General features: G+C 40.1%; 1 pseudogene; it reads right to left on the bottom strand.

The window, feature by feature from the left end:
* Nucleotides 1-33,160: 33,160 nt before the first annotated feature.
* LOC119525828 lies at nucleotides 33,161-36,270 on the bottom strand (annotated as a pseudogene).
* Between the last annotated feature and the right edge of the window lie 35,819 nt (nucleotides 36,271-72,089).

Here is a 72,089-nt window from a genome sequence, read left to right as displayed (position 1 = left end):
TTTTCAAAGACGTTTTCCCGTGTTGTGTTTTTTTCCTTGGCATAGGGCTACCCAGCCAAGACTTTTCCTCAGTCTTGCTTGGAGCTCTGTGCAGTCTTGTCTTTCATCTCTGGCCAGTGGGATATGAACAGAAATATTGGGGCCACCTCTGCCCCCTAACATTAGCCTTCTACTTTGTCATTCTCAGGTCCCCCAATCTGAAACACAGACTCCCTTTCAACTAGCTATCAAGGAAAACCCTTTTCTCAGCATTTTTAGTGTTGGTTTAGTCTGCAATGTATTTAGCCTGTGATGGGTAAAGCATGTAAGATCAAAGGGTCAACACATTTTACAACTAAAAACATCCTAGTACAACAACTTCATTTTACAGATAAAACATTTGAGATCTAATGATATTGAGGAACTTTCTTTGAGGGTAATTGTTTCTTGTGTTTTTGTTGGTTTTTGCTTAGAAGGAAAACAAAATCATACTGGCTTGTCACTCTACTGAAATGGATAATCACTGAAAATATCCAAACCCTCCCCAATGTGTCTTTATCGTCATGGTGGAGTGATGACAACAGGAAGCACCCATTGTACAGCTAAAGAGAGTGGGGGGATTTGTGCTTGATTGCTTGTTTGTCTAGAGCTCCTCTAATTAAATCCTCTCCACCCACCCTGAGAGAGCACCATCCATTTTCCCTCCTCAATGAGAAACATCATAAAATAGACTAAAAACTATGAAACAAAACAAAACTAAAACTGAGCCAGGGTCTTACCAGAGTCCAGAAAGTTCATTTATGACCATGGATGGAAAACTTGTAAGCAAAAAATGCAAAGTGAATTCAGCTGGGTAAAAAATATGTACAGCATCACCAAATTGGGTTTATCCTAGGCATTCAGGAACGGTTTATTATAGAAAGTATATGCATTTAATCCACAACAGTAACAGAAAAAAGGGGAAAAACAAGAAATGTCAACCATTTTTTTGATTAGAAAAATTAATCCCTTTAACCTGATGAAGAATTTCTTTCAAAAATGGAGAAAAACACATCAAATTTAATTGAAGAACTTTAGGAAATTGCCTTCCCCCTCCCCAAACATAAATAACCAGCAAGGATGGACAATGTTAACACAAATATACAACATTTAGCCTGAAATTCTAGACAAATGCCATCCACTAGAACTCTATGGGATGATGGGAACAGGGCTACTGATCATTTAAAATGTGGCTAGTGTCCGTAAGGAAATGAATTTTTAATTTTCTTCAATTTTAGTTAATTTGCATTTTAATTGCTACATGTGGCTGTTTGTTATTGTATTGGATAGGACAGTTATAGAAAAGGCAATCAGTCAACAACAACAAAAATAAGATATAAGAACTGAAAGGAAAGGCAGAAAAACATAGAAAATAAAGAAAATAAATCAAGTAATTACAATTTAAGTATATAGGAATAAGTGACCAAAAATGGTGAAAAAAATCCCTTGTAGAATTTATGGAATAGTGCAAACTTTCCCCACTGATTTGCAGTACAAACTTTGCTCCCACATTGTACCTGTTTCACTGTTTCTGACACTCTGTTCTTTTTCACTGATTAATTTGCCCATCCCTCTTCCAAGAGTGCCCTAATTTCAATGGTTTTGTAACAAGTTTCAATACCTGGAGGTAGTATGCAAACCCGCAGGGGAAAATTTTGCACTCTTCAACAAATAGTGCTAAGACAGGAGGTTGGTTCCCCTATTATGAACAGGATAAGTATTTAACACCACATATAAGAGTCAATGCTAGATCAATAAAATATCCAAACTTAAAACTGCTGTACAAATATGACAGCATAAACACAATTCAAAGATAAGTCACAGGGTAGGGGAAGGATCCTGTGAGAAGATGGAACAAATAAAGTATTCGTATTAAAATGCAAACAAGCAACAAAAGCTTTCATACCTTCATAAGAAGGGGACCAACAATCCAAAGACAAATGTGCAGAAAACATGTAGATAACTGGACCAGTTAGTGTGCAAACACACACATAGACATTGAAGAATAATTTGGAAATATCTAGTGATGATAAGATGGTCATGAGATACCATATGACATTGACTGAAATTTTTCCTTATTTGCACAAAGAGATACAACCAAGAATGTCTGCCTGCAGTCAAAAGTTTATTGACAGAAAAATGTGTAAACAAGCTCTTGCTTATTCATAAAATAATGTGCTATTACTCTGTAAAATTGTACAAGAACGGTGTTCACAAACATATTTTTTGCAGCTTGCAGAAGGAGTATATTATATGCTTGTTTACAGTTTGTGGCCTCTGTCCATCTATAAATGCAGGCTGGGAAGTGGACAAGCCAATTTCACATTAGTGATTACCTGGGGAGGCAGAGCAGACGGTGGTAAAGAGGAGAGTGAAGTAGGGTAGTTCAATCAGCTCTGTAATATTTCATTTTTAAAATGAAGAGAACTATTACAAACTCATTTCAAAATCGTCAGGCCCTTGAAAGCTGTGTGGAAGGTTTATGAGGTGTAAATTATATGGAATATTGTATTATTCCCTACCCAATAGTCTCCATTTGAAATATTTCAGAATAAACAGAACACCAGTCAGGTGCAACAGCCCCTCCTCTATCCTTAGTTACCGGGAATGATGTGTGATTCTGGGACCCTTGGAAACCAAGAATTATTTTCCCCAAAACAAGGGGAAGCATTGCTCCCAAATGAGGACATGCATCCCAGTAAACTTCTGAGGATATGCCCGCTAGCGGGAAAGTGGCTCTCGATTTCAACCCTCTTCCCAGAGCAGGCTCTTAGGAACCCATAGACAAGTTGCATTTAAAGACCATTTAATAAGTGTCATTAGAAGCATGCTCCCTGTCCATTAAATTTGACATTTTCGGGTTGCTCTGAAGAGTTTGCCCTTAGAATTGTTGTGCTACTGATCTATTTAGCTGCATAAGTCTTCTGTCTGACCCCAAGTCCAAAGCTTGTCATTTGTCTGACCTTTATTAAAAAAAGATTCCTTTGCTTGTCACAAGGTAAAGGTGATAAGCAGGAAAATAATGAGCTAGACCGTCATTCTGCCAAAGTAAAAAGATAGAAATTGGACGAAAAGCCACGGAGCCGTGAAAGGTCCTAAAATGTTCCTTGCCATTCATTTAGCTCATAATGAACATTTTAATGCTACTCATTCTCTGCAAAACCCAAGCACTTTAACAAGGTTTGTTTACAAGCCTGGGCTGCAAAGAACCATTTTCTTTGCCTGGGAGAGAAATGACAATTTTCAGCATTACAACTTTAATATAGTCTCAACTCTGGTTTGCTCATTTGTTTACCCCTTCATGTCCAAGATGTTTGAATTCCAGGTAAATGAAGATGCAGCAAGAAATGTCATTTAACCAAGGATCATCAATCTTCATAGCTAAATATCTAATTTTATACTTTCTTATCTATTATATCTCGACAAAGAATTTTACTCAAGCCTATTAAATGTCTGCAGCGTCTAAAGAAGTCCAATGAATGTTTTCAAGAAATATCAAAGAAATTAATAGAAAAACTGGCTAGTGTCCTTTGCAATGCTTTTCACTATAAAAATGCACCCATTGAATCAAATGAATGAAAATAATTTAATAAACAAAGTACACATGCTTTCTATATTTTAAGTGGCATGCAAGTCAATAATTTGCTACTGCTATGGTGGATTACAAAATGTATCCATATTTTTTCCAAGAACTTCATCAAAACATTTATATTCACAACTTTATTTTCCATGCCATACTTAAAGTACATTATTTAACTCATTTAAATATAAATGGATTGTCTTCTGTCTTTCTTGAATTGGCCTGGTTCAAACCTCAGCTATCTTGGTAGATTATCTACTCTTTTTGACATCTCTTTTCCAAACTAATATGAAATAAAAATTGGACAGAGCTTGTCTTTGCCTACCCATATCAGTTCACCCAATCCCAATATGACTTCACACTTTGCTTTGGTAAAGGTTATCTCTTTACTTAAAAGATGTCCTTTCATATTTCATTTTTCTGAGCATTCTTTTTAACAGTGTCAATTTTCCCTTCTCTCTGAATATATCTAAGGGAAAAAAGTCTGCCATTATTGCTGATTTCCCCTGCTCTGTCCTAAACTTGTTCATTTCTATTCTTCAAAAACATGACATCTTTCCCCAATTCTGTCTCCTGATACACATAAAGTTATCTCTAGCTTTCAGCCTTAGATTTCTTCATCCACTGCGACAAAATATCCATGTGTCCCTATAACGTCATAAAGGATACCTTTTTCTCTTCCCTCTACAGTACTTTCCAGCAAAAAATAGAAGTGTCTATTTCCCAGTCTGGAAAGTCTGGAATCTGCTTTGCTCAGAGTTCTTTTTTGTCCCGTGATCTGGTACCTCTGTCACCATGTCTCAATTATTTCAAAGCAACTTTTATACTCTTTGAAGTAAGTTTCCTCTTTTTAACATGTATAACGTAATGTGCATTATATAACATGCGTTGAGAGAATGCACCATAACTAACTGAACGTGCATCACAAAATGCACAGTGCATGACACATACAACGTGTTACTCGCATGCATAATATAACAAATTACATTAGATGGCACAACATGGAATACATAAGAAATTATCTCCATTCCTTTTTAAACCCATTGCCCTTTTTTCCTTTTATCTCTTTTCACACCCATTTTGACTCTATTCCAATAAATTCTGAGAGGGAGGTGAAGCTAAATCAGGGAAAGCATAGGACTTGGACTCAGGAATCTGAGATCCAGATCTTGGCTTGAACAGACCTGCCTTCTGCTATTGCAAGACCTGGGGAAACAGTTCAAAAGGAGGCCCAGCTAGACAATGTCTAAATATGTTCATGTTACAATCAGGCAAATAGGTAAAATTGTGTGTGTTCTATGTTCCTGTTTTAACAAAACACCTTTATAATGACCTGGAAGGCCAGCTGAAATTTGGCAGTGGGAGGAGAGAGAGAGAATTGGGGATACGGGGGTGGGGGCACTGGTCCTGGCTGGAGACTGTCCCTTTTCTCTTCCCAACCCTCAGCTCTGCATCTTGAGGAGTCTTGGCACCCACACATGGGGACCCCAGCCAGCCTGTACATCCACATTCCATGCATCCTCCAGGACACATGGGCCTTTGTCTATATCCCCAGACATGGATGGAGAGCCATTTGAGTAGAGAATACGGGGTCTCAGAAACCCAGAGTGTGTGATAAAATGGGGTGCATGTCCTTGGCTTCTTGGACTCCTTGGGTCAAGACATGTAGCTGGAAGATGATGAGAGTCTGGCCCTTGAAAGCAGGCTGGAGACCAGGGTCCTTCTTGCCTGGGTCTAAGAATGACAATCTGTTCATGCATATGGTGCAACTCAGTCACCCCCAAGGACTCTCGTCTAACCAGTTCATCTCAGCATCTGTCCTTGTCTGTTCTAGGCCTGACCCAGTGGCCCCTGATTATCAATGACAAGAGTTAGACTCACCCAGAGCAAATATGAATTTGCAACTAACCAAGAAAGGAGGAGCTTCTATTCCACATGCTTCTCAGTAACCAGGACCATGAGCTGGAGAGAGAACCCAAGCTCAGGACATTCTAACTGATACCTGTGGATTGGCACCAGTGACCCCTGTAAATGCCAGGTTCTGCACGTCCTCTTGGGGAATGAATGGAGGGCAGCCACGAGCTCAGTGTGCAGCTGGTAGACTGAAGAAATCAGATCTTATCCCAGCATCTGCATCCTCTTCCCCGTAGCGTCATCTTCACACTCAGCTCAAAACTCTCCACAGCCTGGGTGGTGATTCCTAGACAGAAGAGCCTTTGATTTCAGCACCAATTCACTGAGCCAGACACTTGGAAGGCAGAATTTCAATTCTTCCTCTCAGGAGGGCTCTTTGTCTGCTTGAGTACATTTCCTTATCTTGTCTGCAAACGTGAGTCCTTCTGGGTTCTTTTTCCCCTATCCCTTGTCCCTCTTGTTTTTATTATATCCATTTCATACAAGAGATTATTTACTGGGTGTGCAGCCTCCCTGTTCCTATACACAAACTCTCTGGCATTTGGCTTCTATTGAGAAGGAAGAAACGCTTATCTCTGCTTTCTCACAGAAAGCCCCCGACACTGCTTTGTGCGTGGAGGTCTGTTTTGTTTACCTTTTCTGTGGCACAACCTGGGTCTCCTTAAGCACCGGCTTTGCCATCTCTAACCTGTAATTCCTCTCCTCCTCTGCATGCTCTGTGTTCCTGCAGAGGGCTTATAGCTAACCTTTTCTCTTTTAATGCTGCAAACACTTGATCCTTGCTCTTTGGGCCTCCAGTGCTGCTTCTCTTTTTAACTCTCACCTTACAGAGCCACCCGTGATATTCTCAGCTTAAGCACTTACCCCAAGCATTTTCCTCCTTATCTGCTGTTTGTTTGCACCATCGTTCACCACTATCCCTTTTGTTTCCCACCATCCCCTCCCTCTGAGCTCATGACTTACCATCTTTATTATTATTCTTTGAGATATTTCTCAGGCACGTCAACTGCAGAATGCTCATTTAGGGTTTTTTTTTTTTTTTTTTCATTCAAATGCACCTTTAATAAATCAGTGGAAGATAAATTTTTCTTAGACTCTACCATACCTTTTAGCATACCACAAGAGCAGTGCTTTAAGCTAATTGTCTCTACTTATATGTCCTTGTGCATCCACTTGTATCAGAGTTATATTCTAATAAAAAGTACTAGATAGTCCATGAGAAATTTATATATATCCATGTTCTGCTATGCCCCAGGATTAATTTAAAAATGATTCTCCCATGGTAATAAGTATCTTACTGAATTTCTGAGAAGGTAAAAGAAACAAGCTGCATGGCTATAAAGAAACTGGTAAGCCAGTGGAAGTACTCAGACACATCTAGGGCAATTCACATTAAGATACTGTGGATCAGAAAGAACCCCATGACCCAGCTTCCCAGGAAGATGCAAATGCCTCGACCCCAAAATTTAACCTTCCCACATGTTTCTTCCACCCCATAGTGCTCAAATCCACCTTCCTAGTCCCCTGGGGGTACATCTGTTGGGGAAGATTTGGGGCAAATGGAGAAATATAGCACAGGGGATTTAAGATTTCCAGACTCTATAAAAGAAGAAGCTTCTCTTGAAAAATATTGGAGTCGATGAAGAATGAACCACTCTGACTTCTCTCTCAGAACCTTCTTTTTGCTGCTCAACTTTCTTCCATTCCCTCTTTCCCATATTTGAACTGCAAGAAAATGCAATGGCAAAAAACACATTCACCTAATGATCAGAAATAGTCTCCATTCACGTGAGAATGATCAAAATCTCATTAGTCACTAGAAACATTTCTAGGTTTTTCTTTGCCCCTTCTCTGGTTAAATAACAATCTCAAATTCATGCCCTACAATCCATAGATGAAATAATGAAGTTATTCCACCACACTGAGTGGAATCATATCCTTGCAAAATTCATGAGCACCTGGAACCTCAGGATGTGACTTTATTTGGAAATAGGTTCTTTGCAGATAGCATTTAAATTAAAATGATGCTATACCACATTGGGGTGGGATCTAGCTCCTTTGACTGTGGTCTGTATGAGAAGACCATGGAAACACAAAGAGACACAAAAGAGATGCATGGGAGAAAGCCATGTGGAAACAGAGTCAGCGATTGCAGTGATGCAGCTACAAGTTAAGGAAAACCAAGAATTGTCGGCAATAAGAAATAGAAAAGGCAAGGAAACACCCTCCCTCATAGCCTTCAGAGCAAGCATGGCCTTGCTGAAAACTTGATTTCAAGCTTCTGGCTTCCATAACCATGAGAGAATGAATTTCTGTGGTTTTAAGCTACCCAGTTTGTTATAGGAGCTCTAGGAACCTAATATACCTACCAACACCCTGTGGAAATTGGTAGGGGAAATGGAAAGAGGAATATTAAGTAAAATTAGCAGATCCCATGCTTGTAGCAACTCTCTTTCCCAGTCTAATGGACCCCAAGTGGAAGTCCTTGATTCTACTCACTGTCAAGATTACCTTTCTCTGGTAGACCAGAAGGCCACCAGTGAGAAAGTTACAAAGCTGCACCTGTTTACATTTAGCTATTTAACTGGTGTCTACACATTCCACAAAACCACCAGTGAGCTGGACAGGAATTCTGCTTTCATGGTCAAATATGGTCATGAAGAACTCATCATGAAGGCAGAGGTGTGGGTTCTGGAAGAGGGGTCATCACTGCAAGACAAAGCTCACTGACACTGTCCAAGTTAAGGTGCTGCTCACTCCTTCAGGGCCTGCCCAAGCCCACTCCCAGTTATGACACTTGCATGGGATGATGGAGTGCAGCTGCCAGTGCTAAACTGTGGCTTGCTGGATGAGGTGGCTCACAGGTCACGATGGACATCTCTAGGTCCCATGGGGCCAGATGACTAGATCTGTCAGTGCTCAGAAGCTGTCTTTCACCAGGAGAATTATTCTGAGCTGAAGGGACCTACAATTTGTTGGGTTCTGCTTATGCAAAGTCTGCAGGTACCATTGTGCAGGTGCCAAAAGGCTTCAGGTCTGGAACTTCCTTCCTCTAACAAGGGTCCCTTTCAAAGCAGGGAGCATTTCTGGTAACTTCATTCAATGGGTAGCAGGAGCATACCTAAGAGACACCCATATTTCCTTAAAAATCCAAAGCAAAGGTGAAAATGCAGCAATGCTACTTTCAATTTGTAACTATTCTGATGTCTCCCAGCCAGTGGACTCCTCAAAAATTTCACCAAGATGTGGCAGACTCCTTAATTTCATTGCATTCATTTCCCAACTTCAGTGAACCCCGTTGTGAAAAGGTTTAAGATCCCTTCTTCTTGCTCGGTAGTTTCTATCAGCACAGTATAATCAAAATCATGGGCGGCTTTCATTCCTCTCTGAGGGTAAAGGAATCAAGTCCCCTTCCAGTTAAGAAAAACACCCAAGGCAAGTCAATGGTTCTTTCTCAATCTCTGCTATTGAATTATTTATCTGGCTGAATAGCTGCTCTTTGTTGATTAGACTAGGGAGACAGAAGCCAAAGCATTTTCCAGATTCACAGCTGCTCCCCAGGTTCCCAGATCTCCATTGACTACCTCTGCACCAACAATGAAATGTGGGTTATCTCCTGTTAACCTCCCCATAATCCCAGAAATCTTCATAATTTATCAGTCTTCTGCCCAGCCCAGGAGATTCATTAAGTGGACGTGGACTGTGTATATATAACTACCCTACATATTGCAAAACTCTGATGGTGGCTCTGATAGCCATCATTTGCCAAGGACAATGTGTTGGTTGGGTTTACCATTTTGTTAAGAAAGGAGACCTGTGCTTCTCCTACCATTTTAACTCTCAACTGAAAGATCAGGAGCCAATGATGGCATCCCTCAATCCATCCAACTATGTCGACTCCAACTATATATTCAGAAACATGAGAAATACGACAGGGTGGTTTCATAGACCTACAGTGTCCTCTGTAAGATGGATTTGCATCAAAATTCCATTTAACTCATCCTCCTTGGACACCTTCCCTGACTCAGAAACCAGAGAAGCCATCTGAATCACCAGGGTCTTCTACTGCTCCGAGCCTGTGACCCACGATTCCTTAAAGATCTAATATTTATCTTTCCTCGATGTAAAGTTACTTTTGTAAACAGCTTCAGGTCACCTTGGGAAAGTGAAGGAGGATGACTCATTGTAACTGCTTTAGCTGTTGTCACCAGGTACTTCTTTATGGACAAAATTCAAAGAGGAAAGTGAACCTGGAAATGGTCCAGTCTGGATGTTGCTAAAGCACAGTGACTCTGCATCCTGGAGGCCACAAGATATCCCTGCTCACCATAACTATTTATTTTCCTGATGTTGGACAGTAAGATGGGCTATTTCTCTATCTCAACCCTAGAGATGCCATGATAATTAATCTTTGACAAAGATCTCTGAGAGTGAAACATTCTGCCCCGATGTCTATTCAGTAACTATATCTAACAGCATTTAACACTTAAACAACCCACCTTGGTTTTCCACATTCCCTCCTCTGCCAGTGAATCGTGAGCACATTTCAAAGGCCACAGGTAAAATCTCCTTCCCCTGCCTACAGATTGCACTATTGACAGGTTCAGGTTTTCCCCCTCATCGATATATTTCTAGATGCTTTTGTGAAGGAGGTGAACACTGAGCCCTCATGGGGGTAAAGAAGGTGGATGTGTGGCAAACACCTGCTAAATCTCGTCAAGATTTCTTCTCACTTAAGGTCTTCAGATTCCTTCCTTAATATGACAGAAGGGGCTTCCTGGCATCTAACTTTATTTAGGGTTCAATCACCAACAGGTCGAAAAGTTGAAAGCCCTCCAAGTTGTTCTTGTAGATGTAATCATAGAAATAAATTCAGGGTTATCTATAAATATTTTCCTTCTTCCCTGACTAGCTCTTTCAAGACACATTCTTGTTTCCACATATATTCCCCTGGGTTTGCAGATAAAAATTAACAAAACATTGCCTTTCACTTCTCCCAGGATTCAACTATGCAAATAGCTGCAGAATCTTGTGGGCTCTGACTATAATTATAGCACAAGAGACCCCAAGAAATGAAAGGGGTGGGACATTGAGAAAACTGACATCCCCTTCCAAAGTAATTATCTCAGGTGATGATGTTACAGTGTGTTCAGACAAGGCAAGCACACATCCAGTTGTGTATTTACTGGCAATATAGTCTGAAATGTTTCCATTGTATTCCTTAGTGTCACACAGCCTCTCCATCAACTTCCACAGAAACTTAGAAAAGCTATAAAGCATGCTTTTGTGAAAGCAACAGTAGGACACTACAAAATTCCTCAGGTCTATTAAAATGAAATACGGCAGTAATTACCGGCCAGTGGAACAAACCATTTGCCAGTCTAACCTCCTGGAAATGTGGACTAGTTGCAAAGCCCCAGAAACACACAATAGGTTTGATTTCCAGAGCTCAGTGAGGTATCTGGTCTACCTCACACATGCAGTAGAAGGCTCAGAGGACTCTGAAAAAGGCAGAAAATGGGGCCAGGCTCGTGCAAATTCTAGGATTCTGTGATAACAAGCACTTTGGTCATTCAGCTTGCAAAGCTCTAGGAAGAATGTTGAGGACAGAACTTGAAGAGAGACTGGAAAATGCAGGAAAATGCTTTGGGTTTGGAAAGCTATAATTGTGATTTACTTGCTAGACTTTTAGGAAGGAAAATAGAAAATATAATTGAGGGTGTCTAATGATATGTTAAAATACATATATACATGTATATGTGTATATATGTATATAAAATGGTGAAATAAATTAAAATAGGGCTAGTGGGTTCATGTACATCAACCCATGTGTAACATGTTTATCATGTTAAAGAAGTGCCATTGAGTAATAAAAGTGAAAGCTAATGTTCAGAATTATAAATAAATCTTTGCTTCAAAGATATTTTAATTTATAATTCCTTAGCAGACCTTGGTAGGATAGTAAAAGGGCTTGAGTCTTGTGTAATCTCACATTATGGCACATAATCATGAAAGAAATAAAATACCTGTTGTGCCGGTTTGAATGTATTGTGTCCCCCAAATGCCATTATCTTTGTGGTCTTGTGGGACAGACTTTTGGTGCTGATTAGATTTGCTTGGAATGTGCCCCACCCAGCTGTGGGTGGTGACTGGTGGGATACTCCCATGGAGGCGTGGCCCTGCCCATTCAGGGTGGGCCTTGATCAGGGGAGCCATATAAACGTGCTGGCTCAAGGAGAGAAAATGGAGTGCAGCTGTGAGTGACGTTTTGAAGAAGAGCAAGCTTGCTAGAGAGGAATGTCCTGGGAGAAAGCCATTTTGAAACCAGAACTTTGGAGCAGACGCCAGCCACGTGCCTTCCCAGCTAACAGAGGTTTTCCGGATGCCATTTGCCATCCTCCAGTGAAGGTACCTGATTACTGATGTGTTACCTTGGACACTTTATGGCCTTAAGACTGTAACTGTATAGCCAAATAAACCCCCTTTTTATAAAAGCCAGTCCATCTCTGGTGTTTTGCATTCTGCAGCATTAGCAAACTAAAACAGTGGGGTTCTTTTGCTGCTGAGTTTGCAGATACCAGACATGTTGGAACGGCTTTTTAACAGGATAAGGGAGAGTTTCTGGAAGAGTTGTGAGGAGTTTGATAGAAAAGGCGAAAACTGCTTTAAAGAGACTGTTTGTGGAAATATGGACTCTAAAGATACTTCTGATGAGGACTTGAGCAGAAATGATGAATGTGTTGTTGCAAACTGGAAGAAAGGTGATCCTTGTTTTAAAGTGGCACAAAATTTGGCAAAATTGAGTCCTGGTGTCAGATGGAAGGAAGAATCTGGAAGCAACAACCTGGAATACTTAGCTGAGGAGATCTCCAGACTACGTGTGGAGGACAAATCCTGGCTTCTCCTTGCAGCTTATAGTAAAATGCGAGCAAAGAGAGATAAACTTAGAACTGAACTCTTGGGTTCAAAGAAACCAGAAGTTGATGGCTTGGAAAATTACAGGCTTCCAGGGGGTGGAATCCCAGAAGCTACAGCCCAACATGAGGATGTCCTTTAGGACTGACCATGCCTAAATTGATTTTGATGGGATTTCGTACTTGACTATTGTAACTGAGATGATGTAAGTTTCTGTGATGCTGTTGTGGGATGGATGTATTTTGTATTTGGAAAGATAATGTCATTTTGGGGTTCACGGGGTGGAATGTGCCGGTTTGAGTGTATTGTGTCCCCCAAATGCCATTATCTTTGTGGTCTTGTGTGGGGCAGAAATTTTGGTGCTGGTTAGATTTGCTTGGAATGTGCCCCACTCAGCTGTGGGAGATGATTCTGATGAGATGTTCCCATGGAGGCGTGGCCCCACCCATTCGGGGTGGGCCTTGATCGGTGGAGCTACATAAATGAGCTGACTCGGGGGGAAAAAGGGAGTGCAGCTGTGAGTGGCGTTTTGAAGAGGAGCAAGCTTGCTAGAGAGGAACGTCCTGGGAGAAAGCCGTTTTGAGGCCGGAGCTTTGGAGCAGACGCCAGCTGCCTTCCTAGCTAGCAGAGGTTTTCCGGATGCCATTGGCCATTCTCCGGTGAAGGTACCCAATTGCTGGGGTGTTACCTTGGATGCTTTGTGGCCTTAAGACTGTAACTGTATAGCCAAATAAACCCCCTTTTTATAAAAGCCAGTCCATCTCTGGTGTTTTGCATTCTGCAGCATTAGCAAACTAGAACACCTGTCTAGCAGAGATATTCACTTTCTGACTTTTAGAAACTTGTGGAATTTATTTCACCTATTTTCAGAAATATACTTTGCTTAATATTGTTATGATTCACAATCAACAAAGCCATGCAAGAGTAGATTTTGCCTATGTTTTCTTCTAGGATACAGTCAGCATCAAAAGAATGATGGCAGTAATGAATGATTCTCCATAGCAGTTATTTCCTTTTATGGTCGTTTAGGTTTGATATCCCATCTTTAATAATGTAAACTCAGTTGGAGACATATACATTTTCTACGAATGCAGTGTTACACTGCCCACTTCACAATGCATTTTGCATTATTCGCCTAATGCTATATAAAAGCATTTTATAGTGAGCTATGTGGAATGGGAGTGGAATAATATTAGCAGTTTTTCTGATGAAATGCTTTTAGTGAGTCATTGAGTTTTTAATGATTGATTAACTCACACAAATCACATAAAAACCAACAGGATATGTCAAGTTGTTGGAGTGCAAACTTTTGCGTCGATATCTTGGACTTAATCTTTCTGGCAGGCTAGCTCACAGTGGTTTAAATACCAGGAGGATTTGATGAATTCAAAAAGGGCCTTTTGTTAATGGACTACATCTAATGCAGCAGATCTGGAAGGAGTGTTATCACTTTATATTCTGTTCGGCAGAAAGAAAAGAACATTCTGTATTCTGCATTTGTCTTCCTCAAAATGTAATTGTGCCTCCAAAATGTAAGTGAGGTTTCAGGCTTGCAAATTGTGCCCTGCATTAAAACTTGCATTTAGTGGAGCTGGCCATGGTGTAACTTCAATAAAAATATGTGAATTTGTCTCACTTATCCTCCCCATTTCTTTGCAGGTTACCTCATTTTGTGGGTCTATTTGGCTAATTTTGAACACTTTATTATGCAAGGATACAAAAACAGTAAAGAACTTAAAAATGTGTTTAATGCCATTTTTGCAGCTAATTATCTCCTTGTTTTATGGGGAAAGTAGATAAATCTCCAGGATTACTTTTTCTTCCACAAGAAATATATTATATAATTGAAACAATTACTTCACTTACTCAAGAATACCACGTGTATGTGATTGTGGGTATATATGTAGTTTATAGGTGTGAATATATGTTTAATTTCCTAAAATATATAGTATATATTTATGCAATGTATATATTATGTATCTATATTTATATCTATCTCTATATAAATATAGATATATAGTTAGATATAAAATTTTATTTATTCGTATATAGTATACATATATAAATATGTGTGTATGTAGGAGGGGATTTATATCTATCTATACTATCTATACATATGGATATATAGTTAGATATAAAATTTTATTTATTCATATATAGTATACATGTATAAATATGTGTGTATGTGTGTGTGTAGGAGGGGCTGTGTTTGAAATTAGAAATTACAGCCATATACCATATTGGGGTGTTATAAATATACCAAACATTGTAATGAACTTTGTTTTGTAATATTTCTATCAATGGTATTTTATAAGTCTCTACAAGATTTGAAGGTTTAGAATCTTCAATAATTTCAACCATTGGTCAACAATCTTTTTTATCAGTAAAACATATTCAAATGAAAGAGACATTTGAATGTCTCTCGGTGCTTGTGGTAATGAAATGCTGCCTTAACAGTTGGCCAAATCATGTAGAAACATTGTTTCAGTGGCTAGTGGTGCCTCCCCATTTTTCCAGGCCCTCTGACAACTTTTATCATATCCTTGGGATGTCTTAAATTACAAATGAACAGTAAACCAGATGTATTAAAAACCAGACTGGGCCCTCAGCCTTGAATGCCATTATCAAGAGTTTAAATTAGGCAAAATGATAGCCTCTAAACCGTATGTCTCCATCTTGTTACCAGAATGCTCTTTTCTTTCTTTGTTGCTTTTCACTCACCCCAAAGTCATTCCTTAAACCAATTTAATCGGAATTTCACATGGTCAAGGCTTAGAAACTGCATTTGCTAAGCTCTTTGATTACTTAATTTTCAAACTCAATGAACAGCAAATAATTGCTGAGATTGTTCCACCTTCCTGAAATATCTTCCCCCATCCAGAGCCTTTGAGATTCTAGCTGCTTTCAAATAAAGCTGAAATGCTCCCTCTTTCATGAAGCATGTTGTTTGTTTTTTTCTCCTATTTCCCAGCTAAAAGAAATATTTCCTGTCTCTCTTTCAATATCATATTGTATTTAGAAGGGCTTGATGAATTATAGATATAAAGAATTACAAAGTGCTCTCATCCATTTTGATGGTATTATTTATGCGTAATGAAGAGTATTTTGTGGCTGTTTTTTTAATGGGAAGTGGAAGTTATATAAAACACAGTATACCTGTTGCCTTGGAAGCTTAAAAATTGAAGAATGCCATTTATCTCAATATGCATTATAATAGAGCTATTTATGAGAACCTCATTCTCTCCCATCCAATGATGAATTCCAGAGAACAACTATTTTTATTCATCATTTTATTTATGAATAACTCCAGCATAATTCGGAGTAGGTGTCAGGTCCTTACTAAATGTTGCATCAAATTTCCTTCCTTTTAGATCAAACTTTGCCTTACCTGAGGAAGTATTTAAAGTACATGAAAAGCATATATTCCTTCTTACATATGTTTGAACTTCATAACTTAGGCAGCCTTCACACTGTAATGCCACATGAGAATAATACATTTGAATATAGCGCATTTAGAGTTACCTTTACCTAATATCTTTCTAATAACCCCATTGATCATTCATGTGTAGCCTGTGAAACATCGTTTATTCACTGACCAGAGTTTCCCCGGAGGTTGGGGTGCATGGCAGAGGCTGGAGGAGAGAGAAGCAAAGACTAAATGGTGGTAAATCCAGGGGCTAGATAAAGCCTCCACCCTCCAAGTTGACCAAACCAAAGCTCGGCATTTACCTACTTTATATACTCAAGTTTTGTGTATTATTTTTCAGAAACAGTGTTTCATTCATGAGAATGCATTTGCACCCACTGCCATGAACCAGAACTTTACTGAATTAAAAAAACACGTCTTCTTGGTCTGTTTAGCTACATTGTACTCTGAGGATACAGGTCCAGGCTTGCCAGATAAAATACAGGATGCTCAGTTGCATTTGAATCTTATTTAAACAACAAATAGTTTTTTTTTAATATAAATATTTCAGACATGCGGTCGCAGTTGACTCGTCTGGGGGAGGGTGGCGGCCGGTTGCTAAATCCTAGGCTCTCAGGATTGCTCCGAGGGTACCGGCGGCGGGGGCTCTTTCCCGGAGGCGAGGGCGAGGCGGGGGACTTGGCCAGGTCCCCGGCGGGAGGCGTGCAAAGTATGGAGGGCGGCGAGAAAGGAACAGGCGAGACACGGTTCTTTTAGGATGAAGAAAACCAAGAGAGTTTATTAGGGGAGAGTACAAGCTTATATCGGGCGGTTAGAGGGCGGGGTAGCTGTAGAGGTTAAAGGCTTGGATTGGTTCTGAGAGGGCGCGGAGGTTGATTGAAAAGGGGCGAGAGTTGCTCCGGTAACGGTGTCTGGCAACAATGTATGCGCACTGGTGGTGATGGGAGTTGCACCGGCAACGGGGAGTGTCCGGGCAAGATAAGGGGGTGGGGAAAAGGCGGTTCCCTCCGGCAAGCCTCCCCTAACAATGGTATTTTGGGTGAGGAAATGGGGCCTGCCTCCGGCCTCACTTTCCCAGGCCCGGGGGGCTGTAGAGGGCGCTGTCGCCCGTGCCCACTACCCTCCCCAGGGGTGGATCCGGTCCCCCAGCCCAGGCCCACCAAGTTGAAGCACGTAATCAGTGTCCCGCATTTCCCCCTTCTTTTCTAATTAAAGGAAGAAGCTTACCGGAGAGGCCCGCTAAGGGATGAGGGAAGGGGGAGGTCGGGGAGGGGAAAAGGGGTTGACGGTGGCTCAGCGAGGCTGGAGCTCGGCGTTGGTGTGGCGCCCGGGCGCTCGACAGGGGCCTTGCTGCTTGCGGGATGGACGAGGGTGGGGGGTTTAAAGTTGGAGGTTCAGAGAAGCTGGAGCTCGAGGTTGGTGCGATGTTCAGGCGATCGAGAAGGGCCTCGCGGTCGGCGGGTTGACCGGTGGCGGTGAGGTCGCGGAGGGTTGGTTGTCATCTCGGAGTAGGGAGCGTCAGAGGTGGTGAGTCGCTGGTACTGGACTTGCACGAACGAGGAGAAAATAGCATCCGTTTGTTTCCTTACAAGCTGGACAATTCTGCGGATAATGCAGGGTCCTAAGGTGAGAGCTAGAATAATCATTAGTAGGGGGCCGAGGAGAGGGAGGAGGTATGGGAGGAGGGGGGTAAAGATGTGGGACCAATAGCTGGTGGCTTCACGGTCTCTTTTGCGTTGTTCCAGTCCCTCTCGGACCTTTTTTAGGCTGTCCTCGGCGAGACCTGTGGAATTGGCATATACACAGCACTCTTCTCCTAGGGCGGCGCAAAGGCCTCCTTCTTTGAGGAGGAGAAGGTCGAGACCTCGGCGGTTTTGGAGCACTACCTCAGAGAGGGAATTGACAGAATTTTTAAGATGGGAAATAGCGTCTTGTAGGTGACGAATGTCCTCGTCAATAGCCGCCCGGAGGTGAGTTAGGGTGGAGCCTTGACTGGCTAGTGCAGCGATTCCGGTGCCAGCGCCTGCAAGACCTAGGAGGGAGGCAATCGTGAGGACGGTGATGGGCTCTTGCTTTTGCAGTGGGGCAGGAGCTGCAGTTGTTTCCAGGCGGAGGAAGAAGTCTTCCTCGCTGTGGTATAGGACCCTAGGGATGAGGACAATTAGGAGGCAAGTTTCATTAGTTGTATTGAGGGTTTGCACGTTAAGGCAGGGGGTAAGCCCTGTAGAGGAGCAGAGCCATTGGGAGGAGTTATGAGGGATGAGAAATTTTGCAGAGCTGCTGGGAGATGAGTAGTCGGCGCAAGCTGTGAGGTTGGGAGAGTTACTTGAGCGAGGGCGGATGCACTTTCTTGTAAAGGAGACTGAATGAAAGGTTAGGGGGACGGCAGAGGTATTCCAATTGCATTCCAAGGGGCTGTCCTCTGTGTTTTCTGAAAAGGAGAGGTTGGAGGCAACTGGCTCATACAGGGGGGAGGAAGTGGAGAGGCAAAGCCAACAAGAGGAGGTAAGATTGGGGTTGGAGGAATTCACTGAGGTGAAGGCCGCTTGGATAAGGCTGAGGAGGGGAGAGGAGTAACGGGCGGGGGGCGGACGAGGTTGGGGTGGTGGTGTTGGCAACGCGCCGTTTGCAGCTGAGGTGCAGCTGGTTGGAGCTGAGGTGCGGCTGGAGAGCTGTGGAAAAAGGGAGTTAATGACTTTATTGGGACCAATGGCAGAGGGGTTTTTTTGTACAGCCTACTTTTTTACAAGAATAAGGGAACCTGGGTCGACTCCTTTCAAATAAATTCTGAAGCCCCAGGTTCGACCGAGTAACCAGGAGGGATCATTGGGGAGCTGCACACTGAGATTTAAATGTGAGCAGGTACCTGTAGGTGCAATCTGGTGATGGCCTCCATAGATACCCCAGTTAATGGGTTCTTGAGGTGGTTTGCAGTTAAAGGGTGCCCATTTTAGAGTTAGGTAATGATCAGTGGCGTAAGTCTCCCACTGAGTGGCTAATGTTTCACATCCCCAATATGCACAGTAGTATTGGTTGGGGGAATTGCAGTACTGTTTTCCAGGATTTGAGGATGGGCACATATAATATTGGGCTTGATTCCAACCAGTGGGGCGTACGGAAGGAGTGGGAAATAGATCAGTTGCGTTGACAAGAAAGGAAGGTCGCCCTGCTGTAACCTGGGTTTGTATAACTGTGGAATCTTCCCACCGTGCCAAGGTCCATAATGGTGGCTACATGATAGTGGGCCGGGATGGCTACCGGATGGGGGAGGCCAGGCTGCGGGGAACCCATGGGAAGAATATGCTTATTGATTTCCCGCAGATCATTGAGGAGCCTAAATTTCCCTGTGGCTTTTTTATGAATAACAAACACTGGCGAATTATAGGGACTAGTAGAAGGCTCTATATGGCCAGCGTCCAATTGTTCTTGGACAAGGGCTTGGAGTGTTACTAATTTATGCGTGGGAAGGGTCCACTGCTCCACCCATATAGGTTCCTCAGTATCCCACTGCAGAGGAACGGGCGCTGGAGGTGTTAAACGAGCAGTGGCGCACATTATTGGGGGGGCTGCGTGGTAAGCACTGCCCCAGAGGCGGCGAGGATGTCACGGCCCCATAAAATTTGGTCTATGGTGTGTAGAAATAACGGGCGGAAGGTGCCTGAGTGGCCCTCTTCATCCTCCCACTTAATGGGCCCTATGGCCTGAAGAGAGGTGGAGGTACCAGTGGCTCCCACTACCGAGGGACCATCGAGAACCATGCACATGGTGGCATACTGAGCGGGCATGCAAGAGACCTCTGCCCCTGAATCGAGCGTGCCCGTGTACCATTGCCCCTCTATTCTTAACTTACGAGTAGGCTTTTCTGGGGTGATAGGGACTGTCCAGAGAAGCGTTTTACTGCCGGTGAAGTGATTAGTTTTATTAGAACCGGCCGGCACGCTGCCTCTTAGGGGCGGGGCTGAGGCTTGCCCCGCTTGGAGTTTAAAGCTTGCTCAGTGCCCTGGCACTGACTGCCGTCAGGGCACCAGGGATAGCAGAGGTTTTTTAAGCTATCCTTGCTAAGATCTCTGGGGCTGCTCTTGCAATCGCGCGCCCAGTGATAGCCACGCTGGCAGCGTGGGCAAGGAGTGGGAGGGGGGCGCCCATTGCGCTGCATGAAAGGCGGGCGGTTGACCTCTGCATTGGGGCACTCCCGGGCAAAATGACCGCTCTGCCCGCACTTAAAACAACCGGTGGTGGCGGCTAAGGCGGCAGTGACAGCGCCAGAGACGGCCTGGGCTAGGGACGCGGCAGCTGGGTCAAAGGCGCTGCAGGCGAGTATCCAATCGCATAGGCTCTTCTCCCGCAAGGGAAGAATAGCCTGCTTGCAAGGGGGATTGGCTCCCTCGAGAATGAGTTCTCGAGCGAGAGCCAGTTGGGCCTGGGGATCATTAACCTTTCGAGCGCAGGTTTCCTCAACCCTAGAGACAAAGGTGGCAAAAGGCTCATTTGGCTCCTGGAGGAGCTTGGTGAATTTAGTAGGCCGACAGGCGGAACAGTTGGCAAAAGCTCGCAAGGCGATTCCCCGAAGGATAGGCCAAAAGGCGGCAGGCGCATTAATATAGGCGGATGCATTTATAAACGCTCCCGTGCCCAAGTAGGCTTCGGGGTGATGATAGACTCCAGTGGCTGCGTCTTGCTCGCTTTGCTTAGCTGCTTCCGCCTGGAAGTGAGCACGCCAATCTACAAACTGGCCGGGGTTAAGAATGGAACGGGCAAGCGAGGCCCAGTCTTGGGGGAGGCAAAAGTTCATGGCGATATCCTGTAGTAATTGGGAAGCGTATGGGCTACCTAACCCGTCTTCCTTGACGGCCCTGCGAAGCTGCTTGATAGTATCAGAGTCAATGAGATACCAGTCATACGGTTTCTGTGGTGTGGGGGTAAGGTTAAGAGGAAAGCAGCGAAAAGCACGAGAGAAAGGAGGACGCGCTTGCAGAGGGCTTGGCGCGGGAGTGGGGGTAGGGGGAGCGTTGCCCCAAGGGTTGCCTTGAGGTGTAGAAGGCAGCCAGGGGTTGTTAGTCGGCAGGGTGGGAGGAGCGGCAGCAGCTGCCGGTAGCGGCTCCGAGGGGGAGCTCGCCGGAGGGGGAGGCGGAAGTGGGAGGCCCCAAGCGTCGCAAGATGGCGGCGCGGTGGGAGTGGCTAAGGCATAAGATGGTGGACTAGCTCCGTCCTGTGAAAGGGCGGGGCCCAAGGCATAAGATGGCGGACTAACTCCACCCTGTGAAAGGGCGGGGTCTAAGGCATAAGATGGCGGACTAACTCCGCCCTGTGAAAGGGCGGGGCCTAAGGCGTAAGATGGCGGACTAGCTCCGCCCTGTGAAAGGGCGGGGTAAAGCGCATGCGGTTTCCGGCCCGGCTTAGGGTTGACGTCATCACTAGAGCACTTCCTCCCCTCAGTGGAAGAAGAAGGAGGAAGTTCGCCATTTAGGAGAGGCTTAGTATTGCTTTGTTTTCGGGGGGCGACTTCGAGCGCGTTGTTAATTTGCTCGACTAAGGATTCTGTGTCCGAATCGTGGTCTACATTAGTATCGCTGTCTGAATCTGTTGACTGGGTTGATAGGGCCTCCTTGGATTTAATGGGGCCTCGATCAGGGGGGAGGGAGCCTTGAAGGCAGGAGCGGACGGTTATTAAGGTGGGGAGCAAGCCGGGAGGGAAGCGTTTGCTCTCATGTTCCATGGCGTTGGTGACCCGATCAATAAGGCGATCATAAGTAACAGGGTCCCAAAGATGGCAAGTGGTGAGCCATGGGTTAAAGGGCAGCAGGAGGTCCCAGTATACCTGCAGCTGCCGGACAGACACTTTACAGCGATGTGTGTCTAGGAGACCCGCCAGAGCGCGAACTTGGGGTGCTTAGCGTGCAGATAGACGATTACCCATAGCGGAGGGAGAAAAGAAAAAAGGGGGGTTGATTATAGAGTAAAGAAAATGAGGTAAATCGTGGCCGCGAGGCTGAAGGAGACGGTGAGAATAGAAGGCAGGACCCTCTAGTAGCGAGAGCAGTTTGGGGGGGGGCGGTTGCAAAGAGGCACACCGCGCTAAACAAAGAAACAAAGACACAGAGGACCACAGCAAAGTAATGGAGGGGAAGAGGGAAAGCTACTGGAGGAAGAGTGTTAGGAGGAATGGGGGGGATATAGGAAGAGAAGACGAAAGGTAGTCGGGGGCAAGAGTTAGGTTAATGCGGGAAAGGAAGAGCGGCCCGGGCGCGGAGCGGCGTGGGAGAGGCGGCCCCAGACGTGGAGCGGCGAGGGAGAGGCGGCTCCGCGGGGCGGCGAGGGAGAGGCGGCCCTTACTTTGCAGGCGAGGAGAAGGGGAGCTAGAGAGGCGTCCGGGCGAGCGGGTGGTTTTACTGGACCGCTGCGTAGAGAGGACTTTTAATTCCAGGTGCCCCACGTTGGGCGCCAGTTGCAGTCGCAGTTGACTCGTCTGGGGGAGGGTGGCGGCCGGTTGCTAAATCCTAGGCTCTCAGGATTGCTCCGAGGGTACCGGCGGCGGGGGCTCTTTCCCGGAGGCGAGGGCGAGGCGGGGGACTTGGCCAGGTCCCCGGCGGGAGGCGTGCAAAGTATGGAGGGCGGCGAGAAAGGAACAGGCGAGACACGGTTCTTTTAGGATGAAGAAAACCAAGAGAGTTTATTAGGGGAGAGTACAAGCTTATATCGGGCGGTTAGAGGGCGGGGTAGCTGTAGAGGTTAAAGGCTTGGATTGGTTCTGAGAGGGCGCGGAGGTTGATTGAAAAGGGGCGAGAGTTGCTCCGGTAACGGTGTCTGGCAACAATGTATGCGCACTGGTGGTGATGGGAGTTGCACCGGCAACGGGGAGTGTCCGGGCAAGATAAGGGGGTGGGGAAAAGGCGGTTCCCTCCGGCAAGCCTCCCCTAACAATGGTATTTTGGGTGAGGAAATGGGGCCTGCCTCCGGCCTCACTTTCCCAGGCCCGGGGGGCTGTAGAGGGCGCTGTCGCCCGTGCCCACTACCCTCCCCAGGGGTGGATCCGGTCCCCCAGCCCAGGCCCGCCAAGTTGAAGCACGTAATCAGTGTCCCGCACAGACATATTGCATGACCTACTTATACTAAAAACATACTCATTGCTTATCTGAAATTATAATGGAACTGAGCATCTTGTATTTTTATTTGCTAAAAGTGGCAACTCTGGAAAAGTGACTCATTAAAATGTTTGTTGACTGACTTAGTGAGTGAACAATGTACTCAAAGTCTGAGGACACCCTGGATAAAGAGAGCTCAGTAGAGGTACAGCAGCATGGAAGGTATAAAGACAGGATAATCGTACACCACCATGTCAGCATATCCTTAAAAGAAAACAATATGTACTACTAAGCTTTTCCAAATGCAAAATTTTACCCCAAAACCTTAGCTTGTTTCCAATTCCATTGTCTTTAAAGAATTTGGAAACCATTGCTCTTTGCTTGAATTTTTTTAAAGTTAAATCATTCTTGAGGTTCTACCTCAATTCTTTGATCTTTCTCTTAGTCATCTGTTAAGAATTTCAAAATAATGATTTCTGTTAATATTGAAAATTGATGCTAAAGAAAAATTAGAGAACTATCTGCCAACCTAATGAATCTTTAGAAAAACAGGCCCTTTCTTGGCTGTTTAATGATAATACTGCGTGTTAACATCTAATCAGAAGAGGTTTTATGAATAATGTTAACAAGTTAGCATATTAATGAGACCTGTCCATATATGCTTAAAATTTATGAAGTCACTGCTGAGCTTTTCTGTGAAATAATGGGCTCTGAAGATAAATATGTTTGGCAAGCTGTTGATAACACACTCACCAATTTTTATTAATCTTAGAACTCTGTCACTCAGATATTATCAATTTGGTTAGGTGAATAAATCTCAAAGAAAATACGACTTCAGTTTCTTTATTGAAAAAAGTAGAAGTCAGATAAAAGACATTACAGCTATAAAATCTCAGGAGTTTGGCAGAAATTACACAGCAGCTTTGGAATACTAATACCACACGACAAATAACACTTGGAGGTAATTCTACTCAGAGGTTTGGGGATTATCTAGTGCTGAAAACTCTAATTAGTCTAGCTAATGTGAATGATTAAATAAAGCCTTCTCTGGAGTGAATTCTAAAACTATTAAGGTTTTCTGGCAAAAAGAGTAGAGAAAGGGGAAAAATGTTCAATTTCTTCTATGGTATGGGAATGAAAAAACAAACATGTCATTTCTTGCATTTCTCTGAGTTGATCCAATATAAAGACAATTTTAAGATACCAGTGTTAAAAGACAAATAATCAGTTATCAGTAATTGTTCCTGGAATTACAATGAATGGGTCACCCATAAACTTAGCTGTGTGGAAGGATTACTCTTTCTGTGGTGTTACTGGTGGTTTTTAACTATGATTAATGATGGGCTAAAGAAACGAGTACCTAATGCTGTGAATAGAGTTCCCAAAATGGGCAAAGAGGCTCAATCCTTAAAAATGAGATTTTGACCCCATTTCCAGTGAGATGATTAATATGAGGTAGGAGCTGTTGAAGAATAAGTAGTTTTGTAAGGTGATCAGCTCTCCACTAGAGAGCTCAATTTCAGCACACTCATCAAACTGGTAGGAAGTTCTGAGAATAATAAATGGGCAAAGCACATTAGACTTGAGTAAAAGAAGGTAGAGGAAAAATAGAAACATTACAATTACAAACAGCAGGCGTTGCATACTAATATCCCACAAATAATTCAAATGTCACAAACAATGTTCTCTAATTACAATGCAGTAAAACTAAACATCATTAACAAACGGAACAAAAAATGATCTTTCGCCTGAAACAAACAAACAAACAAAAAAAACTAAAAACCAGCAACAACAAAAAACCACTAACTTATTAAACAACTCCAGAATGAATTACAAATGATCAAAATGCGTTGGGGTTATAGAAAAGAAGGCAGAAAAAAAGAGGTGTTATTAATTTGAGGGATAATATTCAGCAAAAGGAAAAAGGGAGCTCTTCTAATCCCTTCCCCACTATTTCCAGTCTTTTCCATCTTTGCTTTGGTTGCATTTGTATGGCTTTAGCTTTGATTACGATGTTACCATGCAGGGTCTGACATCACTTGACTTGAACTTGAAGATACATTTTTGTGGATATAAAGTAATCAGGTCATGTAGACTAGCTACAACCTTAAAAATATATACAAAAACTGATATAATAAAATCATGATACTTTTTCATCTATGTGCAAATATTTTGTCATCAAAGACTAATTCAGATTTAATCTAAACAGATTGAATGAGTACAAAGTGCATCTAATGATCTAAATTTTTTCTATTAGCAATCACTTAATAAGAGGGCTAAATTTCCTAACATTCAAAGAGTTTGTATTAATCAATACACAAAACAATAACAGCCAATAACAGTACTTGGGAAGAATAGATAATTTTCCAGAAAGGAAATATAACACAAGTGTTCAAAAGAATTCAAAGTGAAAAAGAAAGACTCTACATCATGTGAAATCCATACCCACAATAATACATCCAAATAACACAGGAAACACCTTTATATAACACAATCTACAAGACATGGAAGACAACACAGATAGGAAGGCACTAATAAGAAATCTCAGTTCAAGGCAGAGCAAATGAATACAACATAAATAAAGATACAGAAGACATAAATGACAAACCCATAAGTACACATCTCATGGATATACACTGAACTTTAAACCATGTTAAAGGAGAGTAGACAGAACCTAATCATATCTGCTAACAAAGAAAATATTGCCAAATTCCATAAAGTAGAAATAGAAAGAAATACTTTGTGACTATAATGTAACAGTAGTAAATATTATTAACAAAATGAAAGTGGGACCCTCTCTTGAAATAAGCAAACAAACCAACAAAACCCTACTGGATTATTAACTTATTCCTAGAGGAAAGTGAAACACAGATAGAAATTAAAGCATTTCTAAAAAGTAATAATGAAAATACCACATCAGGCTCTGTGGGATATACTTAGAGCAGTGATCAGAAAAATATACATATAGCCTTAAGCCTGTTTATCAATAAAAGCAAAATATTGAAAACAGTTGAACTAAATTCCCGACTCAAATAGGTGAAAACACTAAAATAAGTGAAAGAAAGAATTTTTTTTAAAAGTGCCTTCCAATTTGCTCTCCACTGTATACATACAAATACCACATGCATACTACACACACACACACCAAAAAAACCCAACAGAAAACAAAAACCAAGAATCAAAACTGAAAATGCACTGTAATTGCACAAATATTGTATATTTTTGCCAAAAGAATAAATCGCAGGAGAAAGTCCAAAATGCAAAATCAAATCTCTCAGGATTAGTGAGAAAGAGATTTTAAAAATAGACAATGAACAAATCAAAATATGCTTAGCTAAAAGTACACAAACCATTAGCTTACTTGTTAAGGAAATAAAGCAAAGGGTACAAATATGCAAAATATGAAAGGACAAAATTTAGCACTGAAGATGTATGCTATAGTTAGATTATTTTGAAGACTTCTCCACAAATTTGATAATATAGATGATGTGAAATATTTCCTAGGGAAATACATTTTACCTCAATTGACACCATTGTAGACAGAAATCTTCAAACAACAAATTTCAGCACAAGTTATGGAGAAATTTTTCAACGTGTCTGCGTATGCCACAAAAGAAGCACGAGCTGAGAGGTTCTCACAGGGGAATTCGATGGAAACTTCAAACATCAAGTAGCCTCAGGGCTCCATAAATGGTTCCATAATACTGAAAATAAAGCAAACCTCCAATTTGTTTCCCCCCACACAAAAAACATCGATATTTTAACTGATGAAGATAATATAGAAAAAGAGAAAGCAGACCAGCATTGCTTATTAATATCAATGTACAGGCATTGAATAAAATATTAACAAAGGGCTCAAATGCAGAGATAAATCTCAAAAATATTATGCCTCGTGAAAGAAGAAAAAAATGCACATATACTATGTGCAAATTTTATGAATTTGTAGAATAATCTATAGTGATAGAAATTATATCACCAGTTGCTTCTTGGCAGAGTTAGGGGAAATTCACTGGGAAAGAGCATGAGAGAATTTTCTGGGTGATGGGAATATTTATGTCTTTATATGCATTCACCAAAACTGATTAAGCAATATACTAAAGCAAATGTAAGATCATGCATTTTGATGTATGTAGATTAGGACTTATTGGAAAAAATCTAGCATTGCATCCCTAACATCAAGCAACAGAATTAAACAGGGATATTTAGCTTCATCTTCCCCTCAAACCTACTTTTTAAATGAAAAAAGTAATTCTTAAGGAAAAAGTCCATTTGAATGAAAAGAAATAAAAGAAACATTAGAACAGGTCACCAAGAAATAGCACCAAGCCGAAGAAGAGAGGAGAACTGAGAATAAATTAACAGAATCCTACAGACCTTGACATTTGGAAGAGTCTTTGTTTAGCCGCAAAGTTTGAATGATGTAGGAATACATTTCCATTAATATGAATCCAATTAAAATTTTAAAATGAATAGCATTTACATAATATTTCAATACCTTTTTATTGGGTTAAAACTTTTGGAATTCAACCAACACAGCACAAAAGACTTAATTACATTATGCGATCCTGAAAATGTAAAAGGGGTATTATAAAAATAAAAATTGGGAGGAAGAAGGTTACTAATTTTATCACAGCTTAAGAAAGATTCATCAGAAACTGCTATTTACGGATACAAAAACACAAGATTACTTGTTAAGATTGAAATGTTAATGACCAGGAAAATATTTTGAATGTTTGATTAGATTTGTCATTGGAACATGGAGTACATTTTTGAATTGTTTTAATAAGAGCATTTTGATGAATTTCCTTATGTATTTCAATAATATATATCTCCCAATTAGAAACCACCTGGGGTATAGATAAATTACACATTTACATGTGTAATTCTCTTAACCTGTATTTTTCATGTATAACTTTCAACATCTGTAATTCATTGAATAGTAGAGACTCTTTTGCTGAGAATGCATACTAGTGCAGAGATTAAAAATGCTGACTGTGCAAAGGTAAACCTCTTCTTAGTTAAGTGGCAGTGGGCAGGTTATTTAACATTACTAAGCTCCAGTTTCTTAGCTGGTCAAATCTTGATACTATCTCTTCTGTCCAAAGGCAGTTGTGGTGTTCAAAGGATGTAATTCATGCAGAGTCATCAGCTGAGTGCTTTTGGGGAAATATAATTTAAAAAGAAAATCTTCCAACCCAGGAAGCTTCTCCAGCAAGGTGGAAGAGAAATAAAATCAATTTTATCATTGAGTAAGCATTAAACCAGAACAAGATGCACCACAAAAAAAAAAAAAAAAAAAAAAAAAAGGAGATTGCAAGAACAAAGAGATCTCGCACTTTTTAGTGGCTAAGTAGATACAATCCACCACATACACATTCTCAAGATATTTCAGAGGAAGTTTTATAGTTTGGATCTAAGAGTCCCCTGGAAGTTACACTAATCGCTTCCCAGGAAGCTGGGAGTTTGGGGCTGTGATGTTTTCCTTGATCACGTCTCAAAAGGACAGAGAGAGCATTTACAAATATAGGTTTTCTAAAGTAAATACTAAGAGATGGAGGAATGAGGAAGTCACTCCCCTTGTGTTCAGCTGGGAGAATTAAGCATTTTGTTTTTATTTTTTATTTGTTTTTGTACTTGCAGTGCCTAGTATAAATTGAGCACAATGGCTGGCTAGTTGTATTGGTATCAGTAGGAAAGCATTGACTAGAAGAGGAGATTAACTCATAAGATAGTAACACTTTAGTTTCTAGGTTGGAGTGTAAACTCTCAAAAGAAATATGACTCTTTCAGGGCAGGTGTAAGATCCAAAGCATATCTGTAGAGATGGTGCAATGGACAGACATTTATAAAAGCTATGCCGACATATTAAGGATATTTTACAGCACTAGTTCTCAAACTGCCCTGTATCTCTTCACACTCTTAAAAACCTTTTGAGGACTCTGAGTTTTGTTTACATAGATTTTATCCATCCATATGTGCCACTGGAGAAATTAAAGTTGAGACTAAAAATGTACTTATTCATTTATTTAAAAACCACAAATTGACAGATAACAAATGCTAATGAAAATGACTATATTTTGTGTCTTAGTTTGCCAGAGATGCTATAACAAATACCACACGATGGGTTGGCTTAAACAACAGGAATTTTTTGGCTCACGGTTTTGCTTCTTTCCAGGGTCAGTAGAGCTCTGGTGCTGGCTTGTCACAAACCTCAGGGTTCCTTGGCTTGGTTCTACACCTCACGTCACATGTAATGTCCTCTCCTTTCTCTTCTGGGTTCCAACTAACTTCCAGCTTCTAGCTCCTCCCTGCAGCTTTCTCTCCTACTATGTCTGAATTTCTCCTTCTTATAAAGGACTCCAGTAATGTGGGTTAAGACCAACTTCATCTGCTTGGGCCAAACCTCAACTAAAACTAAAATCCTCAAGATGTCCTATTCATAATGGACACCCATTATGAACACCCACAGGAATGTACAGTAAGCTTAAGAACAGATCTAAATCAGGGTAAACAATTTAATATATCATGTTTTCTAAGACAAAAAAGAATACTGAAAAGAATACTATTGTTTTACATTTTTTCAAATCTTCTTCATGTTTGGCATCATAGAAGACATCTGGATTTACATATCTTCTTCTGTATACATCTCCTGAAATACATTATTTTGGTTGCCATATCAAGCAAATTTGGCCCCAAATATGTAATTTAAAAGGGCTGAGTATTTTAATAGCCTTTTCGTGTAGTTATGGTTTGACAGGGCACCAAACCCCAAGTGCTGGTTTCTTAAATTCAGTTGCCATATGGAATCTGAAATCATTATCAATGAATTTCTTACTTGGCTGCTATAAATTCCATTGGTTTATCTTGTATTTTGAGGAAATCTTTTATCCATGAGTGCTGGTTTTGAGCTGTTATGTACCCCCAGAAAAGGCCATGTTCTTTTAATCTATTCTTGTGGGGACAGACCTATTGTGGGTGGGACCTTTTGATTAGGTTATTTCAATTGAGATGTGACCCACCCAACTCAAGGTGGACCTTATTTCTTTATTGGAGTCCTTTACGAGAACAAAAGAAAAAAGCCAAGAGAGCTCAGAGAGAGGAACACCCAGAGAAACTTAGAGGAAACACTCCACAGGAGGTGAGAAAGCCACTGAAGCCAGGAGCTGAAAGCATTGAAATCTAGAAAAGAAGGACCAGCAGATACAGCCATGTTCTTTGCTGTCTGGCAGAGGAAAATGGATGCCAGTGGCCTTTCTTCAGAGAAGGTATCATCCAGTTGATGCTGTAATTTGGGCATTTTCATGGCCTTAAAACTGTAGATTTGTAAACTAATAAATCCCCATTATAAAAGCCAATCCACTTTGGTATATTGCATTCTAGCAGCTTTAGCAAACCGAAGCACTATGCATGTTTTTGTAATATCAGACATTATTCATTTAGAGAATATCTGTTCCCTAAGTTTTGAAATCTAGCAGATGTTGACAAATTTCATCAAACAATATTTTTAAAATCATATGTGTTAATATTGCTATTGATCTGGTAGCAAACAGTCTTTATATATTGTGAAGCTGTCTAGTTCACAGCGTTGGATACAAATTTACCAAAATTCTATTTTTTCTCTCTCGAAAATAAAAATTTATCTTTGTCAACAAATAGTACTAGTTGTGTTCTTTGGAGTGACAGGCACACTTCATTTTTGAGAAAATGTCTGGCAAACATCCTAATCCAAAGAATCATAGTTTGTCTATCATCTGTTCATTCTAGCAAAAATGGTGTCCCGGCTTTAAAAAGATGTTTCCTCAAGGATAGAAATGAAGTAAAATTAATTCTGTTTCATGAAGGACATCTTTAAGAGAAACTAACTTTAATTTTTTTAAACTGTTAGTGCATTGCAGCAAAGAATGTAATAACTAATACAGCTTGGTGCCACTGCCATAATTTGTGATAAAGCACTACTTTTGCAGCATCAGGTAAATGTCAAACCAGTGAAAAAGACAAGTAATGTCTTAATATAATTGTGAAATTATTCTGACCTCACAGTACCCCTGAAAGAGTCTTGGGCACCCTCAGAGCTCCATGGACCTCATTGAGAACTGCCGTCCTACAGAAAAGTCTATTTATACCATGAAGTCCTTCTGCAAAAATGAATACAGGAAAAAAAATGATTTAATGAAGATTTATGCACCACAGGAAAAAAATACATTACATTTTCTGGATTTGTCTCATTGAAAAATGTGTCCCATTCATCTAACAAATATTTATTCAATGCCAAAACATGCAGGAGGCCTGTCTTCTGGGGTTATTCAGCAGGTAAATTAGACACCGGAGAGAAACTGGGATTGCTGATGATGAGAAGGAGCTTTTTTCATTAAAGTTGGCACTTAGTAGGAAAGCCCTGCAGTGCGTTTTTGCTGGAAGAGAATAAGCTTGTTATTTGGTGGAAATTTATATTTTGACATGCGCATGAAACTGTTCTATCACATTAAGCCACGGCCATATGTAGTTCTTAAAGACATTTTCATGAATCTCCTGGAGATTTTTAATCAGTGCATCAGTGCCCAGATTATGCTGTCAAATGCTCCTTCTTTGGGAGCTACCAGGAAACATCATGTCTTATTCAACTGAGGGAATTATATCCGTAATTTCCTTCTATTTATGCAAGAAAGTCAGGACAGGACTCAGAGCCCAGTGGAGCTTGTTATTGGTGTGGTGTCACTACTGTTTATGCTACATTCATTTTGGGATGTGCTTACACAGTGATTCATATATACACTGGAAAAGAAGTAGGTATCCTTGGGCTAAATTTCTAACATTCCCTTTCAAAGAAATGCTTCAAAATTGTTTAACAGAAAACATGTTTCCCAGGATACTTTCCTTTTCCTTTCTCCTTTTTTTTTTTTTTCATTCATCCAACTTGAAGTACATATTCCAATGGCAAGGTGACCTCTGTTGCTTTTCCAGACGTCTAAAAACATTTCCATTACTGCTCAAAGAAGAGCATCTCTAAATTGGGTCCTCGGTCACAAAATGTCCCTCTGATTGTGACAGAGAGCTCAGCCCCCATGGATGTCCCTAGAATTGCAGCCAGGATCCTGGGACAGTGCAACAACCAGATGACATTTGTGCCCTAATGAAGCTTCTTGAGCTCCTGCATTTCCACTCAACTGAAAGTAATTTCAGTCTATGCAAAAGTGGATGATTAATGATGTTCCTTTAAAAAAATAAAAAATGTTTGCTCTGCATAAGACTACCCAGGAAGACTTTGCCTTACAACATGGTAGATTGTGGTCTTCAGGCAGTTTTCTTGACTGCATGATCCAGTGGAGACTTGGGAACCTCAATTAACCCCAGAGCATAAATTCTCCTAAATAGCAAGAGACATCAGGAAAGAGTCAATACTGTGGAAATGCACAAAGCCAGGCTTTGCATTAGATTTGGCCTGTAGTAAGAGCAAGGGACCAAAAGCAGGAAAAAAAAATATGTAGCGACTCAGCAACAGTGAATGCAGTCACATACCATGCGTGCTACGTGTTTTCTCAAATATGGGATTTTTTTTCCAGACATGCATAAACCCATTGGGAAACTAATAACTAAAATAACTGTGCGGCACGCACACCCGTGGCAGCGACAAATGAGATCCTTCAAGACAACGATCTGCAGAAAGTTTTGCCATTTCTTGGTTAAATGTCTGCAGTTTTTCCAGCCATTCATGATTTATCTTTAATTAGTGGGCTCTTTTAGGGCTTTCCTTTCCAGTCACTGAACACTCTGAGCTGCTGAATTCTGATAGCAGCTTAGATTCTCTAACTTTGGCTCGACCACAGAAAGATATTGGGTCTGGGACTCATATGAAACTCTGATATAACTTTTTCTTTTTGCTTATAATTATTTTTATTGAGGTACAACAAGTTATCGTAATTAGCCTGAACTTGAGGCAATCAGTTTAGGAAGCTGAATGTTAACACAGTTATGGATTAAGTGCAAACAATACACATTCACAGGTTGATTATCAAGGCTACATCACAATTTATAAGGTGCCAGATTAGTGCTAATTGTCATTCAGCTTGAAATTTTTCTCCAGGGAGGGGGGAAAAAGGACCTCCTCCTTCCTCTAAGAATGAAAACATTTTCCTAAACCAGTCATTCATGAGGGTGACAGCTGCTTTTTTCCTTAATCCCACTAATTAGAACACCTTCCTTTTATTGTCAATTCTGTACTGAATTTCAATCTCGATAAAGAAGATAGCCTGAAAATGTAGAACATTTCCAACTACTCCCATAAATTGCTCCCCTATGCAAATGTAACCATATCTGGTCTCCCTGGAAGAGGTGAACTGCATGATTGCTCGCAGTTTCATGGTCTGTAGCCCCATCGTTGGCATAAGCAGAAACCAAGACTGCTTCCTTCTTCATAAGGTTCACACACAGTGTCACATTCACTGCCAGCTTTAGCATGTGAAAAATGAAAATATAAATGCCATTAACTGGGCAATTAAATCTACCAAGTTGAAGATCAAAAGTTTCTCCCAAGTTGTTCGGAAGAAGATGAAACACAATAGGTTGGTCTAAGTTTCCAGGGACCAGATTAGACGTTCTGGCTGTTGAGAAGGCAACTAGCATCTCTGGAGGCAGGGGATAGATGTGTACCGGAGTATGGTGACTGCGGGATTTGTCACTGGTACATCCATAGGAGTCATGCTACGGGACTCTCCTTGTTCAGAGTCACCACTGTGAAAGGTTTCATTGTCTCTTTCTGGGCTGCTCACCTGAGAAGAATCACTCCACCCTCTTGAATATGCCTGAGGACCACCAGATGTCCCTCCTCACTTGTAACATTGTGGAAATTATCCCTTTGGGAATAGGATGTTCCAGGATATTCTCTAGCTTGAAATTGCAGCTGACTATAATTTCCATTGGCAATTGAAGGAGGTCCTCTACAAACATCAAAACCTTTACAACCACCAGGGGACCAATAAGAGGTGGTTAGTAATCGCCCACCATGAGTACATCCTCTAACAGATCCTGGGTTATTGACAAAAGGCTGAGTGGATCTGGGAAATACATTCATCTGTGATGGATAAAAGGCAAGGCTACCATTGCTTACTTGAATAGTTCCATCATGACCATAACTTGCTGCTGTCTCTTGAGGAAAAAACAGTTTGGTCTACATGTATAGCTGGCATTTGGCACGGGGGTGGATTTGTGTGCTTGCTATAGTAAAACTTTGCTTTTACCAGGTGAATAAGGGGAGACTTTCATTTCTTGTTCTTTCCATGGAGGCAGAAGTGCATTTAATATTGAACACTGCCTGCATAGCTTGAAAGGGTGGTCTGTTAATAGTTACTGAACTACTGCTTGCTGGGGATGACTAGAAGCTCTGTTCAGAGTCCTTGGACATGGGAGGATTTGGAGAAGCTGATGAAGATGGTTGCTTGCTTGGGGGAACAGATGCCTCAAGAGTCCCTGAGGTCATAAACTCTGTTTCAGATCCTGAAGAAGCTTGGTCAGCAATAACCAGGCAAGCTTTTGAGTTGCAAGCAACTGGTGAAGAAATAGCTGTAATGGCTCTTGAGGAAAATCATTTTGACTGGGCAGATTTTGTTCTGTAAATGCTACTGGGCTTCCTGAAGCAGCTGAAGGTGGCTGTGATGATGAAATTGCTCTTGAAGGTTTGTCAGAATCCAGAACAGATTATTGCACAAAGTTACAAGTTCCTTGAATCTGAGTCATCAGATCCTGCAGTTTTTCTTTCCTCAATACTGGATCCTTTGGAAAGGTAGAGGAAGAACCTACAGGCTGATGTATGGGCTTAGGCACATCTTTGGGTTCTGTATTAAACTTCCTGGACAGAAGCTGGTCATTTGGTATGAGGTTTGCTATTTGTAGCTATTCCCCAGGACTTTGGAGAAATCTGGGATTGTGGAGTTAATGCATGTTTTTGACCCTCAACATTGTTTTCCCAGGATTTTGGAGTCTCTGGCTGTCTTGAATCCTGTTCTTCACAAATGGGAGGGGTCCATGACTTGGGGATGTCCTGTTCACTCTGCATAGAAGGTATCCAAGACTTGAGTTTGCTTCTTTGGAAAGCTGTTCTTTCTGCAGCTCTACTGGCCAAGGCTTTGGTGTCTCCTCCTTTTTCTGCTCCTCTTGAGTGTACCCTGTTTTGGATTTAGAAGTTTCTTGCTTTCACTGGCTAGAAGTTGTCTTGGGTTTGGAAGTCTTCTGCTTCTTCTGCTCTTCCTGCAGAGTGGACCTGCATTTTGGAATCTCGTGTTTCCTCTGTTCTAAGTAAACTGCAGGCTTTGCCACCTCCTGGTGCTTAATAGGACTTGAAGGATCCCTGTTTCTTCTCCTGATCATCAGGTTCAGTAAGCATATCCCAACATTTGAGGAGATTTGGTTTTCTAGATCTGCTTACCAAGATTGCTCTTCATCTTGTTTGTTTGAATAATCTACTTCTGTCACTTAGCCTCTCTTAAGAAACTCTTGTGGCTGTATCTACGGCTGTGTGCAAGTTCCATAAGGGACTTTGACTCTGACAAATTCAGCCTTCAATAACTGTTTCTTTCTTCTCTGATTTCATTAGCATTTCTTCCTCAAATATTTCTTTTCCCTTAACATTTTGGGGAACTGGGAAACTTTCAAAATAGCCTGAGCTCAGCAATCTAGACAGTCAATCTTTCATGTGTTTGTATGTTGTTCCTACCACTGTTTTCTCACTTAGTTCCAGAAGGTCCCAAAAGTACAAGGATAACTGCTCCATCTGTCCTCAACACTCAGCCTTTCATTTCCTTCAGGGGAGGTCAGTTTTGAAGATTTAATAAGTTATTTAAGTTCTTTGGAAAGCAAATACACTGCACCATTCAAGCCCCCTTTGAAATCTTTCTGTACATGTTCTCAAATTCTGCAATACATGTGAATTTGAAGTATGGTTCAAAGCTTTTTCTTCTCAACCTCAAGTTTTAGCATATGCTCCCTTCTCTGGGCCCTCTTCTGCAGTTTAAGTAGATCTTGACTCTGTCCAGAAAAGGTTTTCTGAAGCTCCTTGGCAAATTCCAAGTTATGTAGCACTTCTTCATATTTTTCTACTGTTTCCAACTGGTCTGGATTAAGTTGCTCTCCATTCTTCAGGAGATCCTTACAATCTTCCAATATGAGCTTCTTTTTCTCAGTGTTTCTTATTTTATGTTTAAGGCATATGAGTCCATTTTCAATATAGATCTTATATACCTGGGAAGGAGAGGCAGCTGAATTGAGAGCAGATTGCAGGGGCTCATGGCCCACTGGCTTCCCACATGCTGATTGTGGTTCACCTGGGGCTTGGCTGACTTCATATTCCCTTTTCTCCCCTCCTTTGAATGGCCTGAAGGTGACTGGTAACCAAAAGGTGATGAAGACAGTTGCGACATTGAAATAGATGAGGCTTCCCAAGCCTCCGAGGCTGCAGACACAGCTGCTGCAGCCTGGACCCACCTTCGAAAACCAACTCAACAGCTCTCCCCTAGCCTGATGTAACTTTTATAGAAAAAGACCACACCTCAGATCCCAGCTGGGGATAGACTGACCAAAATCAAATGTGTCCACTGGCACTGCTTCCTTGTATCAGCTGAGATTTCTAACTGAGCAACATCAGGGTGCTCTTTGTAACACTTCCTTTCTTGGGAACAACGAAAATGCTCTCTTCAGTTTGTGTCACTATGCAAAATAGAATTGTGAGCAACAGACTGAATCAGATAAAGAGAAAGAGAGTCCCCAAAAGAGAAGCTGCTCTAGAAAGAGAACCATCCAGTCCGTTCGTGAGAGCAAAGAGTGATATTCTTCAGAGAGTACAAGTCTTTGCATAATGAGCCAGCATGATTGTGATTGCATAGATGAGAGTTCAGCCACTATTTATTGAGTTCACTGTGCTGATTCCTGGATTAGAAGTGGAAGACATGGTTTTCATACATATGTAGCTTAGTCTTGGGGAGACAGAGCACAGGAACCTCAAGTTCAGCATGCCTAAAACTGAACTCATTACCCTTACATTTATGGGCAATTGATTTTCCTCAAGGGTACCAGGACAATTCAATTGGGGAAAGAATAGCTTTTTCACCAAATCCTGACACAACTGCATATCCACATACAAAAGAATGAAGGTAGACCCCTACCTCACACCATACACAAAAATTAGCTCAAAGTGGATTGTAAACCTTACTGTAAGAGATAAAACTATAAAACTTTTATAGGAGAAAATATAGGAGTAAATCATCATAACCTCATATTAGGCAATGGTTTATTAGATAAGATACCATAAACACAAGTGACAAAAGACAAAATAAATAAATTGGACTTCATCAAAATGAAAAAATTTCATGCTCCAAATAATATCTTCAAGGAAGTCACAAGACAACCCAAGGATGGGAGAAAATATTTGCAAATCACATATCTAATAAGGGACTCATACCTAGAATATATAAATAAGCCTTTCAACTCAATAATAAAAAGACAACCCAATTTAAAAATGGGCAAATTTTTTAATACACTTCTACAAAGAAGGCATTCAGATAGCTAATAACACAAAAAAGTGCTCAACATCATTAGTCATAAGGGAAACTCACATAAAAACCACAAGATACCACTTCACACCTACTAGGATAGCTATAATCAAAAAGAGAGATAATAAGAAATGTTGGAGAGGATGTGGAGAAATTGAGACCCTCATACAGTGCTGGGGGAATGCAACATGGTGCAGCTGCTGTGGAAAACAGTTTGGCAGTTCCTCAAATAGCTAAACAGAGAATTACTATATGACCTGTTAATTCCATTCCGAAGTATACACCCCAAAGAATTGAAAACATACATCCATTCAAAAACTTGTGCATGAATGTTTATAGCAGCATTATTCAGAATAGTCACAAAGTAGAAACAACTTGCGTGCCCATCAACAAATAAATGTATAAATAAAATGTGACATATGCACATAGTGGAATATTATTCAGCAATAAAAAGGAATGAAGTCTTGATACAATTACAATACAGATGCACCTTGAAAACATTATGTTAAATAAAAGAAACTGGTTACAAGGGACCACATAGTGTATGATTCCATTTATATGAAATGTCCAGAATAGGCAAATACATGGTGTCTTAGTTTGCTAATGCTGCAGAATGCAAAACACCAGAGATGGATAGGCTTTTATAAAACAGGGGTTTATTTCGCTACACAGTTACAGTCTTAAGGCCACAAAGCATCCAAGGTAACACATCAGCAATCAGGTACCTTCACCGGAGGATGGCCAATGGCGTCCGGAAAACCTCTGCTAGCTAGGAAGGCAGCTGGCGTCTGCTCCAAAGCTCTGGCCTCAAAATGGCTTTCTCCCAGGACGTTCCTCTCTAGCAAGCTTGCTCCTCTTCAAAACATCACTTCCAGCTGCACTGTTTTCTCTCTTTGAGTCAGCTCATTTATATAGCTCCACTGATCAAGGCTCACCCTGAATGGGCGGGGCCACGCCTCCATGGGAACAACTCATCAAAATCATCACTCACAGCTGGGTGGGGCACATTTCAAGCAAATCTAACCAATACCAAAACTTCTGCCCCACACAAGACCACTAAGATAATGGCATTTGGGGGACACAATACACTCAAACCGGCACACATGGTAATCAAAATTAGATTAGCAGTTGCTTAGGGGTGGGCAAGGGGAAATGAAAATGGGGAGTGACTGCTAATGGGGACACAGTTTCTTTTGGGGGTGATAAAAATTATAAGATTGTTGTGATGATTGCACAATGCTCAATATATTAAAAGTCATTGAATAGTTCACGTTAAATGGGTGAATTTTCTAGAATGTGAATTATATCTAAATAAAAGTGTTAAAAAATAACTATGTGCACTTTTGCTGCATGAGAAGTGAACTTTCTTTACATCTATAACACTCTAGACCCCTCCTTGAATGTTTTTCCTGCTCTGAGGCCATCAAGCCCCACCATCTCAGTCATCCATTATTTTCCCTGAATTGAGGCAATCATGGAAATCATTTCAGTTATCAGCTATTTTCCCTGGATGCGGCCATATCATGGCTGCCTTCTCTGTCATTGGCCATTTTTCCCAGATTGACCTAACATCATCCATCTAAATTTTCTGCTATTTTCCCTGGACCTGGATCATCATGGCTGCCATCTTGGTTGTTGACTATTTTCCCTGGATTGAGGCCATCAGGCTGTCAGCTCAATTATTAGCCACTTTTCCCTTGGACAGGACCATCGTGGCCGCAATTCAGTCATTGGCTATTTTCCCCGGTTCAAGGCCATCATAGCCACCATCTTAGACATCAGCCATTTTCCCTGGGCTGGCCCAACATGACGGCCATCTCACTTTTTGGCTATTTTCCCTGGATTGAGGATGTCATAGCCACTGTCTCAGTCACTAGCTGTTTCTTCTGGATTGAGGCTATAATGGGAGTCATATCAGTTCTGGGCTACTTTCCCTGGTTCAAGGCCATCACAGCTACCATATCAGCCATTGGCTATTTTCCCCTGGATTGAGGTCATCATGGCCACCATCTCTGCCATTGGCCATTTTCCCTGGATGAAGCCATCATAGCTGCCATCTCTGTCATCAGCTATTTTCCCTGGTTCTAGGCCATCATGGCCACCATCTCTGTCATTAGCTATTTTCCCTGGATGGAGGCCAACATGGCTGCCATCTCTGTCTTTGGCTATTTTCCCTCACTCTAGACCCCAAGGCCACCATCTCAGTCATTGGCTATTTACCCTGGACCTGGATCATCATGGCTGCCAGCTTGGTCATCATCTGTTATCCCTGGCTTGGGGATATTACAGCCTCCATCTCACTCACCGACTGTTTTATCTACACTGAGACCATAATGGCCACCATCTCAGTCATCAGCTATTTTCTCTGGATCAAGGCCATGATGGCCACCATCTCTGTCTTTGGCTATTTTCCCTCACTCCAGATCATCAAGGCTGCAATCTCAGTCATCAGATGTTTCCCTGGTTCTAGACCATCATGGCCACCATCTCTGACATTGGCTATTTTCCCTCACTCTAGATCATCAAGGCTGCCATCTTGGTCATCGGCAGTTTTCCCTGGTTCTAGACCATCATGGCTGCCATCCCAGTCATTGGCTGTTTTCCTTGGACCTGAATCATCATGGTCCACCAGCTAGGTCATCGGCTGTTTTACTTGGTCAGGGATATTATGGCCACCATCTCACTCATCTGTCATTTTTCCTTGATTGAGGCCATCATGGCAGCCATCTCAGCTATTGGCTCCTTTCCCTGGATCAAAGTACACATGGCTGTTACCTCGATTATTGGCTGTTTTGCCCTGGGACAGGAACCTCATGGCTGCCATCTCTGTCATCAGCTGTTTTCACTCTGTTGGGGATAATGTGCCCACCATCTCACTCATCAGCCATTTTTGCTGGATTGAGGCCATCATGGCAGCCATCTCACTCATCAGCTCTTTCCCCTGGGTCAGGCCACCATGGTCACCATCTTGGTCATCAGCTATTTTCCCTGGGTTGGTGCAACATGGCTGTCATCTCAGTCATCAGCTGTTTTCCCTTGTTGAGGCCATCATGGCTGTCACCTTGATGATCAGCTGTTTTTACCTGTGCCATCATGGCTGCATCTCAGCCAGTGGCTGTTTCCCTGGGTCAGGGACATCATGGCTGCCATCTTGGTCATTGGCTGTTTTCCCTGGATCAAGGCCATCACGGCTGCTATCTCAGTCATCAGCTCTTGTTTTCCTGATCAGGGATATTATGGCCACCATCTCTCTCCTCAGCTGTCTATCCTGGATTGAAGCCATCAAAACCACCATCCTGTTCATCACCCATTTTCCCTGGGCCAAGCCCATTATAGATGCTATCCCATGGCTCTGCTGGATTTAAGTCTTTTTGGTTGATGTATGCTTTTCTGTCATCAATTTGAGAAATAATCTTTTTTGAAAAATGCATTTCTTTGACAAATAAACAAAACCCTTTTCTGCTTCTTCTGTAGTAACAACACCGTGTCTCTCCCTGAAGGACTTGTATGCCCAGATTAAAGCACAGAGTGAACTGTTCAGTTTGCTAATGCTGCCGGAATGCAAAATACCAGAAATGGATCAGCTTTTATAAAAGGAGTTTATTTGGTTACAAAGTTACAGTCTTAAGGCCATAAAGTGTCCAATGTAAGGCATCAACAGTTGGATACCTTCACTGGAGGATGGCAAGTGGTGTCCGGAAAACCTCTGTTAGCTGGGAAGGCACGTGGCTGGCGTCTGCTCCAAGTTCTGGTTTCAAAATGGCTTTCTCCCAGGACGTTCTTCTCTAAGATTCAGCTTCTCTCCAAAATGTCACTCTCAGTTGCTCTTGGGGCATTTGTCCTCTCTCAGCTTCTCCAGAGCAAAAGTCTGCTTTCAAAGGCCATCTCCAAAATGTCTCTGTAAACTGCAACTCCTCTCTCAGTTCCAGTGCATTCTTCAAAGTGTCCCTCTTGGCTGTAGCAAGCTCGCTCCTTCTGTCTGAGCTTATATAGTGCTCCAGTAAACTCATCAAGGCCCATGTTGAATGGGTGGGCCCACACCTCCATGGAAACTATCCAGAGTCATCACCCACAATTGGGTGGGGTGCATCTCTATGGAAACACTCAAAGAATTACAATCTAATCAACACTAATACATCTGCCCATACAAGATTGCAGTAAAGTATATGGCTTTTTCTGGGGGACATCATATATACAAACCAGCACATGAACAGTCCCTGTTGTAGAAAATTCCCTGCTGTACAACTGTTCCCTGATGCACAAACACAGGCTGGAGGGGAAAATGAGAAGAGGCATAGTTTCCACTGCATGCTGACCCAACCTGGCAGACTTTGATTCTAAGGCTATGTTACTCTCAGGAGAAAATAAGAAGGAAACAATACACCTAATTTTTTTTTTTGTTGACAACAAGAAGTGGCCAGAGGTTCTGCACAGTTTTAACCCCTTGGGGACACACTCAGGTCATGAAGCTAGAGTAAGGACTTCCCTCTCCATCTAAGTCTTCCATTCTGTTGATAATTCTGTTTAATCCAATTTTCCTTATTACTTTCTCTTTTCTTCTGGAAGAGATTCTATTTCCCACCCAACTCCCAGATTCAAGACTGTTATTTTATAGCTTGGAATACTACGGGGACACCAGGGTTTTTCCCTGACCAGGTGGTGGAAGGTCAGATACAAGTGGAGCATAATCCTGAGTGCTGGTAACCAGTGGGAACATTTCACGTTCAGACACTCAGGAGTTGTGTATCCTGTCCATAGTAGATCCATACACCCAATTTCATGGAGCAGGAAAATCCAAAGTCCATATGGACTAATATTTAGAGACCACTTCTCATGCCAACCAAGAGCACAACATACCCAAATCTAGTTATTTTTATTAGCATAACAATTTGTTATTATGTCAATATCTCTCTACCATAAATCCCCTTCCAAATTCCATAAAACAAGGTGAGCTTCACAGGGTGTGAACGGGCACACCTACATAAGGCCACCAACCTTGGTTTATGCTCATCTGCCACCATCTTGAAATGCTTAATAATTGTTGAACAAAAGGAATCTGCGTTTTTATTTTGTACTGTGCTCTATAACTTAGGTAGCTCTTCTTGCCATTGGATGATAAAGGGCACTTTTACTAGTTGATTCATGATTACAATTTTATTTCTGTTTAATACAATTTTTACTATGAAGAACATTAGTTTTTAAAAAAACATGCTATATTCATGGATCAGCAGATACATATAGCTAGCATGCATCCATTAGAGAGAAACAATTTTGAATATTCTCTGGATGAAATACATGTGGTGCTTACTCAGTACTCACCATATGTGTGTGTGTGTGTGTGTGTGTGTGTGTACATATATACTAGAGAGGTTTTGAGACAGCTCTGGGCTTAACAAAAGTGGTTGGCATGAATACCCCCATCAGTTCTTGATTCTTATAATCACTCACTTAAAGATTATTCCAAAACATCCCCCAATGCACCTCCCAAAGGGCACACCAACCTATGTTTAGACTCATGGAAATATCAACTGCCAGATTCACTCCATCTCTGTTCTATGACTAGTCAAGACAGAATGGGAAATTTGGGCATCTGTAGCAGTTATGAATATAAATATGATGGAAAAACTATTAATTACTAACTGCACAGAACACTGACACAAGGTGAAGGGGCTGGAGCCTAGGGAGAGAATTGACAAGTGGGCTTCCACTAGAAAATGCACATCATTTCTAAAACAGAGAGCTAGAAGTGCTTATTAGGAACAAACCAGAGTAAAAAACGTCTAGGCCAAGCTTCTCTGATGTCTCTCCCTAAACTGCAAAGGATGGGAACCAAGTGACATGTGGTGTTACGACAAGACTCATACTCCTTTCCATTTGGAAAGATGATTGTGTGGGAAGTGCACAGGTCTACAGCTACATTCAAAATCAAGGAAAGAAAAATCAGAATTTTGTACAACAAAAGGAGTTGATTTTTAATAAAAGCACTTCACATTTTGATCAGGTTTCCATAATAAACTGCATTATCACGTTAAAAATCCAGGTGATAATTTTAGTTTTGAAATACTCAGCCAATATCTATTCATCCCTCAATTCAAAGTTGCATTAATTACCAGCTATAATGCCAAATTTGGAGCATACAAGGGTGAATAGGGCACAGTTCCTATCATGAGAGAGGTGGTCCTTGATAATGAGGAGGCAGTTTTTATTTTCTTTTTCTTTGTAGCTTCTTTGGAATATTACCTTTTAGTATAGAGAGAGAAATCTCTTTAAATTTTCTTTTATCATGTCAAATTTATATTTAGTTTCAGAATAGTTTTACAAAGTATGTCACAAGAAAGGAAGGTGCTTTTGAAAATAGGGCAAAATAACTTTGGTGAAGTGGAGATCAAAACTCTGAGGCTGTGTTCTCTGATCCTAGAAATTCATAGGGAGACTTCTGATTTGTAACACTTCAGAAGATACAGTCATCCTTTATTTTCATAAGTGGTGGATTACAGAAACAGTGTTTGAAATTCAGATATTAAATCTGTGTTTAAAATGTGCACATTGGAACTATGTTTGAAATCTAAAAACCTGAAAGTGATCTAAAGAGCATTCCTTGCTAAGGCACTCAGAACTAATACTATTTTAAAATCCTGAATTGAGGCTCTGCAAGCACTCATTTTCTGGGAGCCAGTGACCCAGATGGTAGCTAGGAGCTCAAGACACAGTCTGGGATAAGGTGCAGGGATTTGCTATCTTAGCACACCACACGTTGCACTATACAGAGCAACCCTAGAAACTGGGTTTCCTTCACATTCAGCCCCACACCCATTCCAACCATCTGTCTACTTCCCATCAATTGCCCAGGGCCATTTCCATTCTTTCTCAGTGGAAGGAATCCTGGTAAGAGTTAAATGTTTACAAGCTCATTTTAAAACAGTATCTAGAAATTCTATTCCATTTGAAATAAAGGACAGCCATAGTGAACAAATTCTCCATGAGAATTTTCTAGTTCATCAATCTTGTCACTTTTAATTTATTTATTGTGGAGGATAATGAGACCAAGTAAGTCAATTAAAGAGTGTGGAGAAGTGTGTAATTCTTAGTTCCTATAAATAAACAAAACGCATGGCTCACAAATAAATTAAATTGATAATGAGCAACCATATTTTATTAGGGGGTAAGTAGTAAATGCAGAAAGATGCACAATTATGACCTCAAATAGAAAGCATTGTTTCACAATATATAAATTTCAGAGAAATCACAATTTGAAATTTTCTTCCAGTATTAGCCTTGGTATCCTATTGACGCTTGATTATTTTTATCTGATATCACATATTTAATTTCATTAAGAAGCCAAATACAAAAACGGGACATTGAAAAATCATGCAGAGTTGAAATTTAGCACACGAATCACGTGTGTGCTTTACTGATTCAGATAAAATTTGATCACTCTTTTATAAATGAAAAGGGGAAAAAGTATAAGGTATTTAATACGTGATGGGTTTTTAAGGAGAAAAATAGTTCAGAACCATAAATATCTGGCATTTCTAGCAATTAGACTTTTCCATAACTATGATTTGTGATATTTCTTTAAAATATGTTTGATGTTTTCATCTGTAAGTCACCTGGGACTTTTCAATGTATACTTAGTTCTTCAGCAAAGGTTGTATTCACCTATTAAAATGCACATATAATTTCCCAGGACTTTTATAGGTTCCAATATACCATATACCAACACACAGTATTAGCATATATGTTATATATTATGTAACATAATATTATATATTTCTATTATGTTATATTATTATATGTTACTAATATTAAAATTAATTTTACTCTATTATCTATTTGGTTGGTTTCTGTTTGGTAGCCAACCCAATTAACACAGCATGACAATTTTAAGGTTATTTTTCAGACTTTCCTGCTCTAAAAACCCAAATTCATAAAAGTGTATAATAATCCTATTTCAAACTGAACACATATAGTTATCAACTTCCCAGTTTTGGTCCTTTCACATACTATATTGGTAGGTTTTACTTTACCAGCTTCCAGGAGCAAAATTTGGCTAAGGATTATTTTTTTAGCAAGAAAGACATTAAAGAAGAATCTCTCTCTCCCTTGGCACAACACTCTTTCTGGGTCTTTCTGTGCTTGTCAGAACTTAACTTTTCTTCTTAATTCTGGTTAATAGAATTAATTCTATGACTGTGGTTTGTACCCCTCCAACTTTATCTTTTAGAGATTCAGAATTGCTGTTGTTGAATTTGTTCAACTTGTATGATATTGTACACCAGCACATATCCTGTTTTCTCTAGCAAACTGAGGCAGCAATGGAGAACAAATAATGCTTGATCCATTTTTTAAAAATGGTACTGCAGTAATACACATAAGAGGTGAAAAGAAGAATTTGTGGGATAAGGAGAATATAGTAAAAAATAAGAAAATCAAAGTGAAAAATGACAAAGTCAACCACCCATAATGTCATTAGCCATTGTCAAAAATTATACTCCTAAAGAACACAAAACTACTTGTGAAAAAGGGCCTTGCTGTTTTCCAAAGCATAAGCTAAGCTACTACACCAGTAATAGTAATATAATGGTGTTTGTGCCAGTTTGAATGTATTGTGTCCCCCAAACGCCATTATCTTTGATGTAGTCTTGTGGGGCAGACATTTTGATGCTGATTAGATTTGCTTGGAATGTGCCCCACCCAGCTGTGGGTGATGACTCTGATGGGATATTCCCATGGAGGCATGGCCCCACCCATTCAGGGTGGACCTTGATCAGTGGAGCCATATAAATGAGCTGACTCAAAGAGAAGGAACTCAGTGCAGCTGTGAGTGACGTTTTGAAGAGGAGCAAGCTTGCTAGAGAGGAACGTCCTGGGAGAAAGCCATTTTGAAGCCAGAACTTTGGAGCAGACGCCAGCCACGTGCCTTCACAGCTAACAGAGGTTTTCCGGACGCCATTGGCCATCCTCCAGCGAAGGTACCCGATTACTGATGTGTTACCTTGGACACTTTATGGCCTTAAGACTGTAACTGTGTAGCTGAATAACGCCCCTTTTTATAAAAGCCAATCCATCTCTGGTGTTTTGCATTCTGCAGCATTAGCAAACTAGAACAGTGTTCCATCAGAAATTAAATCCTAATCAGGTATACACATTTGAGACAAAAAATAAATGAAAATTTGATATACATCAACATTTCCAGAACTGTAGTTTCTCAAAAATTCTTATTTCTATTGCCCCTTAGTGCCTCCTTTGATAACTTTTTGATGCCTCAGTATCTCGTCATAAAAGACTTGCAGTGATTAAAGAAGCTAGCATATTTGTAAAGGCAGCCTTGTTCTCTGCAGGCTGAGATGGCAGCAAGTGGGATAACCCAAATATGAGCTCAAAAAAGATAAAAAATCATAAGAACAGAGTGGGAGGTGCACGGTGCTGGATCCATTGGCCATTGGGCACAAGCTGACCTAGAGACTGCAATGAGGAGCAGAGTCACGGAAATAACTTAGATAACGAGCCAGTGCAGGAAAGTTCAGAAGAAGGTTCAAAAGCTAACAGAGCTGCTCTAAAGTGCTATTGTTATGTAATGCAAACCCAACCAGGGCTCGCAGGATGGAGAGATGCAGAATGGAGCTTTTATAGGAGAATGTGTGACAGCCCCTTTAATATATCAGGAGAAAAGTCTCTCAAGAGCACAGGTAGAGGTCAGGAAAGCTGTTAGGATAAGAGGTTCTGAGTGGCCTCAGAACTTGAGACTTGTCAGTTAGGGCAAGACTCTGCCACTTAATAAAATCAAGGGTCTCTCCACAAATAAGATTGCTTTATTCGTTCTGATTTAATAGCACAGTAATACTTTTATATAATGCCTCACAATGTTGGAGATTCAAAAATTTTTTCTCAGTGCCCATAGTGTGGTAATGATAGCAGATCATGCTTGCACAATTATTTTAATACTCAGAGCACTTTCATATTTATAATATTCATTGAGCATGTTGGGTAGGCAATAATCAAGCCCATCTTGGAATGGAAATATAAATTCAGATAGTTTATGTAACCTGTCCAAGTTCCAGTTGTCGGGTCCGAGTCGTTCAAGAATCCACAAAACACAGTGAGTCAAAGTTTTAAGTAGAAAGTTTAAGATTTATTAGAGGAAGAAAGCAGGTGGGAGCCAGCGAAAAGAAAGAAAGTGGCTCCAGCTCTGTTTCTGAGAGCTGCATTTTTAAAGGAAAAAACCATGTTGCAAGGGAAGGGTGTCTGCTGAGTGGTGTCCTGTACCTTGAGTGGGTGTGGGCTTACCAACTTCTGAGCTGATTAGTTGCTAGGGTTCTGATGCACTAATCTTCTTTGGGATGCAGCTGCATTATCTATTTGGAGGGAGCAGGCCTTTTCCACATGCTTATGGTCATTCATCCTATAGACATATCTGATCTTGCTTTATCCGCCTTTTGGAAGTTGAGGCACCACCATGACTGGAGTTTCTAAACAGCCTTCAACCCATATTTTATGGCACATCTGGTTTCTATGAGATAAGCTGCGGGGCCCCTGGGTCAGAAATTCCTTCTATATGTGAGACTCTTTTTCTGGGATCTGACCAATGTTCAATTTTTTGAGTTAGAAAGGATTGCAGACATCTGCAAGTATACCTCAGTTATGTTATAGCTCAACAGTCCTAAGGAGTTTAAGCAATGAATTTGCAACCACATAGCTCTTTATAGACAACAGGACTTGTATTGTACCACCCTTGTTATTTAGGGGAATCCTGGTGGGATTGAAAAGATTCCAAAATGATATTTTGACCAAGTTCTGTGATCAATCTGAAACCTGTCCATGATCAACTGCCCTCTCCCAACAAGACCCCCAAGGGGAAATGGAAACACAAGACAGTGACTTACAAAACAAAGTAAAGTAAACACCTTGGCGGGTTGGCCCCAGTCCTACAAAGATGAGGCCCATATGGGGAAACTGTTATTCAATGCTAGACAGTCCAAGAAACCTCAACCAGCAACAGTTAAAAGCCTGCTCCTTCTATGTCACTCCTCAAAGAGCAAGCCTGCAGTGAGATCTAAACACATCCTTGGATAAAGGAGTACTCACCCCACTGACAAAGCTACAGTGACCTCCAAGGAACCCAGATTAACTTAATGACATCCACATGTGTTCACAATGCAGTCCTTCTATGCCCAAGCATCTGTTCAATCACCGTAGGGTAGCAGAAGAGGAAGAAACTTCCGAGATCCCCGTTTAGGGGCTCAGAGTTTGGTCCCTCATGTAGAGAAGCTTGCATCTGCAAAAAGTGCTGGATCCATTGTCACCACATCCAGAGGGCATGCTTGTGACACTTTGATGTAGAATACAAACTGGGTGGCATACAAATCAAGGTCACTTTGGAGTGTCCTCAAAAGAAGTAGTTCTTCTATTAGATAGAGAGGCATGTTTGAGAGCCTGTTAAGGAGAAGCACAGTAAGCAATGGACAAACTCTCAAGAGAAGCACCGTCTCACGTCTGGTGTCAATATCCCACCCACATCTCCTAAGATTCTGCTCACATGCTCTATGACCCCATCCTCTAGCTTCAGGACACTCAGCTCTTACAACTTGGACCTGAGACTTTTTACACAAAAGCACTGGAATACTGAAGTCATTTTGCCCCCAGCATGTAGAAAGCTTATAATAAGTCCCCTGGGAGTTGAAGTCCCCTGTGAAGTCCTGTAACTGAGGACTGGCTGGTGGAAGACGAGGAAAGCCCAGCTTCCTTGCTCATTGATGGGCAAACCCTGAGGTGTAATTCACATTGTACAGTTCCCCTATGGGATCAGGCTGAGCTGAACTTCACCTAAAATCACCGTGGCTTGGCTTTTTCCACTTCCTAATGTTGTTTTCCCTATGTCCTCACTAGTTTATCCCTGAGGCAAGTTCTTACTAAAATGCCTGCATACAAATCCTCATTTTTCATCTCAGGCTTCACTTCTGGGGAGCCCAAACTAGGATTGAGCCATGCCTGTTGAGATGGCTGGCATGTGGAAAATATAAATCTCAGTTTTATGCCTCTGATATAGGAAGTGAGATGAAACAAGGGCCCTTAACTCCCATGGAATCACCAAGAAAAATCCAGAATAATAGGAAATTCACACATAGTATGGGCTCTGTGGAAAAATAATTGACACAATGAAACCTTAATGAACTGATGTGCAGACAGGAGTCCATTTGAGGAAGGAGCCCCAAGATTCCAGGAAAAGGAATAAAAAAGGGAACATGGGATCATATCTGCAGTGAAGACAGTCAAAGTTGACATTATCTCAATAGCTAAAGCTATTCACAAAATAAAAGAGGAGGTAATAGTCCCAGACTAATTTAATGAAGCCAGCATAATCTAACACCAAACCTGACAAAGATATTATGGGAAAAGTAAATGACAGACTGATATTACTCATGAATATAGATATAAAAATGTTTCTCAAAATATTAGCAAATGAAATCCAGCAATATATCATGACAGGAAAGCAAAGTAGGTTTAACATTTGAAAAGCAATATAACTTATTACATCATTAGCAGATTAAAAGAGAAAAATATGATACTATCAATAGACACAGAAAAAGCATTTGACAAAAACCAACACCTATTCATGATTAAAAACAACAACACAGCAAACTAAGAATAGAAAAGAATTGCCTCAATCTGCTAAATGACATCTTCAGTTGACATAATATTTTGTGGTGAAATATTGAATGCATTCTTCTTAAGACTAAAAAATGCATATGTTTCTCTTACGATTACTTTTCAAAGTCATACTAGGTGTTCTTTTGGTGCTATAGTGCAAGAAAAATAAATTCACAGATAAATATCTAAATAGATAAGTGGGAAGATAAATAGATACATAGATAAGTGGCATAAAGTTTAAGAAAGAAGAAAGAAAATTTTCTTTATTCACAGATATTATTGTGAATGTAGAAAATTCAAAGAAATCATTGAACAAACTAATAGATCTAATAAGTGAGTTCAGCGAGTTCTCAGATACAAAATCAATATGCAAAAATCAATTGTATTTCAATATGCCAGCAATAAGCAACTGCCATATAAAATATGAATTGATTCCATTTACAACAGCATCAAAAGATACATCATACTAAGAATATATTTAAGAAAAGATATCAAAGGCCTCAATACTGAAAACTACAAAATATTGCAGAGAAAACCTAAAGAAGACCTAAATAGATAGAGAGATATGCCCTATTAATGGGTTGGAACACTGAACATCCCAAATCCATCAACTATCCCTAAATTGATTGATAGGTTCCTTGCAAATCAAATAAGACACCCAGAAGGCTGCTTTGCAGAATTTTGCAAGCCAATACCAAAATATGTATGTAAATAAAAAAGACTTAGAATGCCCAAAACGACCTGGAAAAAGAAGAAGGAATTATATGATTTGATTTTAAACTTATTTATGAAGTTACATTGGCTAAGACAGTGAGTTGCTGGTATAAGGATAGACATAGAGATGAGTAGAAGGGAATGGACAAAACACAAATAGACTTGTGTATTCTCAAACCATGTTTGACAATTGTGCCAATGCAATCGAATGGGGGAAAGGAAAGTCTTTTATGTGAATGGGGTTGGATACGCTAGTGTAGGAACTTTGAACCTTGATCCAAATTTCACTCCAAATCCAAAAATTAATTCAAGACTGCTTACATGTTTAAATGTAAAAGATTTCAAAAGTAAGTAAATTGAACTCCTAGAAGATAACATGAGAGGATGTCTTTGCAACCTGGGCAAAGATTTTCTAGACAGAAAATTAAAAGCATTAAACTTAAAATAAAAATTAAAAATAATAATTAAGAATACTTATGAAAATGAAAACCTGGATTCAAAAATTTTTTAAAAAAGCACATTTCATCCAAAGCAAGATTAAAGGAAAAGGAAAGTCACAGACTAGGAGAATGAATTTTTAATATGCATGTTTGACAGTGAAACTCATATCCAACTAATACATATCAATAATAAAGAGAAAAACAGACCAATACATTTGGGTAAAAGGTTTGAATGGACATATATAAGAATATATGACTTATGAATGCCCAATAAATATCCAAAAATATGCTCAGTAGAGTTATTCATCAGCAAAATGAAAATGAAGAGTTCAATGATATAACACACACAATGGGATGGCTGAAATTTGCAAACTATCAAAAGAAAATATTAGAGAAGAGGTGCACAACTGAGCTCTCAAACATATTGTTGAGAGCATAAAATTGTGCAATCACTACCAAAAATGGACAGTTTCAGATAGAGTTGCTGGTGCACCAAGCCAAGAATTAGCAATTCCATCCCTAGATATTTATAAAAATATATAACATATTTTCACAAAAATGTTTTAGTGTTTTTACATGACTATATACAATGGGGAAAACTCATCAAACTATACACTTAAGTTCTGTGCACTTTATATCATTTTACCCCAACAAAACATACAAATCCTAAGTCAAATTTAATAAACACAAATGCTCCAAATGCAAGAAGTAGTTTTCTTTTAAGACGTGGCTGCCAAGAATAGCTTTTTTGAAGTAAACAGTAAGGTGAACAGAAGGGTGGTTTGTTTATTTATGGATGGTTAATTATCCTTTGGCTCAATAGTCAGAAAGATATATATTGATACATGTTTATATGTATATACATGACTTTATATTTGTGTGTATATATGCTAAAGATAAATGATTAGATAGCTAGATATAGATAGAAAGGTAGATAGATAGATTGATAGAACAAGAAATAGACTTATTTGCTGGGTGCATGTGAATATTTGGTAGATAGAACAATTGTGATTTAAAAACCCATTTCATTTTGCTACTGTTCACACCATTTTGTGGAAAGCCAAAAGTGATCATCTCAACTAGTTATAATTTATACACTTTAGGTACAGGTTTGTCTCAATTTATTTGGAAGCAAATTTAGTCTTTTCAGCCCATTGTCATTGTCACTAGATGACTTTAAAAAAAGTTACAAAGATTGAGATTTTTATTTTATTCAAGGCCCTAAAATTTCCCATTGAATATGTTATGGTGCTGTAACAGCTGTAATCCTGCTTTTCCTTTTCCAAATGATAAGAATTTGAAATGAATATATATGAAGGAAAACAAATAAGTTATATATACAATATTGTATACTAAACCCCAATTTAGAATCCTGGCTTGCAAACATCAGCTTGTGCTTCCAGGTAAAATCATGTTGAGATGGATGATATTTGTGAAAAACATGTTCTAAACTGAAGTGAGGGAGCTTTAGACAGGTACATGTAATAAGTAACATATTCATCAGCTATCATCTCAAGAACAATTCTCACAGTGACTTCAGTAACGTTGATTTCCAATCTGAAAATTACCTGATAATTACTTTTCTGACCTTTCTAAAGAATGAGCCCATGGCTTAGAGAATTAGGAATTATCGAATTAATAAAAATCATTCCCCACATGTTCTCACACCTATTTAATTCTTTATATAATCTAAATTTAAAACAAGGTTAATTCAGCCATTATGCTTTATTTCAATGTGAAGATCCAAAATGTAATTATTAATTTATTAATGTGAAAAATGAATTACCATATGAAATTTATAAGTTAAATCTAAAGTTAGGTAGTCATTCATAAATCATGTAAATCCAAAACAAAGAAAAATGGGAGTTTTCAAAGCTATTTTTCACTGAAGTAATGTATTTGTGTTTTCCTATAGGTTCCCTCAAATATTATCCACCTCAGTGCTTATAGCAATAGGTAGCTTTCAAAATAGCTAATGTTTTCTAACCATTGAGATGTCTCACACAATGTCGCTTCCTCTGATTTCCATCTAGGGATTTTAATAAAAGTGATTTCTACAATTTCAGAATTTTTTAGTCACATGTAATATAATAGCTAATTTAAAACTCTTAGCACTGTACTGATTTTTTTAAGTTCTACATTAAGGAACCACATTCTCCAAGGAAGCAGGGGGGCTTGTTCAATAGTTTCCCCCTGTAGGAAAGGAAGGACAAAGTCAAGGTTTTGGTTGCCCAAAACCACAAGCCCTAATTTTCAGGTCCTCATGCACTGATTACATCTGAGAGTTTTTATCATGAATGAATGTTGGATTTTGCCAAATGCTTTTTCTGCGTCCATTGATATGACCATGTCATTTTTCTCCTTTATACTGTTGATGTCATGGGTTGTATTAATTGGCTTTGGAAAGTCGAACCAGACTTGCATTCCTGAAATCAATTGCATTTGGTCCTATCTCAGCTGAAAAAGGACATGTGATTTATCAGTCTAGCACTCAAGAGACATACTCTTGCATTTATATTCGTAAATTCAGGGAATGGTTTGAAAACAACAATTTAAGTTGCACTCTATCTGCCTGTTGGATTTCCAGAGAACCTGGTTGTTATTTCATGCACTACTTCCTAGAGTAAATGTAGAAATAGTGTTTCATTTAAATGTGTGCTTGAATGTGTAATGTAATGTGTAATTCCTGTGACTTCATCCCTTTTCCCTTTCTTTGAAAAAGTCCTATATTTCACATGCAAAGCCTTGTTTTTAAAGTGGTGATGTTTATTTTCTTAGATCACCAAACATTTAATCAGCAAAACTTCCTCATTTATCAAGAAATGAGAATATAAGAGACTTATTTATTTTCCAAAAGCATACAGCTAGATCCTTCCAGTAGACAAAATTAATCTGAGTTTTAGCTACAGGATGAAGTGCCACAAACATTTTCCAGACACTATTTTCTACCTATTTAGGAGTGATGATGTTAACATACAGATGCATTTGTGGATCTTTTCTTTACCTGGTCACTAAAACTATCAGATTTAAATTTGGAATCTTTTGGCAAATCTTTCATTCCAACATATCTGTATGGAAAGAAAAGGGCCCTGATACCAATCAAAAGTGGTGGATTCTCTGCCTGATGTGCTCAAATGACCAATTCCTGAGACACTGGGTTTCAAGGAGAGAAAGAGTTTATTGCTAAGTGAAAAACAGGAGATCAGATAGACTTTAGGTCTAAAAATCTGTCTCTCTGAGCTGCAGTAATTCTGATAGCTTTATAGTATCAAAAGATGGATCACCATGACAAGGTTAGAGAAGATCTAATTATTGAGCAGATTAATTGCATGCTTAGTCACAGAACATAGTAAGAAAATGGCAGCCTTCATATGATGATGGGTAGGATTTTTAATATTATAATGAGGTATAGCTGACTTATAGGTTAAAGTCTAAGCTGCTGCACATGTCAGGAGGGCCCATTTTGGTTAGATCCAGCTCCGTCTGTCAACATAGCTTTGGAATTGGGGTGGGTTAGTTCTGGGCCAACTCAAGGCTCTTCCTTAGTAAACATTTGGGGCTGTCATAAGATTCTAAAGTTGTAAAACAGGATAAGTGGGTATAAGTAAGGGACAATCACAAGGTTTTTACAATCACAAGATAAAGGCTAGATAATTATGCAATCATTATCAAATATCAAGACAGCTGGATTACAGTGTATTAATTTCAGGCATTTCCCTCTGTTTATTCTAATACACTAGAAAGTAAAAAGAAATATCTATATAATGATTCAGTAATCATAATCATCCCCTAAATCCTAACTTCTCGGTTACAAGAGGGTTGCAAATACTGCTAAATGACTTGCAATTTATAATACTGATTTATTTTTCTTTTGAGACCTAAGGATTAGTTTGCTTTGTTGTGTAAATAGAAATTGGGGCAATTGCTGAAGGACAATGGGTTCTTATGTCTCAAAGGCTCTTTAAACAAATCCACTGGATCTTTTTGATTTCTTTATGCTCATATTTTCTGATCTTTCATGATGTAAAAATCCATAATCAGGGATTGTATTATACAGATAAAATCACCCCATCTGTCCTAGTTTACTAATGCTGCAGAATGCAAAACACCAGAGATGGATAGGCTTTTATAAAACGGGGGTTTATTTCACTACACAATTACAGTCTTAAGGCCACAAAACGTCCAAGGTAACACCTCAGCAATCGGGTACCCTCACCGGAGGATGGCCAATGGCCTCCGGAAAACCTCTGCTAGCTAGGAAGGCAGCTGGCATCTGCTCCAAAGCTCCGGCCTCAAAACGGCTTTCTCCCAGGACGTTCCTCTCCAGCAAGCTTGCTTCTCTTCAAAACATCACTCCCAGCTGCACTCTCTTTCCTCTTTGAGTCAGCTCATTTATATAGCTCCACCCATCAAGGCCCACCCTGAATGGGCGGGGCCACGCCTCCATGGGAACATCTCATCAAAATTATCACCGACAGCTGGGTGGGGCACACTCCAAGCAAATCCAACCAGCACCAAAACTTCTGCCCCACACAAGACCACAAAGATAATGGCATTTGGGGGACACAATACACTCAAATTGATTTCTTTATGCTCATATTTTCTGATCTTTCATGATGTAAAAATCCATAATCAGGGATTGTATTATACAGATAAAATCACCCCATCCATGCAAAACCTTCCTGTGATTTAGGAAACAGTCACACATACATTTCATATATATCATATGGGCTGTGCAAACATCATTAGAATTTCCTGCAACCATGCATTCCAATGGTTCCATCTTTGCCACAGATGATTTGTTTGAGCATATGATTCCAGAAAACAATGCGGTGACGCCAATAGTGGGAAGGAAAAACAGTCGATTCAATGATGCCTTATGGGGTTTCCCACTCAATGGGAAAATGGTGCTTGATTTCATAAGACCTTCCAAGGAGCCTTAGGAAATGTGCATGAGAACTTTCCTCCCCTAGAAAAATAGGGAAATCATTGATCCATTGGCTTCCGATGCTCATTTGTCAGAGGTGACCTCTCTCCCTTAGAGGTGATGTATGTCGGAGTGTTCATTGGGTTCCCAATGCACACCCCAGTTTGTGTTATGGAAAAACCCCAAAGGAAGCACGATGTAGAAGCCCAGGTGTGAGGACACACCTGCATAAATCCCATGAGAACTTACAAGAGAAAAGCCATCAGGTGATGCTGGAATGAGAGGTAAACAGCAGTATAGGAAAAGGCTGCAAAAGTTGTGTATGACACATTTGTCTTCTCTCCTACCGCTCTTTATTTCCTCAATGTTTGGCAAATATATATGAATACCTCTTCTGTGGATAGGCCCATTGCTTAATATGGTGATTGAACCATGAACCCCTACAAACAAACATAGTTTTAATCTTAATCTGCATTCCTTTGGGTGTGAGCCCGCTGTAAATAATACACTTTGAGAATGTTATTATTAGATAAGTGTACCAGCCGAATCAGAAGGAGCATTAACCTGGGTGACTGGAAGCCTTATCATGAAAAATCAGAAAAGGCCACATAGAAAGAAGCATGCAGTCAGGAAAAACTGAAAGAGCAGATGCAAGTAGAAAGAGAGAGAGATTGAGATTTCCATGTGTCAGAGACAGAGATGCAAGCCAAGCAACTTCAAGATTTGTGTCAAACCAACACCAGAATGCTTCAGACTTTGGGGAGAAAGCAAGGCTTCGCTAGGGCCTTGATTTTGACTTCTAACTTCTGAAACTGTGATGCGATAAATTCCTGTCATTAAGTCAACCCATTGTGTGCTTTCTATCATAGCAACTTGGCAAACTAAGGCACAACTTTTTTTTTTTAAATCACAAGCAACTTGACCAATCTAACAAAAACCTGGACTCTTACTGAACAAATACAATACACCCAAATTTATGCTTATTATCTTTGATGATTTATGTGGGCTCTAGGAAAGCCATTTAGACCAAAACTAATAACTCCAGCTGTGTAGCATTGGGCTAAGCACTTGGGAAGTGCTAAAAGAAAGAGTAAAACCTTATTTCAGTCATTAAGGAAGTCTTAATAGGTGGTATAGACAGGGAGGCACCAACTTGTGTTGTGCAACATAATAAAGTAAGTGCTGTGCTAGAATTATAGACAAATTTCCCAGGAAACCGCAAGATGAGGATGTTCCCTGTTCTGACTGGAGACCTCACAGGTGGACTTCTTGGGAAAAGTGTTGCCTGTCTGGGGTCTTAAGATTTCTTAGCTTAGATAAGAAGACAGAGATTGTCACCTGAAATCACAAAAGAGAATAGGTAAAATTCTCACCCTCCTTTGCTTACAAAACCTTATCTACACGGTACCAATAAGTACTTCCAGTTTTAAAATTTTGAGATGTAAGAGAGGAAGCAATGGCCCAAAGAAACAAACTAGCATTTCAAAGACTACAGCAAATCAAAACTGGGCTAAGATATACATTTGGGAGAAGGCAGCAAGAGAAAGAGACAGGGAAAACAAAACTCATTAAGGGGGAAATAGCCATGCTAAAATGAATTTAAGAGAATTCAGAACTCAATAAACAACTTTATTGTAGTGTCCATTTCTTTGAAAGATACTGGATGTATTAGGTATGAGCTATGCCTAGTGCCTGTAGGACATATAAATAGCACTGGTGTAAACAACAGAAAAGTTTGATTCACACTCATAACACTGTCCCATCAAAAGCAACCCATGTGTGAAGGGACCAGGTGTCTTTGATCTTGCTGTTTTAATATTCCTGGATGTGGTCTTCATGTGCATGTCCAAAACACTTTGCAACCAGGCCCATCGACTATCTGGAAAGGTAGGTCTGCCCTTTCAGAAAATGACATTGGTATACTTGATTTCTGTTCACATGACCATATCTAGCTGCAAGAGATGCTGGGCAATGGAGGCTTTATCTGTGCCTCCAGGTACCTGAATAAAAGGAGAGGAGTATGTTTTTGTTATGAAAGAAAAGACATGGTAATACCAGTTGTCTACTCTGCTGAGGCAATTGGAAGAGACTCTGGTGTGTGTGTGTGTGTGTTCATGTGTGCATATGTGTTTGCATATGCATGTGTGTTTGTGTGCACACGTGCATGTGTGCATGTGTGCTTTGTAAGTGTAGATGCATGTGCAAGTGTTATCAAGTGCACTGGGAAGGTCTTAAGCTCAAATATGTGCATAAATGAGCATTGCTGATTAATTAGCCAAATCAGGTTTGGAGGCTCCCACAAGTCCTCGTGACTCTTTGAGAACATGAATTTTTAAGAAAAAATAAGTTGTCCTATTCTGAGGAAAGCTACATGGGGTGTAGTATCTAAAATTAAAAATCTACTTCTGAAGCCCAATGGGGAGGATCTTCACCCCCAATGGGCACAGGTTAAAGAGAATAGTAGCATATCCTGTGAACGGCCAAAATTATTCAACATGTGCCAATATCATTGCAAGGAGGTTCTGGAAGCTTTAAAAGAACAAGCTTTGTATCCATAAAAGGACAGAATTTATACTTCTGACAAGCATTGGTTAAAGAGCTGATTGAAGGTGGAAATACAAAGACCAACAAAGTTCAAAGGTGTCATATTTATAAAGGAGGGGTCAGGGAAAATTGAAGGTGACATTAGCAGAGACAAACTCATTCAATCCCAGAAAGCCCCTTTATTTGACCACTGTGGGGCATGGGTATTTTATTTATATGGATATACCAGAATTTTATTCAAGTTGACTTTATTATCAAAATCTAATCATGTTTTATTTCACAAGATGATTCATAGATTCATAAATAATTGAATAAAGCTGTCATTCAAATTAAGAAACTTCTAGAAAATATTATGAGAATACCTCCATTTCTTCAACAATAATTTACTGAGCATTTATTAAGTACCAGGAACTGCATTGCTTGACCTGAGGTTCTAAAGATTGTGTGAATAAAACAGACAATTATACAAGCAGTAAACACATAGGATGAGAAAAATGGCATACTCAGTAATCTTGAGATGGTAACTTTTCTTGGCTGAAAACTGAGGCAAGCAAGCATGCATCCTTAAATATGTGGGGTTAGTATATCCTCAATTTTTTAACCATTCATTAAATCTTTCAGAGCTTATTTGGGGCAGTGTGAACAGGAAGCTAGAGCACAATTATTCTGTTTTGCAGGGAACTAAACCCCCTATGCACCCATAAGGAAGGGCCCAGGAAACTGAGATAAAATGTCCTTTAATACATGGGAAGCTTTTCAGTACCTCTCTTGTGGTTTAGAAGTTCTCTGTTGTTAGGAAAAAAACAAGTGAGTAACATTGTTTTATCAGGAAACAGAAATAAGAGCAGAAAGAGGAAAAGAAGCAAGAGAAGGAAGAAGAGATAAAGACAAAGGTAAACAAAAGAATGATAGCAATAGACTAGCATGGCTTGAAACCCTACTCTTGCCCAGATTTTGAGCTACATGTTTTTTTCCTCTGCAATACCTCAGTATTCACAGTCTTGTGGGAGGAATCCATTACTCCAATTTCATCTGTAGGGAAATTGAGGCTCAGAGAGGCTCATTAAAGCCTCTGCTATATGACAGAACCAGCACTGCAGCTCAGGAACTCTGCCTGGTGACTTTAAGGAAACCACCTGGAATTTAATACATAGGACTCAGGCCCCTGGATTTGTTACCTGAGCTTACTTGGAAGGCAGCTGTAATTTGTTGAGTCTACACCTGAAATCACACCCTGTCTCAGAACTGGCTGGAATTAAGTCTGAGTATCTGACTGTGAACTTCATTCTGGTTATGTTGCATTATCTGTCAATTGCCAATGTTAAGCCTTTTGTTGGGATATGTACAAATTTAGCAATCATTTAAAGAGCAAATCCTCAAAGCATCAAGATCTTTTCTAGTTTGTCTTTTAAGACGGGACAGATAGACCAAGCAGTAATTTTAAAATTATTTTCTTCTAAACAATAGTTCTTGGCTACCCAAGGTGAGATGGATAGTAATTTATTAAATGAGAGTCTCCTGAGATACTATAATTTGTATATGACTGAAATGATGAAATGAATGGTATACAGCAAGTATGATTATCAATATTCTCATTTCACTAATAAAATAATGTTTGAATAAGCAATTTTGTACTTTATCTTTTATATCAGTCTTTGTTATTCTTTAATAGAGATAAACATGTTTATATGTCACCCTGTTTACATTCCTATGCCCTTATTATTTCATCAAGTGATATCATTAAAAGTGGAATTAATGAGTCAAATTATATTAATATTTTAAGACCATTTATGTGCATTCATTGAAAAACACATATGGTCTACTATATTAGGCACTGGCCATTGAGTGTAAATTAGTGAACATTATCAATGACAAAACAGAGTCCCCACTCTCATGGAGATTATAAATCAATGATGAGGGAAGAGAGAATACACATAAATTAAAACATGCTTAAAACTTGTGGTAAGCTCTCAGAAAATAAAATGCAGGGTAAGAAGAAAGAGAATAAAGGGGAGCTGAGGCTTGTCTGCAGAAAAAAGACATTAGCAAGTGATCCTTAGTGAAAAGAGGGGTCTAGACCAAGACTTGGGGAGGGGCCAAATTTAGCTTCACTCAGAAAATTAAAGAAAATTGGTGTCACTGAATGCCAGAGGCAGGCAGGTTCAAATGACTTAGGAACTTACTTGCTACACTACAGATATTTAGAACTTTAAGTACAATGAGAAGAAAGGGAAAACCAAGGTCAGATCATGGTTTGAAAATAATCATTTGCTGGTCTTCAGAGAATGAATTGGAAGGCGACAAAAAGAAATTGTGTAAGTCTAGTCTAGTTCTCACGATGGTTTCTCACTGCAGAAAAAATCTTGCTCTGAGATTTGTTTGTCAAAATAGCATCCAGAGGTAGTTATGTCATTTATACATGTGTGTGTATATACATATATGTTATGTATGTGGGTTATATATGTATGAATTGTGTAGGAAAATAGAAAAAAACTAACTTTAATCTTCAAAGCCGTGCATTATGAATAGGTTTGACTACATGTATAAACACTTGGCCGTCAGTGGCTTAAAAAATTCATGAGATTCTGGTGTTTTTGTTGTGCTCCCTGCACAAGGAGTTCAGCAGTATGTTGTCCAAAGTATGTAGTAATTCAAGGAACCAGACTCCTCTCTTGTCCACCATTCTTAGTAAATGAATTTTGGCCTCATGGTCTCAAAGAAGATGCTGTACTTCCAGACATGGCGTCAGCATCCCAGGCAGGAAGAAGGAGGAAGGGCAAGGGGCAAAAAGCCTGAGTCAACTGAGATAGTCCCTTTTCATATGCCACCAATAACTTACCAGAAGCCCATTGAATGAGAGGTTCATTTTATTCTTATTGATCGGAATATGCCACATGGTTTTGCCTGGTGGGAAGGGAGTCTGGGGAATTGAGGGTTTCATTTCTTCCTGTGATTTTGGCTTAATACACTGTCACTTGAATAGAATTAGAGTCCTGTTGATGATACACAACATTATCATATCATGCCTGATAAGGCAGGATGCAGTGTCTACAACAAGACATTATAATTCATTAAAATCCAAATGTCATCCTACATGCTAATAGTACTTGGTAAATTTATTGCCTTTCTGCATTTGGAAAGGAGAGGTCAAATATATGGGGAGATTCTCCACCTTCTGAATGATGCTAGAACTCCCACCCTACTGTTTTTTAAGCACAATGTTTCTGTGAATATAACAGAAAAAAAAATGTGCAAGAATTATATCAAAACACATGTGCTATTATACTTGTTTATTTCAAATAAATGATCCTCTTCCCCAGTGAGTCCTTCTGCTTAATGGGTTACAATGGAGAGAGGTAGAAGGGAGGGAGGGAGGTAAGGAGAGAGATTGAGAGGAAAGAGGGAAAGAGAGAGAGAGAGAGGGAGGCAATGAATACACACATGTCAAATGGTTCACAGTGCTCATTTGAGGTAGATAAGATTGTGGTGGTCTATACTTTTTATTCAATTTGCTGATTAAGACTGATCACACAGGCAGACAATACCCATGGGTTCAGCCCCCAGTTAATGTTTAAATTTGAGTTAATTGTAGATTCACATGCAGTCATAACAATGAAACAGAGGAATCTTGTGTAACGTTGACCCATTTTCCATATCTTCATCATCTTGGCTGTCTTTTCTCATTCAGTTTGATATCTTCCTGTGTCTTGGCATGCTCAGTGACTTTTCATTGAAACCTAGACATTTTGAATATTATGTTATTATGTTATAAAACTCTGAATCTTATTTACCCCTCTTATTTTTTTTCAAATGTTCCATCAAGCAAAGCATTTCTGGACATCTGTAGTATACTTATAAAAATGGCAAATATATAAATGTATATAGATTAGATGAAAAAATAAATATGAATTCTTAAATAGATATTTATTTTGCACTCATTAGGTTCCCCAAATTTCCTGTCAATGAATGAGCTTGGCTCCTTTTATTTCTGGTGAGGAAAGTGAGAGAGAAATGATGTTTTCTTAAAGTCAGTGGAATGAAGTGAATAAGCTGAAGCAATATTATTTTCCTCTACAAAATTCTGAACAAGAAACATTGGCCCTAAAACAGACTCTTAAGTTGGAGGATAGAATAAAAGAATTTGAGAGCCTTTATAAATCAATATAATGTGAGACTCAAGAATAAGAAACAGCTCTTAAAACACTACTTGCTCCTAGAGCAGAGAGTGTATTGATTAAGGAAAAGTTTCAAGGGCTCAGTGAGGAGATTCCTTACTCAATGTCCCTTGGTTACAAGGAAAAGACACTGGTATAGAACTTGGGGGCATTAGAAGGGAATGTGTTTTCCCAAGAAGTTCATTGCCTGAGACTTCTTGTAAGCAACAGTTGGTGGAAATTCCTTAAGGAATTCAGTGGAGAGGCATTTTGAAAATGGAAATCACCTCCCCTCCATTTATTATTTAGGCAATTTATTGAGCGTTTTCTCATCACAGTGTACTCCTGGCTCTTCGTGGGGGTAATACTGAGAGAAAATGTTCCTGGGAAACCCAGCATTCCCGGGACTGATGGCAGCTTGGACAGCACCCTCCTCCCACGTCCTTGTTGTCAGAACCTCAATTTTGTACGGTGATAAAGGACAAGTGCTTGGTGGAAGCTGACCCCATTCCCAGCTTCGGGGAAGGGGTTTGGTAGATTCTGAATAGTCTACGCCAATCATGTGATAACACTTCCCTTTTCACTAGTTGGTTTAGGAATGGAATCATGCCTTGATTCTAGCCAATAAGACAGGGAGGAGAGCTGCTTGGGTATTTCTATTTAAGATTTCCACACTCTTGAGAAATAAAGAGACTGCAAACAGAACCTTTTCCCCCCTCTGGGTGTGACAACGGATGTTTGTGCCACTTCCAACAGTGGTTGCCATTTGCCAAGAGCCCGAGACAAAAATTAACACCCAGAATGTCCTTTTCTTCCATGGAAGTGGATAATCAAGAATTGACTACATCCCCATTATAGACTCTCAAGATTTCAGTGTCAGCAGATTGTAGGAAAATATGCTACATTTTCTTCAATGTGTGGGTTTAAAAACATGGAGCCAATCCTTCCCCTCTTCTCAGCTCTGACTAGTAATTGTGTATCAGGCACAAAAGCATTTCTAATACTTGGTGCTTATATTCAAAAATACAGTTTATATCTACTGTCAAATTAAAAATTAACTCTCCAGAGATGTCTAAATATAATTCTAAAGCAATTTACATTAGCAGTTGAAATTTTGAATATTTGTCTAATTATCTTATTGTCATATACTTTGCCAAATTCAAGGAATTACAAAATGTAAAAGGAGGTTCACTGAAGAAATTTGAGGGTGTATAGTATCAATGGAACAAAATAAAAAGGACTATCCTTACAAGACTCAGGACACAGGAAGATCAGGCCGCAGGTTACTAATAGAGAAATTCTCTCCTAACTTTGAGCATTACTATAATGAGAGCAAAATACAGCAGAAGAGATGGAATCTGCTGAATGAATTGAGGGCTCCAGGTAAATAAAGCAAATAGAATTAAAAAATAGACAATGAGGCAGGCAACACATAGCCCTGCCCACCCATGGGCGACACTACATTCTGGATAAACTTAAGCAACGTGCCTCATTTCCCAGGCTCTCAGTTTGGGTGGGAATCTCAGACAAAAGCTTAAAAACATATATTACACACACACTCACCCCACAAGCCTGGCACTCTGCAAGTCACTCCTTAGAAATGAAGATGTGCAATAAAACAAAATCAAAACACAATAGACAGATGGGCAGGTGATCTGTTATTTCTGAGATAATAGAAGTCAGATACACAGACATCAAGAACCTGTGGCTTACCCATTAAATGAAAAACCATTTCTGTATAAACATTATGTACATTTAATTAAATATAAATATTATATATCTATATAAATATTTTTTCCAAAAAAAACACATTTGAAAATTTATTTATTAACACAGCATAAGTTCAAATATATACTGGGCCTCCTGCCTCCCCTGGAATCCCAGCCAGATTTCAATTTTAAATTGAGCTGGCAAATGCCCTACTTAGCTGTCTTCAACCTCATCTTGTTTTTTGATATCTCTTATCTTCAACAGTAGGTTTGAGTCTGTGTGGACATTGGGTACTCTTTCAAGGAAAGGAAGGAGAGAGAACTTTTGTTCTACTCCAATATCATCTCTCTTATTCAAGCTATGGAAATGAAGCCAGCTGAAGTCACTGACAGCCAACGAGCTTCTGAAGACTCTGCCAATTGATCCAGCCCTTCAGTGTTGGGTTTCCTGGCTCTACAGAGTCAGAAAACAGCAGCTCCCAACTCATGGGCAGAATCACCCTCTCTTCTTACTCTCTGGGCTGGATCTCCATGACTGGACATTGCTTCTGTCCTTTGGTCAACGCAAGATCTCTCTCCATCAAAGGAGTCAAGAGGGACAAAGAGAGGGGCTCGTCTCCTTCTTCGGAGAAGGTAGGAAAACACAGCCAGTACTAGAGCAATTTCAGTTTTTAAATACTAAATGTGCACTCTGTCTTTTCCCTGTCTTCTGGGATGTATGTCCCCCAAGCAAGGAACAGTCTGTCCTCCCTCAGTCTAGAAAGGACCCCTTCTCTGTGAAAGGACCCTCTATGTGGCAACATCTATGTGATACATTCCAGATGCTCTGGAAATCTGCCAAGATGTATGGAGTGAGCAAGTGGTGGGAATCCTGCTGGTTGCAAGAACCTGACAGCAAAATTATAACCAAATGCACAGCACACATATGTCATGGAGTAAATTGAATGGTCACAACCAATGTCCCTCTGCTCTCTCCCCTGCTGCATGTATACCTAAGGAAAACTTACCTGGGACACCTGTGCACACCTGCTCTCTCCCCACCTGTCTAGATGTAATTCTCTTTTCTTTCGGAAAAAGTCAATATTAGGAAGAAAAGGGCAACTAGTTGCCTTGCGCTGGGTGATAGGGAAAAGAAAACTTCCTGATTCACATTCTCTAGTAAAACAGAAGGAAGTATGACTCTCGGAGCTTCTGGCAGTCAATGACCTCTGGGGAAATCTGCATTCTGACAGAGGGTCATACCTTCCCATTCTAATATTTGTTAGGTCATTTAAGATAAGGGCCAGGATGGGAAGGAAAAGACCTCTGTGTTAGTAAAAGGCCAGTCCTGTTCACCTTGGCTCAAACAAAACCTGCTTGAATGCAGAGGACTCACAAAAGAAATCTTTCTCAGTGTGGATTTGTTTTCATAGGGGAATATTTTCCTTCTTAAATGGGTGTTACTGCTCTTTGAGCAGCTGGATGAGTTGTCTTCAACTTATTATTAAAATGCAGCACCGACCTTCACAGCCAATTATGCTATGTTGAATTCTCCATACCAGTGCTGAAATGAACACTTTAAAAATGCATAAAGAGTTCTTTCAGCATAAACCTATCAGGGGAAAAAACATATGAGCCTTACCGTTGATCTCTTCTCTTCTCTTCTCTTCTCTTCTCTTCTCTTCTCTTCTCTCTCTCTCTCTCACCCCCTTCCCTCCATCCCTCCTGCCCTACCTCTCTCTCTCCCTTCTCTTGGTGGTTTCTATGTGTGTATGTAAACATACCCGTAAATATAAATAGATGGCTGTGTGGGAGTGTGTTCATTTGGAACTCTAATTCACCTCTTAAAGTGCTGAAGAAGTCAATATAAAATGAGTTATATTATGACTAAGAATCAGAAGCATCCATTGACAGCCACGATGAAATATTTAAATAGAAAACTCAGCATGCTGAAAAGCCAACAGAGTGTTTTAACTTCTAAGCAATCTAGTGTTCAAGGAATGCAAGCACAAAAAGTGACCACAGGTGTGGAAGGTTGGATTTTCCAACTGGCCACCAAACCATCTCCCATCCTACATGAGCTTCTACAATGTAACTTTGCTACCCCCTAACCATGAGAAGGAGTTTTCCCCCTCCCCTTGAATCTGCACAGGTGTGTGGTGGCTTCAACCATTAGAGGGTGGCAGAAGAGATGTTCCTTCATCTCCTATGATATTTGCACCTGGAGCTCTGAGCCTCCAGGGCTCTAATGTTTCCAAAATGGAAACATCCTGTGAGGAAGCTACCCCACATGGAGAGGCATATGTGGGGTCTCTGATCACTTGTCATAGTTGCCAGTCATCCAAGTCCAGAGGTAAGAAATGAGAATGAAAGAAACTCCAACAATACTGCCCTGAAGGTATGAAGTCACCTCCAGTATTTGAATCTTCCTATCTGCGGGCTAAGAACCCCGGACATCACAAAATAGAGTTGAGTCATTCTCGCCGTACCATGCCTAAATCCCTGCCCCAAAGAACTTATTAGCCTAAACAAGTGGTGGTTGTAAGCTTCTGAGTTTGGGGGATATTTGTTACCCAGCAGTAGTAGCTGCAACTACAGGTATAGACTGAGCCAATCTAGATAGAAATGAGAACAGTAGTTACTCTGGTGGGGCTGATAGTTACTCTGGGTTATAATTTAAGAGAAGGAGTGGGTAAAAGGGACCCTTCTGCAGTAGTTAAAATGTCCTTATCTTGATCTGAGTGGTGACTCCATGGTTGTGTGTTGTTTACTTAATTAAGCTCCGGGCACTTTGTCAGTCCAGCTCAAGGTTTATTGATTTCATTGATCTTTTCATGTCATTGATTCTCTCTATTATCTTTTAATTTTATAATTCATTTACCTCTTCATTATTTCCTTCCTTCTGCTCACTTTGGGTTTAGCTTGCTCTTCTTTTTCTAGTTTCTCCAAGTGTGAGTTTACATCTCAGATTTGAGATCTTTCTTAGTTTTTAATATATGCATTTAGAGCTATAAATTTCCTTTTCAGTTTCATCAGTTGTAACAAAGTTACCACACACTGATGCAAAATGCTGACAATGGGTAAAACTATATGGGGGGGCAGTTATGGGAACTCCATACTATCTGCATGCTTTTTCTGTAAACCTACAACTGTGCTAATAAATAAATAAACACACATACATCTGTGCCCTTTATTCAATGTAAGTGATGCTTTAATTTAGCATACAAAAATAATCGTCCTTTCGGGACCCCTTTTGATCTAACCTGGTTATCCCCTTTCCCTGGCTCTAAAGAGTAATTACTGTGCACTTTGTGTTCATTAAATGCCTGAGAGGGAGGGAAAGTTGCATGGAATTTATCCAGCAGAAAACTGGATGTGGAGCTTGGAAGATCTGTGTGCACAGGGGGCTTCACCAGGGATTCCATTCCCTGGAAAGGGGTACTCTCTGAAACTGCCCCGTTCTGATGAAGCATCTGGAGGTTGGTGTAACACCCACCCTTTTGGCTTTCCCCACGCCCCAACTCCAAGCCCCCAGTGACAACAATGTACAAATAGGTGTGCTCAGCTCACCGAGCTCTACCCTTAATTTGAGGTGATGCCAGCCCCAATTTTAGAAAGCAGTCAGCATTCATTGACAAATTTAAATTATTTCTTACCTGGACTCTTCAGATTTTAAGATCTGCTTTTATACCCTTTAAATTCAACTCAGACACCTGATCCTTTATCCAAAAGCCCACACTGCAGATTCCAAGCTCTTTTTGTCATTTATTTTGTATATAGCCTGTGAAAATAAATTGTTCTCAGCTTTTATTTTAATCATCCAAGACTGTGTGTGCTGCCCATGTAAAGACCACCTGCCACATGTGGAAGTTTAAATTTAAATTAATTACAATGAAAATTCACTTCCTCGGTCTCACCAGCCTCAATTCAGGTGTTTAATAGACGCGGGTAGCTGGTGGTACCACACTGAACAGCACAAAAAAACAGTCCCATAACTGCAGAAAATTGGACAGCCCTGCTCTAAGAAACTATACATCAAAAATACACAGGAAAAAAAAAGTCTTCTTAAGGGCAGTTTTGCTGGCCAAACCAACCTGGGCAGGAGATGACCGTCTAGCTGATTGCTTTTCTGTCTCTACTCATCATTTCTCTATTTGTAAAGAGGATTCCTCGTCATTGGAATGACTTGTTTCTTTCTTTCTTTTTTTGGAGTTTTAGCTATTTAGTGGTGACCCAATCAAGAGTACTATCCAAACCTAACTTGTAAATGATTAGTCACATGAAGATGCACTGTGAAATAAAACACAATTTGGGGAGAACAAAAGGCTTCTAAGATAAGCATCATTTCAAAGTGCAGGGTTAGCATTTAATGTTTCAAAAGGATAAGAAGGAAGGAAGGAAGGAAGGGAGGAAGGAAGGAAGGGAGGGAGGGAGGGAGGGAGGAAAGGGGAAAGAGCCCTGCCCCCTCTCAAAAGAAGAAGCAACGATGTGATGGTAGCAACGATATTAACAGCACTTGCATAACGCTCATAAAATCCAGGTTGAACTGTGTTTCCTTGAATCAAGGTGGTTGCATTGCATTGGCATTTGTATTCCAACTGTGCACCAAGACATAAAAAGGTAACTGTCCTCATTTCAGAAGAGAAGCCAGGGATGCCTGTCAGAGAAGGGACTTGCCAGAAATAGCTTGCTCCAGAATGAAATTCTTAGGTTTCACTGTTCCATACTACTGTGAGAAACAAAATGGTTAAGAGCAGCTGAAATGTTGCTCATCATGGTGCTGGAGTTGCTGGATAATGACTGCTTGGAGTATCACTATAGAAAGTGAAGATAGTAATAAACATTAGCAATAAGAGGCAAAGGGCTAAACACACTCACACACACACACACACACACACACACACACACACACACACGGGGGGGTAGTTTTATTGTTTTGTTTTGTTTTTACATAAAGGGAGTAAGTCTAATTGGAGAATGAGAAGCAGCAAACACCTAAAGCTAAGACAGAAAGAAGGTTGTAAAATGATTATATCAGTTTGCATCTATTATCCATTCTTCATTGACATAGTATGTTTCCTGGACTGCTGTAACAAAGTAACACAAACTAGGGGGCTGAAAACAACAGAAATTTATTGTCTCCCCCTGGAGGCGAGAGGTCCAAAATCAAGGGGTTGGAAGTTCTGTGCTCCCTCGGAAACCTGCAGAGGAGGGTCCTTTCTTGCTTCTTCCACCTTCTAGTATTTCCCTCCGTCCTTGGGGTCCCTTGGCTTGTGGCTGCGTCACCCTAGTCTCTCCCTTCATCTGTATGTCCTTCTGTCCAAATTTCCTTCTTCTTATGGGGACACCAGTCATAATGGATTAGTGCACAGCCTACTTCACTTTGACCTCATTTAACTAATAACATCTCCAAAGACCATATTTCCAAATAAGGTCACATTCGTGAGTCCAGGAGTTAGGAATTGAGAACACCTTTTGGGGGAATGTGATTCAACCCATATCACATATATACAATATGCATATATGTTTACACACACACACACATATATAATTCATATATATTTTTCCTAATACATTGTGGTACATATACATACACATTTAAGTGGTTGTTTTAGTTTCCTTGGCTGCTCAAGCAAATGCCATGAATGGGTAGGCTTAAACAATGAGAATTTATTAGCTTAACGATTTTGAAGCCAGAAGTCAAAATTAAGACATCATCAAAGCGAGGCTCTCTTCCTGCAGACTGGAAGGCTGGCTGCCTGTGATCCTTGGTCCTTGGCTCATATTTCACTTGGCAATGCATATGGTGGCCTCACCTGGCCACTCCCTTCTCATCCAGGTACCACTGAATTTCAGCTTCTTGCTTCCTGAGCTTTTTCTCTCTTTGTCTGACTTTCAGTCTACTTATAAAGGACTCCAGGAATAAGATTAAGACCCATCCTGACTGAGTTGAGCCACACCTTAACTGAAGTAGCCTCATCAAAAAGTCTTACTTACAATGGACTCACATCCACAGGAATAGATTAGGTTTAAGAATGTTTTTCTAGGGCACATATAGCTCCAAACCACTACAGTGATATATTTGTTTGAGTGTGTGTATGTGTGTGTGTGTGTGTGTATAGGAATGTGTGTGTGTGTTTTTCTTCATAGTTGCAGAGAGCAGGATTATTATCTGAGAGTTGCAATGATAAGATCATTTCTGAGATGATATGGGCATAGGAAAGAGGACAACTACACAGTTAGTCAAGGATTAAAAGCTGTTGCCCCGGGTCCATCTGCTCTGGGGATGTAAAATAAGGGGGCTATAGATTAGAATCCCTCCACTCAAAGTGTCATCCTTAAATGAGAAGGATCAGTATCCATTGTAGCTTATGGGAAACACACAAGCTCTGCTCCCCCTTCCTGCAGAATCAGATGCTGTATTTTATATAAATGTCCATGTGATTTGGGGGATATTTAAGTTTAAGACTTTCCAGACTGGATAAACCCTAACTCTCCTAGAGTATATAAACTGGCATAACTGTCTATGAATTCTAAAATTGTGTGCAGACTGCCAGCTTAGTGGTGAAAATGACAACACAATACCGGTTGTGTTCGGCAGCTTGTAATAAGTCAAGGACACCCCAGGGATGGCTAGCTCTCACCTATTCTATACGCTGTCCTAACTAAGGAAAACTATTTATTGTATTTTGATCTCACTTTACTCCAGAAATCATGTTTGACTAATTAATTTCCAATTTGTACACAATAGCAGAGAGAAAGTCCTTGATTAACTAAGCTCTTTTTAATTAAAGCTTTATAGAAAGGGAAGGGAAAACAGAGGACTGAAGATGATTCCAAGGAGAATCCCCAAGCATGAGCTGAGAAGCTGTGAGTAATCCAAACTAACAAGAAAATAATCATAAGGAATTCCTTGACTTGAATGAGTTAATGCCCTGTGTTTGATGATGAAAAAGTCCTGTTTTGCAGTCAGATGTCTTAGATTGAGCTCTCACTTGCCACTCAGTATTTGTAGAATTTTAGAGGAGTAAAATAACCTTAAAATGCCTCGATTTACTGATCTAAAATTCTCATAACATTTTGCCCCTTAGCACCCAAGACCAGTATGAAAAATAGAAAAAAATGAAAATACATTGCAAAGTGCTTTATAAATGTAAGCTATGATTATTTTTGAAAAGAAATGAGCTAACCAGTGCCTTTATGTTCCATGGGAAGGTTTTGTTTGTTTGTTTTTAGTGCAATTTTATAGAGATATATTCACATACCATATAATCCATCCGAAGTATACAATCAATGGCTCACAGTGTCGTCATATAGTTGTGCATTCATTGCCACAATCAATTTTAGAACATTTTCATTACTCCAAAATAAAGAAAAAAAAATAAAAATAAAAAAACATCCAAAACATCCCATACCTTTTTTCCTCCCCCTTTATTTATATATATTTGTTATCTTTATTTTATTATTCATCTGCCCATACACTGGATAAAGGGAGTGTCAG

Source organism: Choloepus didactylus (genome assembly GCF_015220235.1).
Source record: "Choloepus didactylus isolate mChoDid1 chromosome X unlocalized genomic scaffold, mChoDid1.pri SUPER_X_unloc1, whole genome shotgun sequence".
Classification (NCBI taxonomy): domain Eukaryota; kingdom Metazoa; phylum Chordata; class Mammalia; order Pilosa; family Megalonychidae; genus Choloepus; species Choloepus didactylus.
Note: the sequence above shows the minus strand (reverse complement) of the source record. Positions and strands in the feature narration are given on the sequence as shown.